Source organism: Gossypium arboreum, chromosome 3, assembly GCF_025698485.1.
Source record: "Gossypium arboreum isolate Shixiya-1 chromosome 3, ASM2569848v2, whole genome shotgun sequence".
Lineage (NCBI taxonomy): Eukaryota > Viridiplantae > Streptophyta > Magnoliopsida > Malvales > Malvaceae > Gossypium > Gossypium arboreum.
This window is the reverse complement of record NC_069072.1, coordinates 128,516,334-128,588,422: the sequence shown is the minus strand read 5'-3', so window position 1 is coordinate 128,588,422 and position 72,089 is coordinate 128,516,334. Positions and strand designations below refer to the sequence as shown.

Sequence of the window (72,089 nt, the reverse complement as noted above, 5' to 3'; positions counted from 1 at the left end):
CAGCATTAGGCAACTCTCTAAGTGATCGTAACAACCACATTGAAAGCAAAGATTTGGCAGCGACTAGCATTCAATCAGCTGGATGTTGTCTTTGATGAATATTTTGGAAATTAAGGGCCTGTTCAAACCTCTGCACACCTCCATACGTGCAAAGCATCCCCCTGTTCCACAACCGGTCTTGTAGTCAATTTTAATAACCTTACTTACAGTATCTCCGTTTATACATTGCACCAACCAAACCCAGGAGAAGTATCCTTCCAATTACGTTGCTCTGATGAGATTGCATAAAACTAGACGACCATGGCTATATTGTAAGATATTGCACAAACACCACCAACGGTTCCCTTAGACAAAAACTTTAGTACAATAATCAACCTGCTCCAATTTAACAATATAGCAGCTTTTGTTTAACAAGGCACTAAAACCAATCTTTGTTCCAAGAAGCTTTATGATGACAGTTTTGGACAAGTGTATGAATTCTATCAGAAAATTTAATCGATGGGACTCCATTCACAAAGTGTATTGAAACTTCATCTACCAACTACTCAATATCCTCCTCATCAACAGCCTATCCTTCCTCATCCTCTGTTGTTTATCCCAGCAACTCCTTTAATGTCAAATCAATCACCATGTGAGTATCATCTGTACGGTCCTCTCTTAGCCAGACTTTCTTCCACCAGCCCTAGTGGGCTTCAGCTCAGCCTGTTTTTCGCATGCCTCTTCCATTTCGTGTCTCTTTTTCCTTGTTTAGTTAAGCCCTTAGATTCTACCTAGTTTTTCTATCAATAAAGTTCAATGATAATCATTTTGAAGAGCTTCTAAATATTTGAAAGAAGTATGTAGCATTTAATTGATTGATAGTGTACGTTTAAACGTATCAAATATGAACTGATCTTTATTTTATCATTAATTGCTGAAATTAACGCTTCAATCTCATTCTTCACCATACAAGCCTTGTTATCTTGGTAGCGTATCAAGTATCAACTTACAAATAACCATAGAGTTTTTGGTGCATTTGCTAGATTTTCTCGTTTCTGTGCATGCATCTGTTGCAATATTATCATTGTATTAAAAATATTTTGATCAAATTTGTGTTCATTAGACCAACAACTTTCTCTCATTGACGATTCAATAGCTTTAGCAAATGCCGTTTTTGATGGTATTATTCTCAGACTAACAAAGTTGAAGTCAAATCTGAATAGAATGGCTTTCATTTCGGTTCAAAAAATTCTATCGAGACTAAGATAAGAACCCTTATTATCTCCCAAACCCAATATAATAGCAATAAAAGGAAATACAGCTAAACGGAAAGAGTTTGACGCTCAGGGTCGGAAACTCGAGTTCTGAATCTGTCGATGAAAGCAGAAGCTTTGCGGTCTATTCCCGGTTCAGCGGTCCATCGTCTTCCATCTTCATCACTACGCCATATCCTTCTACCGTACATGCCGTCTTCACTCATGTCATCGGCTCCGTTCGAACAACACGATGCGAATATGCTGAAAATGGAGAAGGAAAAATGTGATTTCCTCTGCTTGGTGTAACCAGCTGAACCCATCACGTAAAAAGTCTCAAAAGTTGACACAAGCACGCAGCAGCTTCGCTTGTGGTACTAGTGTTTTTGGGTTATGGTGTTGCATGAGAATGAGAGGTTGTGTGTGTCGCATTTATAATGAGAAAGAAACCACTTGATGGGAACGAGGTTTTTGAGTCATTGGACATATTGGACGGTGGAGATCCACGGATTAGACATAGGCATACATAGAGATATAGAGATACATACTAAATAAGTGATGCATGGCTGTAAAAACTGGCGAAAGCAAAGCATATGTGTTGTAGTCCTCTGCTTTTGTATTGACCCGACCACTTGTCTTTCCCTTTGTTACTCTGCTTGGTTGGTACTTGGTATCGGCATCTTCTCTCTTTTCTTAGTTGCTATGCTACCTATTTCTTTCCTTTATTTATTTATTTATTCACAGCCTAATTACAAACACTTCCCCTGTCTACCTGTTTCTGTAAAGCATTCCTACGGCTACCAAACTTCCTTCCATCACTGCTTTATTTATTATTATTATTATATTTTTGAAAATGTCATGTTCAACCTGGATTAAATCCAAAACAATGTTGTTTTCTTCAGCAATTAACACTTATTATTGCTAAAGAGATATTGATGAAGACGAAAAAACAACTATTATTGGGTGCCAGAATTAAATTATATATTTTTTAGAGGGATCAAAATATACTACCTTACAACTTTATAATTTATGGAAGGGCTAAACTAATATTTCACCACTTAAAAAAAAAAATCAGAATTAAATTATCTATAAAATGTAATTTTTAAGTCTGGATGGTCTCTAGAAAATCAAATTTCTTACTAATCCATCCAACAATAGATTATAGTATTAATATTATTTATTTTTTTATTTATTATCTTCTATTCTCTGCTCAGCTAAGTATTGTTTACTTTTGTGCCAGTCAGTCAATTTTATTCCCTTTTATGTAATGTGGAGGAAGTGGGTACTTTTGCATGAAATTATTATTTAACTCCATGAGAGGAAAGGTGAAGGAAGCAAGCATTGGAGCAAGGAGCAGCTTAATTAAGTAGCCTCTACCAGCTTAATTAATTAAACAATGAAAGGACATCAATATCTACTTTATTAAATTTCATCATTATCATAACCAAACTAAATTTAGGAATTACACTTGGATATAGTTGTACATAGTTACCTTCTAATTATAAAAAAAAAAAAATTAAAGATATTATTTTAGTTAGTGTTAGTAAGCAAAGCATTTTTGGTAATGTTGTACTTTGCATTAAACTATAAACGTAGTTCACACTTATACATAGCTATATAGATGCTTCAAATTGTTTATCATTTGTTGTACAACTTGCAAATAAGTGATGTTGAAGCATATGACTTATTTTATTAGGTATAGATATTTCTTTGATTACCATTCCGCAATCATCTTTCTAGATTTTCTTTTTATTTCAATATTGTTCAATTAATTAATCGCTTTTTAATATCTTGATAATCACGGTTGTCGACATTTTATTTTTTCAGATTTTATGATTTTCTTTCTACAGTTCTTTAGCTCAAGTAATGATTTAATTATTAAAGCATGTTTAACTCTGGGTTGAATTTGAAGGCTAATTTGGGGCTTAAGTTGTATTTTTATATATAACTAGGTTAGCATGTGCCTATCATGTGACCTTATTAAGGCCACATTAATAATTTAGTTTTATTTTATTACTTCTTTTTGGGGGGACTACCATGTTAGATAAAAGTCATATGAGTGTTAAGTGATTTCATTAATTCAACGCTTAGTAAAAATTAGGTTAAATCATCAAATTGAGGCTAAAATTTTTATGAGTTGCTCATTAAGGGGGTAAACCTTTTTAAATTGTTAAATATGAGCTAAACATTTTTTAGGATCCTTAAATAAAGGCTTTCCAAATGTCATATATCATATATCAAATTATCATTTTTTCCTTTTAAGTAATATCTGATACGATACAACTGACATGCATTTTATTCTAAACATATCAGTATTTACTTATTTTGACTATAAACTAAGGTAAAGTGCGTAAAAAACCTTTATTTGAGCACATTTTAAAATGTTTGAAATGTAACAACCTGTTTTCTAGTGGTGTTGAAAATAATAGTTTCAGGACTACAAATCCAACGAGTGAGTTTATAAATATTATTATTTAATATTTACGAGTCAAATATAGTATTATATTGAATTTTTATCTGATATTTTTTTTGATTGAACAAACATTTAAGTACAAGTGGTTTGTCCTTGAAGTCAAGTAGTTTTGAAAAATGAAGTATCAAGACCTCGTTTCTGTAAACTGAGCCTTTAAATATTTGCAGAGTTACTTTATAGGTGTATTGAAGTTTGGTTTGAAAATTTTAATGTTTGGCTAGTTAATTAAAGAAAAAGGACTAAATTGTAAAAGATGCAAAATTCACTCGCTATTGATTTTTATTAATTAAATAGCTTAAAAAGTGAAAGTGAGAGGTTTTACATTGCAATTAGTCCATAGTTAAATATTATGGACAGTTGGTGATTTTTATTTTAAAGTTTATTAAATTAAAATGTAAATTTATAAAAATAAAGTAATTAAAACATAAAAAATATCATCATCATCATCATCCACTTAGCCATTATCACGAATTGAGAAAACAAAAGCTTCGAGAAGAGATTTTTAAACCTTCAAGATTCAGCCAAGTTAATTCCTTTGCATGTAAGTTAATTTTCTCTTGTTTTTCATGAATTTTATGTTTTTGAAATCGTTGTAGCTTAATCTAGCTAGCCCAGGGACTATTTTGTGAAACTTTTAAAGTTTTGAAAAAAATTTATGCTACCTTAAAGGAAAACGGAACCTCCCTATCAGGTGGTAAGCCTGAAAACTCTTTTGGGAACACATCAAAATACTTTCGAACTCTAGGAACTTCCTCGAGCTTCGATTTAGGAAACTTAATGCCTTGGATGTAAGCCAGATACGCCTTACATCCTTTCATCATCAAGTTTTGAGTTGACATTGTAGGGAAAAATCTGGTTTAAAAATGGTAATCTATCACAACAAAAATTTAAAATTTCTTGGGTTATTAATTTCACTATTATGAATGATATTACATACTACAAAATTTGTATACCCAACTCACTAGCTTTCGATTCCTTATCTATTTGAACTCAGGCTTTTACTTACATCAAAGTATACGAGACACGTATACATAGTCCACCATTCACTTAGGATTAAGGTATGTTACGCTATGAACATCACAAGTGAATAAATCCATAAACGGATTCACGATCTATTCTACTTGGGTCCAATTGATGTACTGTTAGTCCAGTCAATCACATCTATGTCTTTGTCTTCGAGAGTCATCCACTCCAATGTTAAAGACCAAGCATCTCGCCAATTGGACTTGATAGACGACATATTAGTCTTTCAATCGTTTTTCTCATTTCTGATTAGACTAAGGACATTTTTAGGTTCATCTACTAATATAAGTTGTTTTTTCGTATTACGATCCGACCACGTAATATAACTTAGTATTAGTTAAACATTAGATAACCAATAAGTCAATATTTGCTTCCATTTTGCTTTGCGTGCAAAAACCATTAAGGACAATATACAAGTGTACATAGACGAAAAGACAACTTTGCATGCATGCAAAAACCATTTTGCTTTACGTACAAAAACCATTAAGGACAATTTTTCTTTGCGTCCAAAAACCATTAAGGACAATATTTGCTTCCATTTTTCTTTGCGTGCAAAAACCATTTATGGATATTTTTATTAAACCAATTTGATCCAAAAAATACAAGTGTACATAGATGAAAAAATTACACTTAAGGCACCAAATCCAATAAACATTGCAAAAATCAAATTGAAAAAGCACTAGGATTCTCTCCAATAACATTCATTATAGGACCACCGAAAGTTTTCAGAGAAATCTTATTCATTCTATAATCTACAATGGCATCATGAGAGGCTATCCAATTCATACCAAGTATTACATCAAACTCATCAAATGGAAGTGCCATGAGGTATGCTAGAAACTCAAAACCCTAAACTCTTTTGAGTTTCACATGTGATCTATGGATGAAAACAACAATTTGAGCCCTGAACTTTCCTCAAAGCTCAATGATGTTTAATGATTTTTTAAAAAAAAAATCATAAAACATAATTAAATTATTGATTTGGCGTAATTTGATACGACAAATTAGTCTCTCTAAAACACTTGATGAGTTTGTTCTCAAGCAATTTACGAGTCTTTTCTATGATTTTGTTGATTTTTAGATTTTAGTACTAATGATCATTTTTCTTTAACTTTAATCTTTTTTTAGACCTAAATTGGAAAAATTGTGCCATTGGAAGCCTAATGGTGTACTTGAGTTTGTGAAAAGGGACAACAACAGCCAAACCTTGAGAAAAACTGCACCTAACGTGGTTGTCACGACACTAAGCCTTCATCACCTCAAGGGAGTAAGAATTCAATGAGAAACCAACCTGATATAGCCTACCGAGGATGTCACGATGCCGAGGGTGTTGTGTCGCCACTCTCAGCCTTCAAAGTTGCAATACCACTGTTGATGGTTGAAGTGAAGGAGCTAGGGCCAGTGCCGAGGATGTCGTGACACCACTAGTCAACGTCATGACATTGAGATCCCCCAAAGCCAAGATCAGGCCACTATCGAGGATGTCAAGACATGAAAGCTCGACGAGGTGAAAAATACTATAAGGCTAATTTTATGTCCAAGACAAGCACAAGTCAACCCATACACTCCAAGGACATTTTTGTTAAGTTTTAGTGTTGAATTTTGGCTGTATTAAAGACAATTTTGGTTTCCAAACTAAAGGAGCCACATTTTATCAACATTTTAGCTTAGTTTTTATTCTCTTATCTATTTTTAGGTTTTAGTTCTTTACCTTTCTCAGCATAGTGTTTGTAGCTGGTAGTTTTCTTAATTTTTACTATAGCTTTCCCTTTCTTGCACTTAGATAAAAAAACCTTACTTTGTATTTTGATTTCCCTATAAATCCTTTAATAGATTTCAGCTTTGTTAACTTTCAAAAGTGTAAAATTCCTAAATTTAGTTGTGCTTTCTTCTTCATTGTTGTTGCTATCATCTTCTACAAAAACTCCATTAAGAGTCCCTAGACTTTATTAACCTTGCTTTTTATTGTTTTTTTAATAAATCATTTGAGCATATATTTGACTGATGTTTGTGTATTGATGATAGGTAGTAACTAAATCTCATGGTGGTTGGTTGATAGAACTGTTGCCTATTTAGTTTTTGGGCCAGAGACTAAATCAAAAAAACTGGACTAAACTGAATAGATTTCGAAACCTAGAATTGACGCCTCTAGGTGAACAATATGATAAGTGACACCAAGAGGAGAGCCTATTAAAAATCAATTTGATTGTCTCGATTTAGTTTAGTGAGATCGAGGGATAAATCAAACTAAATCGTCTAATTAGGTAAAATGGTGATTGAAAGGTAAAATTGAACCGATTAGGAGTTTGTACCCTTTAGATCTCTAATCCAAGAATTGACTAGCAACATGGAAGTAAATTGACCACTTTAGTCCTTTGAATTGATTTTTTTGCACTTTTGACTGTTTTGCAATTTAGTTTTATGTGTTAAATAACGTAATTAATCTTTGATGATGAATTGCAGTACTATGATACATAACGAGTAGCTAGCTAGACTTCATATTTGATTGCATTTTCATTGTTATTTACTTTTGATCGCCTCTCGACGTGCGAACGTCGAGAGTGTAAATTCGTGCAAAAATATAAAGATAAGAGTTAAGTGCAGTTTCTACAAGTGAACAAGTCAAATTTTAATATAGTTAAAGTGTGGAAAATATTTCGAGTATCGTACCCAAGGGATTGCAGATTGGAGAAAATCACTATTAAATCAATTTCTGAAATAATTACTAATCTAATCTAGTAATGAATTAGTAGTGTTAATTCTAATTTAAGATAATAAAACTAATTAAAGTAAACTAACACTAAATCTAACCCTAGGTTAAGTTACTCGAATTTCTCTTATTCCTTATTTTGACTATGTGAGCTGCTTAGCCTAGAATCAATTGCGTTACCCAATTATTAATTAAGTCAATAGTTACTCTTAGTTAAGTACTTACCACCCTTAGCTGCGAATACCCTCTCAGTCTCATCTTCACTAAGGATTACCATCTAAGATACCCTCTTGGTCTCACCTAGGCACACGGATACCCTTTCGGTCTCACCGTTTGACACAAGTTTTACTTAACAAGATACCCTCTCAATCTCACCTATCTAGATCCTCTACTAGAGGCGTCACTTCCTAGAAACTAAGTACTCTTGAATAAATACCGAATTTATGTATCTTTCTTTAACTTTGATTATTGATTAAATAAGAGAATAAGGGAAGAGAATGCCCATGGATTAATCGATGTAAAAGTGCAATTCTAAAACAATCTCCACTCACGATAGTCTCACTTCGGAATAGGATCTTTTGATTAAGTGAACATAAGAATAACTAAGTAAAAAAATGAAATAAAAGCCAAATAATAATTTGTCTCCCTATATCTATTTGTTTAATCGGGTTACAATGGCCTTTATATAGTCTAAATTCAGAATATTAAAGTGCCTAAAATAACCTTGAAGTACTTAGAGTTCGACTAGGAAAAAGACCTTAATTGCCCTAAAAAATGCAATTGTCATACATAGGGATTTTTGGGCCGCGCAAAAGCCATGTTGCAACATTGAACCCGTGTTGTGACATAACATGAAACGTGTCGTGACACAGTTGGAGGCGTGTCATGACAAGTAGACAATTTTATTTCAAGATTTTTTTTGCTTTTATCTCCGGTGTTACGACATCAATGTCTTGGTGTCGCGACATGGGCAACAGTTTTGGCCCAAATTTGCATCTTTAAGTCTCAATTTGACCTACATAACCACATAACCTTATTTAGATATCTAAGATATAATAAAAACTACTAAAAAACATATATTACTAATCAATGTATAAAAACATAGATATATACTAAAATGACCTTATTTAATTATTAAACAAGCTAAAGTTATGTGAAAAAGGGATGTAAATAATAGTGTAATTTGTGGCAGATCACTTTATCACCCAACCTCTCTTGGGTTTGATCCTCAAAATACTCTGTGTTCATTTTTAACACAAATATTACAGCAGACCTGTCACACTAGCTGATAAGTCGCTTTAATTCTAATAATTTTATGTTGAAACTCTGCCTCGGTGCATGCATGCCGAGGCACGACCAACAACTAGCAAAATAATAACAATTTCAACATATAGATTATCATCAAGCATCAAAATATGATCATATCATAGAGTTACAACCATTTTGTAGGAAATGAGGCTAAACATGTAACAGCCTAATTTTCAATGATATTGGGAATAGATATTTGAGATCACTAAATCCGACGGGTGAGTTGAAAATTTAATAAATTAATACCTATGAGTCAAATGTGAATATAAAAGCATTTTTGAATTAGTGAATTTGGTGATTTAAAAGAATTAATTAGGTAAATTGAGTCGAGAATGAGGTATCGAGACCTCGACTTCATAAATCAAGCCATAAATATTTTTAGAAATATTTATGGAATGTTGGTGAGGTAGTAATAAAATTTAGTCAGAAAATTTTGAGGTTTGGGTGGTTAATTAAATAAAAAGGACTAAATTGAAAAGGGTGTAAAAGTTGTTAAAAGGATTAAATAGCTCAATTGTCAAATGAGGAAGGACCTAAAGTGCAAATAAGCCCAAAGGAGACATTTTGGGTGGCAATAGCTGAGAAAAATCAGGAAATGGGTGAAATAAGGGCAAAATTGAAAAATTGACAAAATTGGCTAAATAAAAATGGGACTAAATTGGAATATCTAGAATTCTCTTCATTTCTCTTCATATTCATCAGCTGAAAAACAGCCATGGAGGAGGGTTCAAGCTAGTTTTCATACTCTAGCTTCATGTAAGTTTAATTCTTGCTTTCCCCTTGACATTTTTATGTTTTTGGACTTGTACAATTGGGTCCAACTTACTATTTTATTAGTTTTTGATTCCATGTCTAATTTTTGAAGTTGTTATGGATGAGATCTGGAAGTATATGATGATTTGGCATGGAATTAGAGCTTTAAATTGTTTATATTCTGATTTTATTGAAAGAATTGAATAGAAAGTGAATGTTTGGGACCTAATTGTAAAAGAGTTTGAAGTTAGAGTTTTATGTGGAACTTATGAATTTCAATAGTTATGAAATAACTTATAATGTCTAGAAAAAGTATTAATTGAGAAAATTATCTTAATTTAGGGGTTAATTAAGCAAGGACTGAATTGTATGAATTTTGAAATTTGGGGTAAAATGGAAATCAACATTTTGCACTAAAACTGTTTTGGGCAGCAACAGTAGTTTAACTTTGAAAACTCACCAAAAATTGTAGAAATCAAATTAGAGGATGAATAAAATATTAAATTAAATCCTATTGAGTCTAGTTTCTTATAAAAGAAATTATGTAAGCAATAGAATTGTAAATCATAAGATACAATAACTTTTGTGAGACAAGGTCAGAATGATTTCGGGTTCCCCCTGTTCTGAATTTGTAAAATCATAAAAAATTGGATAAAAATAATTAGAGGCTTAAATTTATATTTTTAGAATCATGAATGAGTCTATTTTCAATAGAAACAAACAAGGACATCATTCAAATCTTGTACGAGAAGATAATTAATTTTTAGTGAAGAAGGGTCGGAACTGTCAGACAGCAGAACATGGGAGACTTCAATGAATAAATTGTATTAATTGGCCCAACCAAAAATTATGAAATTTTTATGGTAAGAAGACATATGAGTCTAGTTTCTAGGAAAATTTATGGTTCTTAATTTGGAGTTCTGTAGCTCAAGATAAAAATAATTTAGTGACTATGACACAGATGGACAACTTGAATATTCACATAAGTAGATAGTGAAAATTATGGATAATGTTACCTACAAGTGTGTTGTTTATACTAAGGATGTGGATGGAGAGGAGGAGGAAGAAAATATACAAAAATATATGAATGACTCGTGTATAAATTGGTCACATGCCCGATTATAATTGATAAGTGTTGGATTAGAAATGATATAATGTTTTATTTGGAATATTTATTATAAAATTATGATTATCGGTATAATACAAAATTTGAACTTGTGAGTTTATATGGCTAAATTTTAGTGATTATTTGTTAATTTTATGAATTTAATGATGTGTTATTTCATATGTATTGATGATAAAATCGTGAATAATGTAAAAGCATGAAAATTGAATAAATGATCAAATTGAGCATTTCAGTTCAGTGACAAGATGAATTGAAGGAAAAGACCATGGTTGGACCATGGCAACAAGTGATAAGTGATAGCTTCGGCTACACTTATCGATCAAGAAAAGTGAAAGTGATAAGTGATAGCTTGGCTACACTTATCGATCAATGACAAATGACAAGTGAAAAGTGGTAGCTTCACTACGATCGATGAAAAGTGGTAGTTAGGCTACGATCGGTGAAAAGTGGTAGCTCGGCTACCGATCGATGAAAAATGGTAGCTCGGCTACGATCGATGAATAGTGGTAGCCGGCTACAAGTGACAAGTGACAAGTGATTTCTGTTTAAGACCATATCTGGGATATGGCATCGGTGTGATATATGCTATTGTATAAGACCATATCTGGGATATGGCATCAGTGAGATATGTGATTCGTGTAAGACCATAGCTGGGCTATGGCATCGATATATGAATATGTGTAAGACCATAGCTGGGCTATGGCATCATTATGTGAAGATGTGTAAGACCATAGTTGAACTATGGCATCGAGAAAACGAAATACTCAATTCCGTAAGACGTTCACTAATTTGACAAAGTTTGGTAAGTGTTACATGGAATTATGTGATACAAGGAAGTACGAGTTGATAAAATACGAGTATAGAACTTGGTTGATAAATGAATTCATTTGTGATTATATAATTGTTCATCTTGAATGTACTGTCCATATGTATTGATAATTCAAATGTTTTAATGAATAAAATCCCGATATGGAATAAATTGAACACGAGACAAATAATTATGAAATTGAACTCGGAATTCATGAAAATGACGGTTATTGATATATGTAGACATGAGACATTGATATATGAATATGGAAAATGTTTGATAAATGTATTTTTCATAATTATAGAATTATATACCTCATGTGTATTATTTGCATAAAGATGATATTTCAAATACTTTGGTTATTTAAGCTTAAATATGAAATAGTCTGAAATCAAGATAAGTTGTTATGAAAATATATTTAGATTACAGAGATATGGTTGATATATGTTGTATGATTACATAACGTGAAATTGTGTATATATATATGAGAAATTGAATGAGAATTAAGCCCATACACGTTTCTTGTTATTTATATGAAGTGTACGACTGGCAAGGGTGATGAAGTTATAAATAGAGAGTTACACGGGTTGAAAACACGAGCGTGTGACTCTCCAAAGTGTGAAAATTTTCTAAGTGTTGCAAAAGTTTCATATGTTTACGGTTTGGTCCCGAACCATCCTGAATGTATGTTTTGGGCCCCGTAGGCCTATATAAGGGACGTTAAACATATGTATGAAAGTTTTTAATTTAAAAAAAAAAATTATGGCTGATTTTGTTTACATGATTGATCATATTAAGTTTGGTAATACCTTGTACCCTATTCTAGGCTCGGAATACGGGTAGAGGGTGTTACATTTAGATATCGCCAACAACATTCAAATTAAAATTAATAATAACTACTTAATTAAATTATAGTTGTTTTCGTTTTAATCACATTTGATTTTCAATTTAAACTTCTAGCTTATGTAACTAAAAGCAAAAATCTTGTTAAAAATGCGAATATCCATTTGGTACCTTGTTACGATTTGGTGCATGTAACACTCCTAACCCATCTCCGTTATCGGATTAGGGTCACGGAGCATTACTAAACAATCAGAACATTTAATTTTAACATGAGCAATTATGCAAGCTAACTATTATCATTAATTATTATACAAAAATCAGGGCACACTTATTTGATGTTCCCATTTCATTAACTTGAACAACTGAGAATGAGAACTACCATGCAATGTTAAACTTTGTTTTACATAAAATATACTCTTATCACTATTTATCCTTTTTTGAAAGTTAGAAGTTGGGTTCACAACAATACTATTCCAATTATTCGCATTAGTGCATTCAATTACACTATGCCTACTATCATTGATGATATTAGTAGAATGACCTACTTCACCTAATTTAAGTTTGCTACTTTATTTAAAATCAGAGTAAAAATACTCTTACATCCCTTAATACAAATTTACGGGGACCTTAGAAATAGTCTGAAATCAAATAGGGGCTAAGTTGAAACAATTTGGAAAGTTTAGGGAAAATTTTCAAAAACTTAGAAACGGGGATCACACGGCCGTCTGACATGCCCCAAGCCATGTGGCATTCGATGTTGGGATACACGGCCATGTCCCAGCCTATATCTGTACTCGTGTAACTCACTGAATTGGGTCACATGGCCGTGTCGTAGGCCGTGTGCCAAACCGTATGAAACCTGTAGTTAAATTAACAAGACACATGGCCGTGTGTCCCGGCCGTGTGTGTCACACGGTCGTATGACAGACTGTCTCAGGCCGTGTGTACCTAAATGTACCTTCAAATGCAATTTTACCAAATTGTGTTTAATTGAACACTAAGCAACCCATTTACCAGTCATTTAACATATTTCAAATCATCGTTAAATATGCTCAAAACTTACCAAAACATCCATCTTAAATGCCTAAACAATGTACCCTCATTGGTATAACATTTTATATTTCCAAACACATTAATATAATATATCAACCATTCAAACATTCATACTGAATTGTCATAATTGAGCTAATATTCTAGCTAATTAGGCTACCAAGTTTAAAGATAAAAGTATGAAAAACATCAAGTTTGACTAATATACTAAGACATAGCTTCAATTTCAACCATATGAACATATAAATATCATTACACTTGGGATTCAAAATATCATCACATTAACAAAACAATCATCAACCAAAAGACCACATAGGTACATGCCATAACAAAATAGAACATCACCACTATTGAGTTCGAGATCAGTGCTGGATGCTGAGTCGTCAACAAGATGAAAAGTACCTAACCTGCGCATGGAAAAAAACTCCATACGCTGAGTATAACTCAGTGGTATTTCTATAATCCGAACATTAAAACAGGATATAAATACTTAAAATGTAAAAATGCAAATAAATAATGTTATATAATATATCATATCAATAATACTAATTCACTTATTCCTTGTTCACATCCAACTAATCTTGCAAGTTCTAATACATGAAAATAGCATTTCATAAGGCATTTGATAAATCAATTTATACAATAGCATAATTCATCTCCATTTCCAATTCATGAATTCATTGCTCATAATTCATCAATATTCTTAACAAAATCTACTATTTCATATTCCATTTCACATCTCATTTCTATTTCTCATCCTTTGCCATTTTAGTATCAAACACATAAATTATTATCATTTATTTTCCTTATTAACACGACTTAAACTTGGATGGATACACAGATCTAACTAACACACCAGTTTGGAACCCAGTGCCTCATCAGATAAATCTGAAGCAAATAATTGCGTTTAACGTAATAATAAGTTGACACCCAGTGTCTCATCAGTTAAACAGAAGCAATTTGATACCTAGTGCCTCATCGACTCAAAGTCGGAGTAATCCCTATACTCTTCCTATCCTATGACATGCCATCTATATCTGACTTAGCCTGAAACAATTAATAGGGTTTCATTTTACTTTTCAATACAACCAATGTCTCAATTTCATATATGTAGATTATCACTTATAAACATATATTCAATTTAATAGCAACCACATTTTCTCAATATATATATTCAATTCAACAGTCATTAAAATACCACATTTCTCGATATTCATAATTGGGTCATTTTAATCTTCATTTAATCAATTTAGTCCAAATGTACAAGAGTTCTCACCTTAAATACTTACCATACAAAAACAATTCAATATGCAATAATTCATGATTTAGTTTGGATTATAGAAACACAAACCGTATATACCGGGCTACTCGACGTCAACCTTGTCTTTCCCCTTCTTACTTGAGGATTCTGGAATTGTGTCTGCTACAGAATAAAATAACTAAAATAGATTAATAATACATAACTCAATTCTCATTAAATTTCAAATTTTTATACTACATTTGCTTAATCCTCAATTTAGTCCCTAAACCAAGACTAATTTAATCCCACATTTAACCTCAAAATTTTATACTAATTCCACTCTAAGCTAAATTTAGCTCCCAAATTTTAATTCCACCCCTTAATATCTAATTTTTCACAATTTGGTCCCTATTGCTCAAAATCAATAATTAACTCTGCTATTTAGTCCTTTTTCACTTCTGACTTAAAAATCTATCAAATTAACCTCTAAAGTTTTAACTAAACAACAATGGCAACATATAAAATCTCAAAAAAAATTCTAAAAATTATAACATAGGTCAGCTAATCTATAGTACTGGGATTCCAAAAACGTAAAAATTACAAGAAAAGTGACTAAATTGACTAACCAATTTAAACTTGAACCATCAAAATTTTCAATGGTCGTTCATGCTCTTTTCCCCCTTTATACTTCGAAAATTTGCATGCAAAAAGAGAATGAAAGTTTTCTCGTTCTTTCATTTTGTTTTCATTATTATTATTATTATTATTGTTATTATTATTATTATTATTAGTAGTAGTAGTAGTAGTAGTAGTTTAGTTAATAAATTTTAAGACAACCAACCCACCACCGTTCATCAACATTTAATTAGTGGTGTAATTACTACTTTAGTCTTTTTAATTAATTTCAGTCTATAATTCAAAATTTTGCACTTACGCAATTTTTTACCTATACCTTAATAACTCCTAATTCATGAAAATAACTTATCCAAAATTTAATTTGCCTCTATTAGAGCTCTATAACCCGATTTACGAAAATGGAGTCCCAAAATGATACATTACCCCTGACTATCGGCTGGTTATAATGTGCACAAAGCATGACATAGTTATATGAACCCTGTATTGGGCAATGCGTAACATTTCTATACTCCCAGATGCAACAAGCAACCCATAACAACAAACTATGAGCTCAAATGCTTGATGACATGCCAGTTTTAGTAATTTGAATATGATCATATATGTATGGTGGTGTGTATATGTGTTACACTAGGGACATGATGATATGCATGCCTAATTTGCCATGTTTATACTATGCTTTATGTATTACTTGTATGCTAAGTAAGTAAATTGAAGCATGAAATTAATAATGTGGTAACCATGATTGAAGTCATGTATTTGAAGGTATTAAATATGCTTTAAATGGTGTTTAAAACTTGTTTACAGTGTTCCATAATGAGTTGAAATGAATTGGTATTGTTTGCGATCAAATTAGGTGAATTTTGGGGTCATTTTTGTTTCCTGACAAACTTGTACCGAATCAAGTGGTCAGATGTATCGGTACAAATAAGTTAGTAGAAAAAAAATGAACAGTAAGACCCAGTAATATTGGCACAAGTACCCACTTTTACCGATACAACTAGGTCAAACAGGGGTTCTTCCCCTATTTTGACTCTTAGAGCCGCAAACTTGGTCCTGAGCATTCCCAAACACCTAGAACTCAATTAAAAATGTTTCCAAAGTGTTTTAAATTACTTGAACTTGTTTTTAATCAATATGAATGTTTGGTATAATATGGTAAAAGTATGATGTTGTGTTGATATCGAATGAGAAGCTAGTTGTAGTTGATTCGACAATGACTATGGCATCTCATTTTAAGCCAACAACCGAGTTGAGTTGGGGTGCTACACAAAAAAATTCACATAAATAGAAAATAGTAATAAAAAAAAACTAAAACTTTTGTACTTTTTTGTGCAAATTACTTCTTTGTGCAATCTCATCAGTGCCTTGGAAAAATAATAAGCACTAAACAAAAGTATATCATGAATTAATAAGTTCATTATTGATCACTTCTCCTTTAAACCATTCTAATATGTAATAATGTCACTAAGTCCTAAATGATGAGGCTTAGCTTAAGGTATGATCGTTCAAACAACAAGATAACATCTAGCTTAACCTAAACTCAAGTCACTTAAGGATTAATATAGAGCACATGGTATTAATTTTCAATCTTCCCTAATGTCCATTCAAATTCTTCTTCAAATACACTACTTTTTCACTCAACCCTTATCTCTCCATCACTTAGAATAAATCATATACACAAAAGAAGAAAAAAAAGACAAAAGTATGACAATTAAAAGCACTATTACTTTTCTTTTAAAATTTTCATTTTTTCACTCTAAATGCTTTTTCATTTCACTTTTCATTTCTTTATTTTTTCTTAAAATTTCACCATGAAGTACATGAATAAGAACAAGAAAAATATGTTTTATCCTCTCTCTCCAGCCAATTCTTCCACCATAATGTATCCACCTAAACTAGTTGTATTGATGCTCAAATTAATAATAAAATTCCATTAAGCACCAAGCATCTAAAACAATCAAGGGTAAGGTTGGTGCTTTAAGCTTGATTGCTGAAGAATATTTAAACAAATAATAAGGGCAAACAAGGAAAAGGATATAGGCTTAAACATAAAGGTTGAATGGAAATTAAATGTTAGGTTAGCTCAAGAGGCTCAAATGATCCAATAAAAAAAAGACATAGATCATCCCTTGTTATTTGGAACTTCTTCTTACATTCAAAAATAGTAAAATAATGAATTAAAAACATCATAACAAAAGATATTCACTAATGTTCATTATTCATTTACAACCCATTACAAATTTAGGTCGTATCATGAGACGTGAGAAAAATAGAAAATTTTATTTTGGAGGTAACAATGGGAATATAAAGTGAAGTATCCAAAGTGTGGATATAATCTAACTATAGAATATCAAAGACTACTCTATGGACAACACATAGTATGCTTCTCAAATAATATTTAATCACATAAATTCACATGCTATTACCTTTGCAATCACAACCAATGTTATCAAACGAAATAATTAGCTAAGTACATGCAAGACCTAAACAATAATTTTTTTAAAAATTGACCAAAATTTCTAAAAAAGAACAAAAAATGCATGATGTTAGAATTGTGTGACCCAAATTCTTGTGAAAATAAAATATAAGTGGTAAGATAGGGGATTTACAAGTGGCATCCGTATAGAAGTTTACTTTATCTATTTGATGTTGATTAGAATAAGGTGTTTTAACCTTACTGTATTACTTCTATTTGACTATGATTAGAATATGGTTTTACAAACCTATAAATAGACATAGTCGTCTCTTCTATTGTATTATTCGAATTCGACATAGTAGATTATATTTTTCTCTGCCCATGGTTTTTTTCCCGAAAGGGTTTTTACGTAAAATTCCATGTGTTCTTCTTCTTCTGTTTTCAATTCTTAGCCATTATCGACGACCTATTTTTTACAAACTGATATCAGAGCTTCCATGTTGTTTATCTTAATCACGGTAATGGCGTCTTTGAAGTATGAAATTTCGCTATTTGATCACAACACCAGATTCATGTTGTGGCAAATAAAGATACAGGTAGTTCTTGCATAGATAGACTTGGAGGATGCCCTGCTAGGGGTAGACAATATGCCTTCGACTTTGACAGAGGAAGAGAAAATGCGTAAAGATCGAAAGGCATTAACACAGTTACATTTGCATTTGTTTAATGAAATTTTGCAGGATGTGATGAAAGAGAAGACCGCCACTGCATTATGGAAGGGGTTGGAGCAGCTATGTATGTCGAAAACCAGCAAGCTGCATATGAAACAGCGTCTTTATGCTCATCATTTTGAGGAAGGTGATTCTGTGCACGAACACTTAACAGTATTTAAAGAAATTTTCTTAGATCTTGAGGCCATGGAGGTTCAATATGATAAAAAAAGATCGAGGGTTGATTCTACTTTATTCGTGACCCCCATCTTATTCAACCTTTAGAGACACGATTTTGTATAGCAATGATTCTATCACTCTTTGTTCGTAGGAGACAAGATCGGAATACAGATGATGATCATGGAAGGACACAAGAATGGAATCCTCATGGTAAATCTAAAGGAAGATCGAAATCTTCAAACAGAGGTAAAATGTGTAACTTCTGTAAGAAGAAGGGGCACATTAAATCTGAGTATTTTAAACTGCAGAATAAAATCAAAATGGGGCTGCAAATCAAAAGGTCAAACAACCAGGAAAATCCAGTGAAGCTGATGTTGTAGAATACTACAGTGATGGTGATCTTCTAATCACTTCTATCAACAGTTCTAAAGTGAACGATGAGTGGATCCTTAATTCGGGCTGCACCTTCCACATGAGTCCTAATCGGGATTAGTTTACAACTTATGAAACAGTGTCTGAAGGTTTTGTTTTGATGAGAAATAATGCTTCGTGTAAAGTCGCAGGTATTGGAACGATTAAAGTTAAGATGTTTGATAGAGTTGTTAGGAAACTTAGTGAGGTGTGACATGTTCCAGAATTGAAGAGAAATTTGATTTCATTGAGTACTCTTGATTCAAAAGGGTACAAATACACAACTGAAAGTGGGGTTTTGAAGATTTCCAAAGGTTCCCTTGTTGTAATAAAAAGACAGAGAAAAACTGCCAAGTTATATGTTTTACAGGGTTTTACTGTTACTGGTAATACAGTTGTTGCTTCCTCATCTTTGTAGATGATGATGTTACTAGACTTTAGCATATGCGTTTAGGGCATATGAGTGAGAATGACATAGCATAATTGAGAAAAAGAGGACTTCTTAATAGGCAAGGAATTTGCAAACTGATGTTTTGTGAGCACTGCGTTTTTTTGGGAAACAAAAGAGAGTTTGATTCATTAGAAGAATCCATAACACAAAGGAAACATTGGAGTATATTCATTTTGATCTGTGGGAGTCATCCAGAGTGCTTTCAAGAGGTGGAGCTAATTACATGCTAACAATTATTGATGATTTTTCCAAAAAAGTTTGGGCGTTTTTCTTGAAGCAGAAAAGCGATATGTTCTCTACATTTAAGTCTTGGAAAAATATGATTGAAAAACAGACGAAAAAGTAAATAAAACACCTCTACATAGACAATGGCTTAAAGTTCTGTTTTGATAAGTTTAATGAACTGTGTAAGTCATAAGGGACCATGAGACACTTGACAGTTCGTCATACTCCTCAGCAAAACGGCATTGCAGAACGAATGAACATAACGATTATAAAGAAGGTTCGATATATGTTGTTTAATGCCAACTTATCGAAGTCATTTTGGGCCAAAGCGGCCTCTATTATATGTTTTTTGATTAATTGATCTTCGTCTGCTGCCATTGAGAAAAAAGACTCCACAAGATGTGTGGTCTGGTAATCCTGATGATTATTCAGATTTAAAAATTTTTGGGTGTCCTGCGTATACTCATGTTGTTAATGGAAAATTGGAACCAAGATTAGTTAAATGTGTTTTTCTTGGTTATAAAGCTGGCGTAAAAAGATATAAGTTATGGTGTCTTGAAAATAGAAAAGTTGAAATTAGCAGAGCTGTTGTTTTTTTATGAAACTACTATGCTACCTAACTTATCTCTTAAAGACTCTTCTAATAAAGAATAACAAAAGCAAGTGAAGCATCAAATTGATACAGAATCTATAACAGAGTCAATTCCTCAAGCCAATACAGAAAGTCAGAATAGAGTTGTTTCTTCACCACAATACTTTATCACCAAAAATAGAATTAGAAAAGAGATTAAACTTCCAAAGAGGTATGCTGAGGCTGGTCTAATTGCTTATGCTTTAAATGTGGCTGAAGATATAGATGCGAACTAGGAGTCATCTACTTATTTCGAGGCAGTTAGCTATGGAAACTTAGAAAAGTGGATGATTCCCATACAAGAGGAGATGAAATCACTCCACAAAAATAGAACATGGAATCTTGTGAACCTTCCTAAGGGCAAAAAGGTTGTTCGTGAAAGAAGGGACTCTAGGAGTTGAAGAAATTAGATATAAAGCAAGGCTTGTTACAAAGGGTTACACTCAAATTCCATGTGTGGACTTCACAGATGTGTTCTTCCTAGTTGTAAAGCGTAGTTCGATTTGAGCTTTACTTGGTATCGTGGCCATGCATGATTTGGTGCTTGAGTAGTTAGATGTAAAAACGTTATTTCTGTATAGAAAACTTGAAGAGGATATTTACATACAACAACCAGAGGGATTTATAGCCTCAGAAAAATAGGACTATGTTTGCTTGTTGAAAAAGTCTCTTTACGGTTTGAAATAGTCACCAAGACGGTGGTATAAGAGGTTTGATTCCTTTATGAATTTTCATTATGTCAAAAAAAGTAGCTTTGATAGTTGTGTTCATTTTAAGAAAAATAGTGATGGTTGTTTTGTGTATCTACTTCTCTATATTGATGACATGTTGATAGCAGTAAAAGACAAATGAGAGATAAGAAAGGTCAAAAGCCCAACTTAGTGAAGAATTTGAGATGAAAGATTTGAGATCAGCAAAGAAGATACTTGGTATGGAGATTCTCAAAGAAAGAAAAGCAAGTAAATTGTACGTAAGTCAAAAAAGGTACATTGAAAAAGTTCTTTGCAGGTTCAATATGCAAAATGCTAAGCTTGTTAGTACTTCTTTAGCAGCCCATTTCAGACTTTCATCGGCTTTGGCTCCACAATTAGATGATAAGATTGAGTCCATGCTACATGTTCCATATTCTAGTGTAGTGGGATCCCTCATGTATGCTATGGTTTGTTCATGTCTAGATTTATCATATGCAGTCAGTGCAGTTAGCAGATACATGGCGATTCCTGGTAAAAAACACTAGAAAGCAGTTCAGTAGATTTTGAGATACTTACAAGGTACTACTGATGTTTGCTTACAATTTGGAAGAACTAGAAATGGATTCATTGGGTATATAGATGCTCATTTTGCTGGAGACCTTGATAGAAGATCTCTCATAGGTTATGTTTTTACAATTAGAGGTTGTGCAATCAGTTGGAGAGTCATTTTGCAAACTATGTCACTTTGTCTACCACTGAAGCTAAGTACATGACTATTACTGAGACTTATAAAGAAGCTATTTGGTTAAAAGGACTCTTTAGTGAACTTAATGAAGACCTTCAAATCAGTACAGTATTTTGTGACAGCAAGGGTGCCATCTTCTTTACGAATGACCAAATGTATCATGAGAGAACAAAGCACATTGATGTTCAGTATCATTTTGTTTGTGATATTATTGCTCAGGGTGATATTGTTATGAGCAAAATTAGTACTCATGACAATCCTGCAGATATGATGACTAAGTCACTTCCTATAACCAAGTTTAAGCATTGTTTAGACTTGGTTGGTGTTCATTGTTGAAGATAAACCCTTAAGGGGTTTCATGGAAGAGGTGGAGAACTTCTGTTGAGAGTTTGTGATGAAGAACTTCTTCGTTGAGAATTCATGTCAAGGTGGAGATTGTTAGAATTGTATAACCCAAATTCTTATGAAAATAAAATATAAGTGGCAAGATAGGGGAATTTACAAGTGGCATACGTATAGAAGTTTACTTCTTCTATTTGATGTTGATTAGAATAAGGTGTTTTAACCTTACTTTATTACTTCTATTTGACTTTGATTAGAATATGGTTTTACAAACCTATAAATAGACGTAGTCGTCTCTCCTCTTGTATTATTCAAATTTGACATAGTGAATTATCTTCTCCTCTACCCCTGGTTTTTTTTCCCGAAATGATTTCTACGTAAATTTCTATGTGCTCTTCTTCTTCTTTTTTCGATTCTTAGTCATTTTCGATGGTCTATTTTTTACACATGAAAACAATTCAAACATTGTAAATCCCCCCTCTCCAACACCCAAATCTAACTAAGTCGTCAATGTTTAAAAATATAGGGAAAATAGAAACTCCCTCAATTGAAAGCTCAAATCCACAGATAAAGGCAATCACTCCTCCACAATTCAATTGGGCAACCTTAATTCCAAATGCGTGGTTGACCTATAAAGACTCAAACAAAAACAAAAAAGTGCATAGCATAAAATAAAAATAGAATAGAATAGAATAAAATCCTAATATAAAAACAATATATAAAATCCTAATTAATTATTACAAGTCCCCCCAAAAAAATAAATAGAAAAAAGAGTTCAATTCCTCAAAAATTAAAAATCGAGGATCGTTCATCATCAGTACTAACTTCAAGACTAATCACATTTTCAATGTTGTCAGAATGTTTAGGTCTAGAGGGTGTCCTAGGCAAACATCAACTTTCATCCCCATCAAAAGATTATATGATGTGACATATTTTGAGATCATCAATGCCCTTTTCCTTTTTAGACATGTAACCTTTCCATTTGTCTTCTATTTCTCTTCTTTTTATAATGACTCATCCATTAGTCATGCCCTACTAACCTTTGAAGGGCTACTTTTTCCTCATCTTTAAGTATCTGCACTCCCTATTTAATGCAAGCCTCTATTGTAAGCCCTTGAAACCATAAACATTTTTCTTTACCAATAGTTATTAGCTTGATCATTGAATTAGAGATCCTTCTTCCATTAATAAATTTATGATTCCATATATAATATAAAACTATAACGCGTTTTCAATTGACAAAATTCATGTTTGTAGTTGGTAATATCTTGGAACAAACAAAATAAAAGAGGATTTGGATATCTGGTAGAAAGAAGATTGATTTGAAATACAAATAACCATTCTTCTTACTTACATCTACCCAAATCATTAGCTAAAGCTCATAGAATCTAAAGATCTTACATCAAATCATTACGTTCAACATTAAGAATTAGAAAAAAACGAATTTAAAGATCTTACATCAAAAAATATTTGTTTTCCTTTTACCCAAATTGCATCTATATTTGTATCCATGTTGGTATAAAACTCTCGAGCCACTACCATGCAAATCATTTGTGGTTGATTGTGCAAAATGTCCCACTTTTTGCATCACATTTCCTTCCAACTCGTGACAACAAGTCAAATGAACTCCTATTTCAATATCCTAATCTTTCCTAAAAATAATTTTTTCTAAACTTCTCAAAATTTTCAAAAGACAAAAATTTAGTCTTACCAAATAGCATAGTAGGATTACATTTTCCCATGAGAGTCGATTACAATTATCATGGAAATTGAAGACAATGAAAATAAAAATAATGAGAAAGAGTTGAAAAGGATATATTATTAAAAAAAATACGATTATTTAAAACTAGAGATTAAAAGTATGTGAAAAATTGAAAGCGCCCCATTTTGTTAAATTGGTGCCGCGGCCTTCTCTCCCAGCTTGCTTACTGGTTAACTTCATTGCAACTTTAAGTTACAACTTTCATAAAGTAAAAATAAAAAAATTGTGTTTGAATACTGCAAATTTCTTACTTAGCACTCAACTAAACCCCCCAAGTCATTACAACCTTGAAATTCAAGTTGCGGCCTTAAGAGAAATAGTCATATCACCCTAGAATGTTATAGCTTTACAATGTGACATCATCTCAATTTATGAAACACCATCCTTTTCACTAATTTTTTGTAACACCCCTCACTCGGTCTAGTTGCTGGACCGAGCTACAAGATGCTACCACTGTTACAGGAGTAGATACACACAGATCATATCAAATAATTCAATTAAACATAAATTCATTTCATAACTTCATGCTCAATATGATTTAAAACAAAATTGAGACTTAATTGAGTCTATGAAAGCTCTAAAGTTGTTCTGAGCATGAATGAGGACCAAATTGTAAATTTATCAAAGTTTGGGCATAGATATCTATACCCAAGTCAGGTACCGATATCGTATTTATTTTCGATGTTTCAAAAATCAAGTTAAAATAGACAAGTATTGATAATAAATTATGCATTGATACTGTTTGGCATTCTGCCATTTTCAAAAATTTAAACACAAGTCAATTCGTATCGATACCGTTATATAGCTTTGGAGATAAGTATCGATACCAAATTGCCATTATGTCATTTTAAAATATTATTCATTTGGTCAAGTACTAATACTTCATTCTATGGTATTGATACTTTTTAGCAGAGGGTCAAATATACCACATTTTGGTCCCATTTCACGCCAAACCAAAACTTAAACTAGAAAGGTACCTTAAGCACACTTCCAACCTATATAGTACCAGACCAAAACATGCCAAATCACCACAACACAACCAAATCATAATTATCATTATATCCAAGTCTCATTTAGCTAGCAAACATATATTTTCATCTATTCAATCCATGCCAAAAGGGAGCATGCACATTTCATTTTATAACCATTCTCATCTATCAATCAAACATTTCCTCACATTTGGCAACAACAAATCAACCTAAGCTATACCAATTCATCCAATAACCTTTGGTTTATAAACATTCATAATCTGTAACGCCCCAAAACCCGACCTAGAAGTTTAGACTGAATCCTGGAGGTTACATTGGCCACCAAAAGTGGGGGAAAAAAACTTTAATTCAAACCAAGCAAACCTTTTTATTCATTATGTTTGACATAATATTAAACCGGCGTCAAACATTCGGAAAGAAAATCCACAATTTCTAGGGTTCAGTCCAAATAACACCTTACGAAAGTCCAGCATAAAAACTTGTACCACAATTTATATAATCATTTTACAAACCGACTTAAAATTAACCGTATAAAACTTATGAAATTCTACTTAAACTAAATCAAATCGTATCTTTCTAAGACCTCTGGTATGCTGAGTCCAGCTTCAAAACATGGAAAGTACCTGAAAGGAAAGACACTACAGAGATGAGCTACACAAGCTTAGTGTGAGTCCGAAACATGAACATATGGTAAAAGACGGAGTGACGTAATAAATACTTCAGACAAGCATATGTATAATAATATCACTTACAAAAGTCTCATTCGGTATGTCAAATACAATATCAAACCACAGAAATGATTATCCAATCATACGCAATAATCAGAACATATTACATGACATTAACTATATTGCCAATAACCAAAAGTTCACACAACCAAACAAAATGTTCTGAAAAACAGACGTATATTCAGATGCGAATGAATGCACAAGTCAAAATCCCACCCCACCAACCAAACACCACTTCGCCCATCCAGCACACCACATAAGGGCTATGTTAAGCCCGTCCACCATGCACACCACATAAAACCATAATAGGTTCATCCACCCTACACACCACAACATGGAACTATGCCACTTGAGTAACTGTATATAGCTGAGCTGCTATACTTATAGGATAGTGCTGTAAACTGCTATACAAAAGTATCATAGTTAAAACTGCTAAGTCTGTCTTCCTTCTCTTCATAACAAAATCCCAAAATTTTCATGCTATGCAACAATGCACACATTACGCTGACAATTTATAGAAGCAGACATTAACATTTCCAGTTTGAACAGATTCAGATTTGATTACACTTGTATTCCAATATTCAGTTATGACAACAATAATAAACTCACACTTATTCATCATATAAATAAGCAATAAAATTAAAGCCCATAAACATATACATATATACACGAACCAAACTAAATCGAGTCCCAACACACTTAGAGAGGCTTGAACGGGGGTCAGATTACACAAAAACATAAAACAGATAGTTTATGACTCAAAACAAAAATTCTACAAAATAGGGCCACATGGTCGTGTGCCCCGGCCGTATGGGGGTCTACACGCCCATGTGAAGGCCACACATGCCCGTGTGGAGGGGACACACGCCCGTGTGAGCTGCCCGTGTAACTCACTGAACAAAAAAGCCAAAAATAAATAGCAGAGGAGACATGACCGTATAGAGATCTCACACGCCTGTGTGGGTACACATGCCCGTGTGGTCAGGCCATGTGGTACCAAAATTTGCCCAAAAACCCTAATTCACAATTTCACACGGCTGTGTGAGCCGCCCGTGTGGCCACCCGTATGGTCACGAAACCACACTGAAACAACCTAAAATTCGTGTTTTTGACACCGAAACGATCCTCATCTTTTGGAAATCCAGAAATGTACTGAAATATGCAGAATATCATGCAATCCATCAATAATTCAACACTTAAAATCAATAGTTTCAGAAACACACCTTAAATCAGAATTGCAAACAACAAAGATTAACAGCTTCGTCTCCACAAGACTATTTTGACTCACATTCGATAACATGAAACATACAAGAGCAATCTCCTTTGACGGAATGATAGATAACAAGTGCGTAAAACAGATGAAGCAAGAAACAAACGAAATTGGAATTGAAAAGAACAGAAAAAGGAATGATCGGGAAGAAAAAGAAAAAGAAAAAAATGAAGAACATAAACTTATTTTCTATTTTAAAATTAACTTCCCCTTTTAAAAATAAAATAATATAAAAACAAAAAAATATCAAAAACACTCGTAGGGATTCGAACACGAGACCCAGAAATACACTAACACACAACTAACCATCAGACCAGCAGACCCAAACGTTCAACCCACTCACTGACCCTAACCACAAACCTCAAAACTTCTAACCCCAGATTTCGGGATGTTACATAATCATTCAATTTACCATGCCTTACAAACTCAAAATACTAGATCAAGTTATGTTCATTATATCACAACATATACCCAATGCATTCTTATCTTTTTTAACCATGCCATATCAAAACATACTCAATTAATGATAAATTAAACATTACTACATGATACCAAACATTACCATTATGCTTTGCGTTTAACTATTCCACACTTCCAACATTAAACATTTCAAACCAATTTATCCATCCAAAATTTACTATCCAAAAACATATATGCCACAAAACCATGATTAAAATGAACCAAAAGACTACCGAAACGATGGTGGGATAGTGTGATTCTTCAAGTTGATCTGACCTACGAGTTTCGCAAATCGACACTTTACAAAAATAGAAAACAACAGAATAAGCATTTCAAATTCTTAATAAGTTCATATGAAATAAACATTAACTTACCATAAAATATAAACTACACATTTCAAACTAATTGTTCGATACAGTAAACTTGACATAACATTTCACGGTAATAAGGTAAACTCCATGTATAACCGAGTATATATATAACATTATCACAAGTAATATATCATTCAAGTTATTAACATACACATACATTATATCAATTCAATACCATTCATACCATTTATTCTTCATATAATCATTTGAATACAGTCTCATAACATTAAACAATCATTTTCCTATTTTTCTATATTAATCCAACAGCCCAATGAACACTAGTAAATAAATTCGGATACCTAGGTAACTACACTACACCAAAAAGCATCGTAGTGTTGTACAAGGGTGTCGAAGTGCAAACAAAGACACCAAAGTGCAACCCGTACAAGTGTGCAACTAAATCTATTGGAATGTCAATTGTATCCTAATAGTTTACTAAGTTCACAAGGGCATTAATATTGAATTTATAACATTTATACCACTGTAACATTATCATGTACATATAGTCTACTATAACACATTTCATATCTAATTAGCACTTCATACAAGTTTTTAATTATCACATTTATAATACGTTTACAAATTAATCCATATTCCTCCTTTCATACTAAACCGTAAAGATTCCAAAGTGTAAATTAACATCCATACATACAGAATTCTATTAGGCATAATTGTAAAAAAGCCCTCAACCTTTGGGGGCATTTGGATATATGCCCTTAACCTTTTTATTTTCTGAAATCAGCCTTTCACGTAATGGATTTTTCAAACATCAACCCAGTTGAAATGGTAACCATCAGCTGACCATTAGTCAACAGCCGGTCAAAAAATTGGTCTATGTGGCGTTCCAGTTAACTGATGACGTGGTAAAATTAAACAAATAAAAATGCTGACATGGAAAAAAAATTAAACAAATCGGCAATATCGTTACGATCAGCATGCTATGGGGTAGTTTGTTGAACGAAGAAGAAGCAAAGCTTGGGCTTGAAATTAAGGATCGATTAGAGAAAATTATGAAATTGATGGGAGAATCCAATCTTTCTGACATTTTCCCGATGCTTAGGCCATTCAATTTACAAGGAATTGAATCCAAAACTAAGAAGCATTTGTCATGGTTTTATAGGTTTCCCGAATTAGTGATAGCGGACAGTAAGGATTTTCTGAAGCAATTGTTGGAGCTAAACCAAAGAGGAGATGCCAAAACTTCATTATCCATGGCAGACAAAAAGACCTTTACTGTGTGGGTTCATCCTTCTATTGCTGCTTAACTGGTTCTAACTTAGCATAAGGATGTAGTATTGTACATGTTTGACTTTATACATATTTCTTCAGTCACGACTCTTGATAGCAATGGCCAGGGGTGGATTATTACTTGCATTCTTTTCTAACATCAGTACACGCACCCAAGTTCCAATAAAGAGCATAGTGACAAAAGGTATGCTTGCTGCAGTATTGGCTTTTTTTATCGATATTTTGGAATTGTCTGAGATGGTAAGTTGTTTCATACTAATTACCTATGAAGTACAAAAGTTTGTGGGGAAGAATGTATGTCCATTAAGCATAAGATGCTTTTTTCTATCTCTAGTGTATGTTAGTGTTGGTACCATGAAGAAAAATGGTGTTTGGCAAGAGAGAAAATGAGAGAAAAAAATGGCAGCCGACAGTGGGGGGAAAAATAATAATTTTAAGTTGAAAGTGTGGTGTGGGTTTACAAAAATTGCACAAAAGCATGATTATAATCATGGTAATGGATATTCTTGTAGATAAAATGAGTCAACCATATGTTTTGAAGAATAAAAATGGTCTTTGGCAGGAGAGAAAATAAGAGAAAAAAAATGGCAGCAACAATGTGTAACAAGAGAGAAAATAAGAGAAAAAATTTTGTTAAATAGATGATGTCATCTATGACATCGTGTGCTTATGTGGCATGCCACATGGGCTATTATGTTGACCTAAAGTTTGATTAACGGTCAACTCACGTTGACCGTTAAAACTGGGTTGATTTCTTAAAAAATCGTAATGTTAAGGGTGTCAATCAAAAAATAAAAAGGTCAAGGGCACAAAACCAAAAGCCCCCAAACATTTGGGTTTTTTTTTTTTGCAATTATGTCATTCCATTATAATGATTTAAATATGATTTTACCATATGAACTTACCTGAAAAAATCGGTAGACAAGTTGAACTGCAGAGACTAATCAATAGTTTTCCTTTTTCCCCGATAATCCTCGACTTGATTCAAATCTTGATCTATATGATAATAAATTTTAATTTATCACTGAAAAATACCTTATATCAACTAGTTATGTGCATTTGAAAAAATAATTTTTATTTTACAAGAATTCCCTAAAGTTTCGTATTTTATTCAATTTAGCCACTAAAACCAAAATTGCCATAACTTTCAAATTTGAGTTGCGATTTTGAAATTGATCTCAATTCCATCCTTCAACAGTCCTCTAATAACTATATTTACAAACCACATTCAAAATTACTGCATTTTAGTCCCTAAGTTCAAAACTAACCATTTTCACTTTATAAACTAGTCCTTTTCAAATCTAAGCTTAAAAACTAGCATTTTAACACCAAAACTTCAAGAATTCATCAATGGCAATATTTTGAAACTTTAACAGTTTTGAAAAATAACATACGAGTTAGGTAAATCGAGTTAGGTAAATCAGTTTGAACTTACATGCAAGGGTCAAAAGTTTGCTTGAAACCTAGCTATGGCTTCTTCACTTTTCTTTTCTCCAAACTGTGAAGACTATGAGAAAATAGAAATAGTTGCTTTTAATTCTTTTATTTGTTTTATTATTTCATTATTTTAGCTTTAATTTTCAAAACAAAACAATACTAAAAAACATGCTCCTATCGTCAATGCATCATTAAAATGGTTAATTTTCCACTTAAAACCTTAAACAATCACTAATTAAACCTTTTAGTTACAAAAATTCAATAGCGATTAACTTTTAGGGTTTTTACAATTTAGTCCTTATACATTAATTACTAACCGTTCAATAGAATTACCAGACTAAAAATCAATATAATACAATAATAAACTCGTAAATATTAAATTGCTTGCAATTTTTGCATTGAGCATTAGGCTTGAACCAACAAAACTTCTCAAGATGCCCTAACTTTTTGCAATATGGGCATAATGGGTATTTTTTATTTCCACGGTCTTTCTTTGACTTCTCCTTCTTATCTGAACAGCTCTTTTTTCTTTCTGACTTAAAGAGCTTGCAGCATCTCTATTTCTAGCTTGAAAAGCTCCTTCAAAAATGTTCTTCTCTGCTTGCCCTTCTTTGTTTTAGAGCATACAAAGCATTGATTAACTCTGAGAGTGAGATGGTTGATAGATCCCTTGAATCTTCCAATGAGGAAATCTTTGATTCGTATCTCTCAAGAAGTGTGGTAATCACATTCTCAACTACTCGACTATCTGCAAACTAGTCCTCTAGCAATCTTATCAGGTTCACCACTGCCATGATTCGATCTAAATATTGCTTTACAGTCTCAGTTTCCTTCATCTTGAAGTTTTCAAAATCTCATCTGAAATTTATCATCTGCTGCTACATTGTCTTCTATGAACCCTGGAACTCCTCCTTAAGCTTATCCCAAGCTTGTTTGGGAGTATCACAGGCCATATTCTTGGAAAAATCACGTCTGAAACACTGTTTTGTAGGCAAGACATCGCCTTGTGTTTTTTGGCACATTCTTCACTGTATTGTTTTATTTGAGTAAGTGTGGGATTTGGCCTCAACACTACTGGTTCTATTTCAGCATTTACAATTTCCCAAAGATTAAAGGCTTAAAGATAGGTTTTCATTTTTACTAACCAGATGTGATAGTTTTCTCTTGTAAAAACAGGGGGGTGGTGTAAAGTTTGCTGAAGACATTTTTATGAAAATAGGCCCTCAAAGACAAGTTGCTCTAGATACCAATTGTTGGATTTTTTTTATGAAGAAAGAATTGAAACAGAAGAAAAAAATCAAAAATTAGAGAAAGATCAGTTTGTGATCAACTGTTTCATAAAAAATTGATTGCTATGTTTATAGGAACAAGAAAGATCAATTAAGCTGAAAATAATAATAAAATAATTACAACTTGACTTAGTCTTGCAACTAGATTTAGTTAACTTGCTTCTTTAATGGTTGATTTCAGTCTAATCAGCAACCAAAAGGTCTAATAAAAAAAATCATCATTATTTCAGTACAAGTTGGCAACTTGCAAGGTAAGGAGCTCGCAGTCTCAGTGAGCTCGCGGATATAATGAGCTCGTAGTATTGGTGAGCTTGCAGATATAGTGAGCTCACAGTGTTGAAGTCTAGGTTTGCTAATGCATGGATGGCCATTTTACAATACATCGATCAGACTATGGACTCTTTTAGAAAAGCAGATTTGAGGGTACGATCCATCTAGAGATATATTGACATCACCTTCAATGAATGTAATCTCATCATCATCCTCAAGTGAGAGGTGCACATCCTCATATTTTTCCTCCTTCCCACTCCCCATCAACATGTCTTTGAAAGAAACTTTGCAAGGTTTGGGCTCCTTCATCACCTGATCAACATTAGCCACTGATTCATCATCTTTATTCCTAACCTTCTTAGTTGCCCGTAGTAGATTCGTCGACAGTGTAGATCCTAGACATTCATTGCTAGCGAAGCATCTGGCGAGAGCATTTCTTTATATAGATATATATTCAAATGTTTTCCTTATAATGTTTTTTGTAAAAAAATAAAATAAAATCTTTAATAGAACGTAGATAAAATCCAACGTAGCCCAAAACGCTTCTAACTCTAGCAACAGGTGAGGTACCTTTTCTGACTTTGATCTTTGCTCGATCCACTTATATCCCCTTGTTTAAGATATAATGTCTCAGCACAATTCCTCCTCCTACATTTGACATGAAAATATTCCATTAATCATCAAATTTATCTCCTTAGGTTGTATTTAAGACACTAAAACGAAAATAAATGGGACTTGTGGATTTAAAAAATTTTACCAAATAATGTCTTAAAATATATAATTATTATAATATTTTTATTTTAAAAGTTATTTATAAACTTACTTTTTTTTAATAGAGATCAAGAAAGCAAAGGAGGATGCTACAGCTGTGGTTGCCAAAAGCACATGATTCTGATATGATCTAATCCCCAACCCTAAGACCCTAGTTGGCTGGAAGTTGCCCAAAATTAGTAGAGCAGCTCGTAAAAGCATGTTACCAAAACCACCAATAAACTATGATGGATCATATATTTATATCATATACAACAATAAAGTTTACAGCGTGCTAAATTAATCATTATGAACAATTCAATCTTGAAAGAATACCTGAAAGAATCTATAATCTAATCAAAAACTAAAGAATTAAACCCTACATCTCAACCGCATGACGATACACCATAAAATTACAGGGAGACTGTCTGTACTCAAAAACTCAAACTGCTTTCATTTGCTGCTGCCTCTGTTTGTTTACACAAGCAATCTGGCATGGGAAATGTATAGACTGAACCGCTGGGTTTCTTCAGTTCACCTCCCTTCACATCACTGTGCCGCAGCATGTCTTTCATCTGCCGTCTGAAGGTTTCCCACCTATCAAACACACACCAGCAACATAACAGTAATATTTCTAGTATCAAATGCACTTGACAGAAAATATTATTACAATATATCATAATTTTGAAGTATGCCCTTTGAACAGGGTTGGTAACAAATTAATAAAATATTTAATTTTCTATTTTGAGAATATACTGAATCAAAGAAAGAAGTCATGAAAGTCGTACTCATTCCAACCAACACACTTGATAAACAGACTAGGATTTTGCATATGATGCTTACATCCAACAAGTTAAAGAAGGAAAGAAGAGATAAGAGGCCATGCTCGAAAATGCAAAATCAAATATCAACTATGAACAACTCGTGTGAAACAAAAAATAATAACATAAACTCCAACAATACCACTTGTTTCAACTACAGCACCTTGTGAGTTCTATACTTTACATGATAAAAATACAAAATACCCTTAATTGTGAAGGAATAAGATGATTTCATTGGATGAAACTAAAGGAGTAACCATGCTCTAGGAACAAAAACGCAATCTCATGGTGTCACATGGAAAGAGTCGAACCACATGGAGTGTAAATAGAATTTACCCAAAGCAATAATTAAACTGATCATTCAAGTAGTAGAACCCAACCAAACATCACAACTAGAAAATCTAGAACATAAAAAATTGCAGATAGGGTAATGCCCAAAAGATAATAGAGAAAATAAATAGTAAGAGGTTCCAATTTTAGAAAGAGGAGCATATTGAAAATTCAAAGCCTTACTAAGTAGGATAAAAGATAAAACAAGAAGACCCATTCTTTTTTCTGCCAGTGATAGTTTGTTCTTTGCATAGGTCCCAACAATCAACAGTGATGCACTGGAAAATCACTTTTAGGATATACATTATTCGAGATGAACAGTTATAGCGGCAGTACAAGATCACTCAACTTTTAAGTTGGCTATAATACGGTTTTGGCAGTGGGGTGATGAATAATAAAAAAAAAGTGATGAATAATAAAAAAAAAAATATTTGAATCATCTCATATCGACTGCCAAGCTAAGAAGGGTGGTGGTAAGGATGAGACTTCTCCAGCTACTATTTGAATCCTAAAAGTAACAAAATTTCAAAGTTGTTTGTTCTTATTAGATAATTGATCCTCCCAATGTTCAGTGGCTGCACAAGGCAAGCTATTTCCAATTTGATGAAAAGCAAGATACAAAATAAAAAGTTAAAAGGACACTATTCGAGATGGGTCAGTTACAGCAGGAGTCCTAGATCACTCAATTTTCAAATCAGCTATAACATGCGAAGACCGTAATTGCATTATCAGATGACTTTGGTAGTGGAGTCATGGTTATAGAGATTTGAATCAAGTGGTATTGACTGCCTAGCTAAGAAGAATGCCATCATGAATGACTTTTGTAGCTACAAGAATCCTAAATGTAACAAAATTTCAAAGTCGTTCGTTATCCCCAACCCCTTCTCCCAAGTCCTACTGCTCTTTTGTAAGATTGGTCACACACATTTTGCTACATATGCAAAGGTCTTGAATTACTGCCAACCAGCATAGAGGTAGTGAGTGAAAAAGAATCCTAATAAGGTTTATTTTTCTCACCACTAGAAGCTGCAATGTCTTGACTATTGCTGTCAGTGAACTTGTCATGCACATACCACTAGGCATGCTCTTTATCAGGCACTTTTCAGTTAAAGCAGCACATTGAATGGATGGAAAGATGTAGACAAATATTGGCAGCAAAGCCAAACTGAAGTAACTTTACTAATGCTTGAATGAAAATAAGAAAATCAGTCCTGATCAAAAAACAAAATGCCAGCAATCAAAGACCATTTGTCTTGGCTTCCTATTAAGAGTTTAAGAGGAACTAATGTTAACTTAAAGTGCATTTGGAAGAGGAATTTGAAGATTCTTTAAAAGAAAGCATATTCAAATGCACTAATTCAAAAATCCAATGTAATTGTATTGTGTGGATAAATATTTCTTTGAAAGAAATTTGACTACTAAAATTTGATGGGATCCAAAATAATTAAGAAAAAAAAAAAGAAAATGACATTTGAGATAAGAAAAAGAAAAAAGAAATCCAAAAAATTGCAATATTAGCACAATTGTAAAAAAATGTATAAATATTATTAAGAAATATATATACACGCATAATAACTAAAAAATGTCTTTTTACGGAGATTTAATGGAGTTCTGAAAACCCACTAGCGTTAAAAGAATTCAACTAGAAGTCAAACCATAGGACCTCGATTGTTCAACCAATTTGACCAGTTGAACTGATCAATAAGTTTTTTTAAAATGATATTAAATAATTAAATTTAATATTAAATATCATATTCTTAATGAAAATATGCAATTAACAGAATGGTATGGTATTGAATATAGAATTAATAAGTTAAAGGTTTAAATCTCATAGCTTACAAATTTTAGGGAAAAAAATTAGAAAGAGCAAAAACCATCATGTTATACAGGCAGAACCAACTTTTTGCAGGTTCAAGAGACGCCATATTTTATTCATAGCACCAAACAGGGCAAGTCTCTGGTTTTTGCTCCAACCAACCAATCCAATCTGGGTCGTTCATGACAGAAAACCACCTTTCTGTGGAGTTTCAAGTGGCAATTTTACGTGCTCAATTTCCATCTAGAAATTTCTCCTAAAATCCCCCCAACAATACTTTTAAAGATCCTAGTTGAAGTGATTTCCTTTATACCCCATCCAAACTTTCAAGGAATATGGTCTGGCAAGGTCAACTTGTAATTACTGGAATCTATTATGTAAATAAATGGCCTCATCTGATCAAACAGAATTTAACAATCTCTTGATTGGTTGCAAGTAGATGGAGTGTTTGAAGTTAAGAGCAATGGAGAAACAGGCATTAAAGACCAACGATTGGGAACCATTAGGAAACAATGATAACTTGTATAAAAGTTGCAAGTGGGACTGCTTTTGATTTGTTGCATATGGAAGCTTTGCATTAGCCAAATGCTTGCTTCCAGCCCCAACTGACTTAATAACACTAGAGTAGTGTTACTTCAAACTCAACTGACCTAGAGCATGTGGAAGCTTAATAACAATCAGTTTGACAACAGAACAAGCCAAACCTCCCAACAAGACAAAAGGGAATTTAATGAAAGCAAAATCAACTTTTTAAAATAACTAATCTGACCAAAAAGTACAAACAGGAATGAAATGGATTTGAAGCGCAATTTACCTGATATGAGAGCTATCAAATAGCAGCGCTAATTTCCTTTTATCAGGCTTAATTGTTTTTGCATGTCCTCCAAATAAATAGCGACGATGACCCATTAAGAAGTGGGGGAAATTTCCACCTTGTGTTGTGACAAATACTTCACTATGAAGGCAAACGGTGTAGTCAAGTGCTGCCAACCTAGATGAGTGGCCCTACATTATGAACTAGAATGTTAAAGAATTGAATCATTTCTAGTTTTCTTCTTCCTCCTTTGAAGCAATTATAATTAGATATTGCTCTGTCTGACTTAACAAAGCAGCCCAACAGGTCAAAAGCTTAATACCTTGAATGGAGCAAGCTCTTCTGGAGTAGTCAATGTATCCTTTGTTTCTAAAAGCGGAAACATCTGTTTAAGGGGAGCCATGTATTTTTCTGCTTTGTAAATATTTCCTGCTGCGACAAACACTGATGTATTGTTATTGAAACCCATGCCTCTAAGCATCAGTCCCACCTAAAGAAGCAAGTAAATAGATTAATAAATCAGTTAACAGAAATGACAGTTGCGTACCCTGAAACACCAATATCTTAACATTTAAATACTGAACAAGGAGAATCACCAAATAAGATTGCAGTACCATCAAATATACACTCCAGTATGCAACATTAGCTTTCCAGAATTAATATGTTGTACAGTAAAAAAAAAAAAAAAAGAAACATTCAAGAATGACTTGACTGAAAACACTGGGTAACATGTGCTAAAGTTAACCACACAAACGAGAAAAAAAGTTATAGTTGGATACCTCCAAAGGAGTTAAAGGGCATTTTCCATCCATACGATTTGCACCTGGCCTTATAACTCTGCCCCTTCGCCTAAATTTTCCTCTCCAACTTCTTTCTCTAGCAATATCCATTTCACGTTTCTCCTCTTCCCCACCATCATATTCACAGCAGGAAAATGCAACCATATCCTTCCCAAAGAAAACATTTATCTTTCAGAACTAGAGCACAATTTGGCTAAACGTTAAATTCATGAATCAAAAAATCATCCACCAAAGCACAAGAAACAAGAAGAACACCGTTTCAAACCGAAGATGCACTGAAACATATTTCCCTCCAGAATGGGAGCTATTCATGACCATCCTCTCGACCATTTTATCAGCAAGTGTCCTTATAGGTTCTGCAAACCTCAGTGCTTGAAAATTGGATAAGCACCTAACCCCTTGTACATTAGAAGGAACAGAATATGCCAACCTGTTAGAGAAGGGTGCAATACGAACAGCCCTGAAAGATGAAATCATATAGCAGTAAGCTTATTGCATATGATTTGTTGCAAATCCATGTCAACAAAGCCTTTTCCCTGTTATTGGAAATGGAACACGTGGAAGCGTAGATGAAATAGAAGTAAAGAGAACAATATATATACATATATATAAAATATTCACAGCTCTCACTGGACATAACTCAAGAATCGTAAAATGTAGAGGTGCCTACTACTAGTAAATGTAAGACTTCAAACAATCCAAAAGAATAAAATGCTTCCAACTTCCAAAGATAAATCAGAAATATACAGCATGAATTAAATAAGATTATGTTCCAACTATCACAAGGCATGTTTAATGAATTAAACTAAATGGAAGAACTATGATCAATAACTGCTTTTGCTTTGACAATATGATCGATGAAAGAACACCATGTACATTCTACAGATGAAATTAGTGTCATGTGCTGAACAGATAATAGCAAGGCAAACTGTCGTTCAAGGTTTTTTGGTTACAGTAAGAGTATTCTGCTGTAATTTCAACATGTGATTTGTTTTAGCACTCCCCAACTATTATTTAGACATTCAACTTTACTAAATCTTTCTTTACTTGGATACATTTGAAATTTTGCTGAAATGCAGTTAGCTCCCCCAAAAGGAAAGAGGGAAAGGACTCTCATAACTGCTCCAAACGAATTTACACATAAACCTTAGTTTTTACAGTCTTTACATTGTTCTCACTCATCATCATTCTTTCAATATTAGTATTTCTTCTAAATGTGATTGTACTTCACTTCCATAAGACCATTCAAGTTTCTGTCCATCCCGAAGAACATTAATGTTAGTTTGATTTTCTCACAATTTTTTTTTCTACAGGGAAAGGCAAATATGGTACACAATAAATAAAAGTAAAATGCATACCCCATTGCCTCTAGCTTTGGAAGAACCTTCTGGAGATAATGGGCTGCGCTTGACCAACCTTTTACTCTCAAATTAACAATGTTACTAATATTATTGTCAAATCTCTGAAGTACATCTTCAGGAAGCTCTCTGACCACATTCACATGATTTCTAAGTGCATGTATAAAAAATTCTTCATCAAATATATCTCCAAACTTGCTGCCATGAATTGAAAAACAAGAAGGGAATTAATGATTTGTAGCATCTTAACGAAAAAGGTGAAAACTGAAAAAAACCTAATTGTGATGGAAGCAGTAATTCAAATATAAAACAATCATTTCTGTTTTAAAAGGTGGTCTCAAGTTTCATGCAAGGTGACCTCGTTTCTCCTTGAGGTCTAAAAAATGGCAAATTAAAAATGATGCCCTCTATTAAGCCAAATCCATATACACTTATACTTCTCTAAAGGCAGTTGATCAATTAAAAGTGCTTAAAATAATAACTGTTGTTTCCAATGCAATCGGCAAGTCTGTTGCGGTTTCTAGACAATTAGCAGTTCTTGCCATTAAAAGCCATCTTTTACAAGGATTAAATATCATCTTATGGATTTGCATTATTATCATTAACAATTTTATCTCAACTGAGATCAAAATATTCATTTGTATAGTTTATTTATGATATTTTATTTTCAAATTTAAAATAAGTAATGAAATAAGTATAACTTTGCATTTAGGCTTACAAATGTACTATCAAAAGTAAAAACACTATGACTATACCTTAGAGGCTGACCTTCTAAAATTCATTCCATGACTAATGTCTACAACTCTGCTGCCAAATCCTTCGTCTTTCATTTTGATTTGAATGGTATACTATCATAACATAACAGAAAGAGCAATTTTGGGATGGGTGGGCAGAGAAGGCGAGAGCAATGCCATCAATAAAATCCCTATTCAAGTATCTTCTTCTAACAGGAATCAACAGGACCAAGAAGACTAAAGATCTAAAGCCAGTGAAATTGCTTATGGCTGATCAGCAAAAGCATTATGGAAACCCAAAGACCCTAGAACTGTAAAGCGATTTGTATACTTAGAAGGCAGAAAAAAAAAAAGGGAAAAATAAGAGGAACATGGTGACAAAATTATCCTCAATTTTATTCTTTTATCTTGCTACTTTGCAAGTATAATAGCCCCAAGAATTGTGAATATTATACGGTAGCAATCATACCATTCTACATCCACCTGAAGCCACAAATGACAAAGACCCATGCATTAAAGAGGATGCCTAATGGTTGCTACACCTAGAGTAATCCATGTTCTGCCAATTGAGCAGTCAGTTGCAGGAGCACAACCCAAGTAGCCTGAGAGACAAAGGATGACAACTCCAAGGCAATAGGCTAGATTGCTAAATAGAAAATTAGCTAGTAAACACAAAAAAGTAACTTGAATTCCATAAAAACCAGAATACAAAGATGCTAAAAGAAATTATGACATATTAGTGACTATAATGAAATAACATGATTGAAAAATCGTTCCTTCTATGCAAAGAGAATGGTAGCCAAAATTCATTTCAAACCTAAATTCAGTGAGAATGTGAATTATAAAAAGAAAATGGTGATTATATTACCTGGAATCTCGCCAAACACTGTTCAAATGAAAGATTGGAATGACAAGAGTTGCATTCAGAAGCCACGCCACCGCCACTGCATCACATATCTGTATTAAAAGAATGAAGCAGCGATCAAATAAAAGTGCCATTATCTTCTATAATTAACAAGCTATTACTACACTGATATATAACAAAGGAAAAAACAGCTAAATATTTTCATGCAAGCATGAAGACAACAATACTCCAGAATCTGCATGATATTTCAAGGAAATCTCCATACACATTTTAACAGCATTTTTTGGGAACAAATGGTCCATCCTATGCCATCAACATTCAACATATTTGCAAGCAATAGAGTAAAAGGTTTTAGTCAGAAGAAAACCATATAACAGGGTGCACATTATGACACCTCTAACATCAAGAAGGGAGCATGAAGGAAAACAGGGGAACTAAAGACCAATGTTCACATGAGCAAGCAAGCATTCTGCTGTAACTTTTGTTTGTTTGAGATTTAATATGCACTAAAATCATCAAGAATTAAGACATACCGATAGGCGTTGTTGATTCAAGCCACCATTTGCTTCAATTATAAGGAAACCATTAGACTTCGGCAATTCTGAGAAACCTTGAAATCACAAAAAGCAGCAGTTAACTCCTAATATATACAAGAGGCCCAGGAGACGGCTAAACAGAATCAGTGATATTATCAACCTATGACAGTTAATACCTTGGGATAACATAGGTGGTGTTTTTATTATTTGTTAGATTTGAATAAAGGTGCGACCACCAAAAACTTTAGTACCATTTAAATTTTCCAAAAGATAATATAGATGTCTGTCTCCTAGAGACTGCAAGCAAAGCATTCCTTTCTTTTCTCTTTGGTTCGGTGCAAGCAAAGCGTTTAAGATGCCCCAAAAATTGTACATAAACATGAAATATGAGCCCTCTGATAGGAATTCTAAATCACCATATTCTGTTACTCAAACTCAATGGTGAATGTTAAGTATGCATCAAACAAGGTATGCTCAATTTTTTCTACATTTTTTTGATACATTTAGAGGATCATAGCCCCATAATCAAATCAAAATATGTTCAGACAGTTGAAATTAATATAGACCATATTTACAAGAACAACATGAATTATTTGCATAGAACTAGCTTACTAAAATTTGAAAAGAAAGCAAATAAAGATCATCAAGAAAGATCCTTAACTGATTAATATAATTGTTAAAATCATATAAGAACTAAGACCTGTTTTAGAAATAATGGAGTTGACACACGGCTTCCAACCTTGATGCATTTTCAGATTCCATGCTGTCATCAACTGCATGATTTTCAATTTAGTATTCCATTAGCCAAACTTTCTCATTAATATGAACATTAAAAAGACCTCCAAATGAAGACAGGGTAAAAGATCTTTGTCCTCTTGCAAGTGCCATTTTCTTAAGGCTATTCCACTCTCCAATTGACCCTTGCGTGAGAATTTAGAGTGACTCAATAGGTTGCTCAGAGTTTAATCCTCTTTCTAAGCCAAAGGCTTTGATCGTAGCTTCTCAATCAACACAGAAATTCTCTGTGCAAGTAAAGATGCCCTTGACATGGCAGCTAAAGCCAATTTATAAATTTAATTTTGGCATCCACCGACCCTATGTCATTTAACCACTCCCGTATTTAATATTAGAAATCATAAAAGTTACAATTTCTTCTAAAAATTCTACAATCTCCCCTCGAAGCTTAATAAAAAATGTATGTAGAATATCCATTAGCTCGATGAGCCAATTTATATAGGTATTTCTACAAAAATTAATTTTACCAACTTAGAGTTCTCAAAATAGAATACAACGAAGATACAAGTAGAAGCAAATATATATATATACCGCATTGTGAGTGGCATTGCTCTCAGCCTCCATATGCGGCCAAAGCTTCTGAAAAAGCTGAGGACTGCGGTAAACCGAGCCGGGGGTCGAACGCCTGTGAACAACAACAACCGCATTTTTCAAGCTTACAACATCGAAACCTAACAATCCCATGTACAATAACATTCCTGATATATACAATAACGGCGCAAACAACAGCACCCCTTTCCTTCGAAAAACAGTCGATATCAACACGAACACTATCTTATTGGCCGCACTCTGCTTCCCGCCACGTCCAACTCCCCCGCCACCCCCAGCGAAATTCTTGTAACGTCCATGGCGGAACCGCGGCGAGGAAGGCGGGGATGGTGAAACCGAACGGTTACTGCCGGTGCCGAGGCGGCTTAGGCCGTGCATTTGAGATCGGGTTTTTAAAGAATTTTAATGAAGAAAAAGAAACCCTAAAATTGAGTAAAGATCTGGCGGCAAGCTTAACTGCTTAATTCTTCAGTAGGAAAATTATACTTTTTTTCCAAAAAAAAAAAGGAAGGTCGGTGATGAGAAAAAGGAAAATATAAATAATCAATATATATATATATTGAAAGATAAATAATATATATTTTAGATTTAGATGAGGCTTTTGGGCGTAAATGAAGCTATCAACTAAAACACGTAGAGTCCACTCGCCATCAACTAAACCGCTGACTGCCAAAGGAAGGAAACTTACACTTTAGTGTCATAATTTAAAATAAATTAAGGAATTGTGTTATATTGAAACGAGTGCAAAAGTATAGTTTTCTTTTCTTTCGAAAATAAATCTATATTTATATTTTTGAAATCATATTTATTTTTTATTTCGAATAATATTATATCTAATATTTGAACTTAATTTTTTTAAATATAATATATTTTATTATTATATTTTATAATTATTTATAATATTTATATTTAAATTTAATAATTAGTTTTATGGCTATTTATTATGTGGGATGAAAAAAGTACCATCTTTGTAAAAGATTTATCTACTATGAAGATTTATCTAAAAATTATATATTTATTTTTTGAATGAATGATAGATTTTTATATGGAAAATAGTAGTTTTTTAAGTTGAAGTAATTTTTAAAAGATTTATTTTAAAGAACTATATATTTATCATTTGTAAAGGTGTTTTCTTAAGTAGCGGAAAGTTATTTTATTTAATTATTTTATATAAAAATTTCAAAAATATAATAATACATAGAATGCATAAGCTAATAGTATTTATCAACATAATTTTTTTAAAATGAAATAAAACGTAATATAAATTTAATCATAACATAAAAATTAATAATATATAATAGTAGTATATAAAATATATGTTTTGTTACGAAGTTTGAAAATATTATATTAAAAGGTGTCAATAATTAAAATAAATTGAAGAAATTTGGATTTGAAATATTATATTAAAAATGATAATAAATAGATATCTCAAAGTATTATGAAAAACAATTATAATTAACAATAACAAAAGGAATTTTATTTAAAAATAATAAAAATAAAATTATTTTTTTAAAAATATTATAAATTATAACATACATGTGATAATTAAGTTATGTTTAAAGTAAATTATCTAATAGAATTTAAAAAGGTAAGAGTAAAAAAGTAACTTATCCATGTGAAAATAAATACTTAAATTGAGGAGTAGAGGTGTGCATGGGCCGGGCTACCCGGCCCGGCTCGAAGGCCCGCCCAAAATGTGTGAGGGTTTGGGCAAAAATATAGGCTCAAAAAATAGGTTTGGACAAAAAAATAAGGCCCTTTTAAAAAATGGGTCGGGCCTCAGGTAAGGTATTTTTAGCTCAGGCCCAATTTTACCAAAATTCACTAAAGGACAAAAAATCTGCATATTTTTTTTATTTTTGAATGTTATTTTCTTGTTGTTTTCTCCATATTTTGCTACCATTTTACTATTATGTTGCTATTATTTTGTTGTTATTGTTTGGATATTGTATAAAATTTATTTTATTGTTAATTTTCTTATTATTTTAAAGGCATTTGTTAATTTTTTATTATTTTAGAAGCATTTGCTTCTTAAGTTGCATTATCTTAGTGTTATTTAAGTCTACATATTTTTCAAAATTTATTTTCAATTTGTTGGGTAATATTTATTTTGATATTTTTGATGTATTATATATATTTAAAAAAATAATATAAAAAATCAATACTGGTAATTTGGTAAGCCTAGGTTTTAGTATTTTTATCCGGATCTGGCTTGAGCAAAATTTTAGGCCCATTTATTGGGCCCGGCCCGACCCGAGCCTAATAAATGAGCATGATTTTTTAGTTGAGTCAGACCCGAATCCGGCCCGGCCCGGCCCATGAACACCTCTATTGAGGAGTGTGTGTCAAAAAATTTTAAAGTAAACACACTTGTTTATTTAAAAAGTTTGTAATATAATATAAATATATATGTGATTTGTTGCTTTATTTAAAAATAATTTATAATTTTTTACTTAAGTTGATATACAATTAACTTATGAGACGAACTTAATTAGAAATTTTATAACTGTACTAAATTATACGTCATGTCCGCAAGATGGTAAAAGGAATTATATAAAAATTATGAAAAGTCAACAATATTTTGATTGAATGGACAGAATTGAAATTTTGGAAATATTAGTGTCTTAAGTCTCATTATCTTTTTTTTCTAGATTTATTATTAGTTGAATTGTTTTTATAAATTTTATATAAAAATACAAGAATATAAAAATACACTCAATAATATTATTTCTTTTAAAAGATAATTATTTAGATAAAATTTAAGAATGATTATCCAATCTTTTATATATATATATATATATATATATATATATATGATGTTGCGATATAATAAAACATTTCTAACAATTTGTCATTTGTCATTCTACAAAATTGGCATATGTAATTATCAATTAATAAAAAATTTAATTGAGGATTTAGAATCAATTAATTTAAAAGTACAAAATCTCCATTATGCATTAACTATCTAAAAAATTATGGAAATTATATTTTAAAACGTATTAAAAAATAAATTAATTTCACATATTAAATATATTTTATTGTCCTCTTGGAAATTTAAAAGATAAACTTTTTATGGTCATCGATTCCACCAATATTCTGCAACGTTTGAATAAAATATGAAACCTGAAATAAACACAAGAAAACGTAAAAAGTAAAAAGTAAAAGATGAAATAAAAATAAATAACGAAATAATTTAAAGGAAAACCAATAAAACTTAACTCAGCCTTAAGCACGGGTTTTCCCGTCTTTGACCCGTTCCTCAAAATTAGTTATAGCTAGTTATAACTAACCCTTACCGATCGAACAACCTACGAAACGTTTGTGATTTAGAACTCCAGCAGTTTTGCGTTCTAGAAGAGCCTAGCTTGAACCAATGCCTTCAAACGTTTGGGACATTTAAATCCGGTTACTACTTCCCTTGACGGAACCAAACAGCAATCCCCACTTGGCACGCCGATGTGTTCACGGAAGACCAATTAGACAATCGATCCTTTCGGAATTCCAACTGTACGTCTAGCCACACTAACTCAAACGACATCTTTTTTGACTTAGTGTTATCTAGACTTTGTGAGTTGATGAAGTCATACTCTTAATCCGGAGAAATAATAAATATCGAAATTTGAGAGTTAAACAGCTCGGGTTCGTAACTCACGGGTTTTTGACGGGGTTAACACCGACTTAAAACTGAAAGAGGTTTAGTGTGGCATGAATTTAATTATGCTTGAAGGTTATGGAAATAATAGAAATTATATGAAAAAAGGTTGTGGAAATGGATAGGAAAAATATTTGCAAAGAGAATTAGACAAATTTTGTAAAACGAAGACAAAATAATCTAATGCTCAATTGAATTAAGAAAAAGAAAATAAGGTGGATGATGGAATTCTAAAATGAAATAGGAATGTAAAGACAATTGATTAATGGATGATTTCCTAAGAACTAAAACACCCTATTTATATAGATAGGGTTTACTAAAAATAGCTTAAGAAAATTAATATAGAATCTAAAATAATAATAATTAAAATAAATAAAATTAAAATAAACTTAAAATAGAATTTCCTATTTTTGGCTTTTTACAAAGTCAAATTTATAACTAATCTTTGGCTTGCTCCATCTTTTCGCTTTGGCCCATTCCACTAATTTTCTTCTAATTTGGCCCCTTTTCAGCTTGTTTTTGATCAATTGCATCCTTGACAAGAATTAAATCATAAAAACACTTAATTAGCAGGTTCAGTTCATCAATAAACCAAATTAAGCACAAAAAATATGCAATTTGACATGTTTATCACTTTTCATATAATTGTATACTATTCATATTAAATATATTTTTCGTCATCAACCTTACAATCAAAATTTTATGAAAGTAAAAAGTATTAAAGCTTATGACTGATTGGAGATGATTGAGTACACTAGAGGTGATAACCAATCGAAACACTAAAAAAAGTCTAGATTCAACTCTAACACCAGGAATGTCTTGGAGAGACAAAGTTTTGGGCCAAGGGACTTTCAGATCTAGTTGTGATGAAGACTTTGAGTTTATAGAAGGAGATGTCACGAAGTCTAATGTTAATGGAATTTGGACAATCAACTTATCTGAAAGGGTTCAACAAAATCTCGTTAGAGATATGGCGACCACAGTGGTGGTTAAGTTATTGGGTCGGAACCTATCATATACTCTATTGCAAAATAGGATCCACACCTTTTGGAAACCCTAGCAACAATTCCATCTCATGGATGTGGAGAATGGATACTTCCTGGTTAAATTTCAAAGCCGAGATGATTACGAGAAAGTTCTTACCTAGGGGCCATGATCGTGCTCGGGCAGTATCTCACAGTCCAATCGTGGACTTCGGAATTTAATCCCTTTCAGGCTTTTCCCAGCAATACTATGGTTTGGGTTCGGTTACCTGATCTACCCGACTATCTTTACAAATAGCGTGTTCTTGAGGAAATAGAGGGATTAATAGGTAAGGTCATTAAACTTGATTTTCAGACGAACAAGGGCTCAAGGGGGAAATTTGCTGGAAAACCTCTAACTCTCAGATCCAAGTTAATGGCATGGTTCAGAGGATTGAATTCGAATCACTTCTGTTAGTGTGTTTTTTGTGTGGCAGGTTCTGACACTTGCAAAACCTTTGCCTTGGCTCTGGCTTAGCGAACAACACAGTAGTGGGTTTAGTTTTGACAGCGGGAACCCCATCGGAAAATGACAAGGCGGTGGAGCCGGTTGATGCCTTTGGGCCATGGATGCTGGTCGAACAAAAATCCAGGTGCAATTTAAGGAATCGTCAAATCATTGATAAGGTAACTGGGGAATGTGCCTTGAATTCACTGGAAATTGAAACATCAGAAAATGGCGCAGCGGCGGTTAATTTGTTGGGAGTAAATTTTCAAAAAGGAGTTTTCTTAAAGGAGAAGGGACAAGGAGCACCACTTAGGGCTAATAAAAATTTTGAGTTAGTGACGAAAATGATAAACATTTTTACGGTACGTTTGGTTCACTGTAATGGAATAGGGCTGTAATTGAATAGAGCTGTAATGGAATAGAGCTGTAATAGAATAGAGTCAGAATCGATAATTCAACCTGTTTGGTTGAATGGAATGGAATAGAGCTGTAATAGAATTCTTATGTTTGGTTGAATGGAATGATGTTGTAATAGCATAAGAAAAAGGCTAAAATGACTAAAGTACCCTTAATGAATTTTTGTTAGTAGATGATTATTGTTATTAAATTTTAATAAGATTATTGATACATATATTTTAATAAAAATAAAATAAATAATTTAATTATATTTTAATATAATTATTATTAAATATAATTTAATAAAATAATATATATTTTAATAACATTATTAATATAATTATTAATAATATTTAATAATAATTTTAATATAAAATTATTATTAAATATTATTAATAATTATATTAATAATGTTATTAAAATATATATTATTTTAATGCCTAATATATTTGTTTTAATCTAGCCTTTCACTGTTGTCTTAGGTCACAATTGCCAATATAAAAAATGAGTTTAGCATATCATATGATTATTGTTATTATTATTAAATTTTAATAAAATTATTATTAAAATAATTTAATAAAAATGTTGGAGTTTCAACACACTTTAACCGGGTAAAGTAAGAATTTCAAACAGAGCACCAGCAGCAACGTATTATACCCGGGTAAAATATGAAGGAAAAATGCTTGAAGTTCAAGCTTATTACTAAATATAATTTAATCATATTTTAACATGATTATTACTAAATATAATTTAATAAAATTCTTTATATAATTATTATTAAATGAATTAAAAAACCATAATATATAATAGTATAAAAATAATATATAATCTACTTTATTATTTTTAAACTGCACTACATAATGTGCTAAAATATCATAAGTGAAACAAATAATTTGATTATTCTACAATAAAAAGTAAAATATAAGAAGTAATAAATAACTTGAGAATCATATTTCACATCCAAACATAATATTCATATATTAACAAAAAGTGACATGATTTCATTAGTTTATATGTCATAATCCATATGTTATAAAATTTTACAACCTCAAAAAGTTACAACATTGTAATGACATTCTATCATGTCATTATACCATCCAACTATTACAAACACAAAAAGTTACCAAAATATCATCAACACAACTATGATTTTTTAATGGTCAGCAAGAAATCTTCTGACCCATCCCAATCGCACAGAAGAAGGTAAACTAAAGAAAATGAGCATTTGCGTTGGATTATCTGGAATTTTGCTCAATGCGCGATAGCGCTCATCCTCAGTTAAACCTTCTACTTCACATAACATTGGATATAATTTTAGAGCACTTTCTTGAAGTGTCATTTCTGACCTTTGTTGAATTAGCACCTCGGAGGCAATACTCCTACTGATTTCAACACCAACGGTCTCGATCTTTTCCGCTAATAAAGTGGCAGCATCATTAAATGAAGTAGATGAAATATGATCACTTGCATCAGAAGTCTTTTTCTTCTTCTTTGAAAATGTGGAATCACCTTGGTTTATAGCCGGTTGTTGTTGTGTGCCTGAAAGATCCATGTCATCCAAAGAAACATCAGCTTCGCATCCATGTAAATCATTTCTTTCTTCATGAGTATTTGTAGTAGCTACATCCTCAGCATCTATTTCTTCAATAATATCAGTGGCTGTTTGAGCATCTTTCCCAGTGGCTCGATCTTTTGCGTAGATGGCTGTAAGTTGGTCATAATAAGGGAAACTACAATGTTTGAATTGAGCGGCTTCTTTATGGCTCTGAAAAAAAGAAGAATTCATAGTAGATATAAGTTTGGTCAAGTTAAGATAATAAAGACTTGAAATAATTCTTACATTTATATATGAGTTCCACACCGCATCTTCAGCAACAACAAGCTGCCTATGCTCATCCCAACCAAAACCGCTATTGTTTTTTCCGCTGAGCATGTCATAAACGATTGACCAATCCCTTTTCAATGTCCTAATCCTCGATTCAAGATTAGGTTTAGCCTTCAACTTGGCATCGGGTAAAACTTTTTCTAACATTTTTTCCAACTCATTTAAATAACCGCTTTAAATCAGTATCGACATTAAAGGTTCCAACATTGTGCAAGTCGACCATACAGCAACCAACACAAACATCTTCTTCCGAAGCCATTTCCTTTTGGTTCCTCGAGAATTTTGGGAAAAACACTTGCTTGTGAAAACACGACATAATTATCTTAAGGAAAAAAATTAAACATAAGTTCAATATTATGAATCAAAAGTGAACACTTTATAAAATTATAACACATGATGAATCAATACAAAATAATTTATAATTCAACAAGTCTAGTACAATACAAAAAAATAATTCAAACATCACCAAAGTTTCATAAACTAGATTCATGAAATAACATAAACAAATTAACGTTTACTACTTTTACCCTAAACCTAACTAATTTGTAGATGCTTGCCATTCATCGAACATTTGGTTGGCTAGTTCCATCCTCCAAGTAGCCCATGCATCTGATGGATGAATATTAACGATATTCGAATCATCGTCATCTATCACATTACTAGGTAATCCTTCTCCCAACTCTGCTTCAATAGGATCAAGACTCATATAGGTTCGAATAAAATTATGGAGCAAACAACAGGCAATAATGATTCTATTGTGCACCTCACAGGATAAAACGATGGACTCCTAAGTATTCCCCATCTAAGTTTTAATAACCCAAAGCATCTTTCAATAACATTACGCTACTGAAGCATGTTTCATATTGAAAAATTCTTCCGGAGAACTTGGCTGGTAACCCTGACGCCACTCATTCAAATGATATTTTTGTCCTCTAAAAGGTGCAAGAAATCCCTCACAATTTGTGTATCCAGCATCAACTAGATAATAACAACCTATAAAAAAAACTATTTGTCATGATTAATTTCCCAAAAAAGTATGATCTTAAAGATTTATTCAAAGTCCTTTAATTTTGCACTTTACCATGAGGAACTTTTAATCCATGTCTCCTACTAATGGCATCTCGAAGAACCCTTCCATCTGCAATAGAACCTTCCCAACCAGGAAGAGCATAAACAAAATGCATATCAGGTGTACAAACACCTAACATATTTGTTGCTATGTCACCTTTTCGCGTTCGATACCTAGGTTTATCAACTGTTGGAACCCTAATATTGATGTGGGTTCCATCTAAAGCACCTAAACAATTCTACATCACATGTATAAAACCTCGAGTTAGGATACTATATTTAAATCTAACTCAACTAAATTATGTACGAGCTATATATAGAACTCACTCCAATACCTTGAACCATTTCCACCTTGGGTGCAGAGAATTAGTTGTAATTGGCTCGCTTTTAAATAGCACATCTTGTAAGCGATGACAACATTTAAAACATTGTGAAATGATCGCTAACTATTTCCCGCACCTATTAAAGTGATGCTTGATAACTCGATTTTTAAGATGATGAGAAATGATATGTAAAAACATTGCCACTTGCTCATCAATAAGCATGTTCCTTGACGACTTCAATCCCCCTAAAGTTTGTAACATCTCACATAGTTTAAAAAAGGTAGTTCTATTCATCCTAACTTGTTCAATACAGGTCTCGTCACTAGCATATACAAGTCTTTTCACATAATCTCGTTTTGCATAAAAATCTAAAATATAGGATCTAATCCTTGGTCTATAAGTATGTAAGCTATGGATGGCACCCAATGTAAGTAAGAACCAACTTGCAACTGTACACATTTGCAACCATATTGTCACTGCAAGACCAATTCTTTTACGCCTTACACTTTGTACTATTAAAGGCAGACGAGCCATTACTGCAAGATATTAAAGTGTTACATATCTTCAAATCATGGTAAAAAGGTCACATTTCTTCAATACTAATTTCAATAAAAGTAAAAAAAAAAAATCAAAGAATTTAATTGATTAAAGAACTTATAGTAGTTTAGTGAGTACAAGAAGCTCAACTGTGAGTAGAGGAAGCAATCAAGCAAGCCAAATAAGAAAAGGAAGTAATAACGCACTGTCAAAGAAAAATAAACAATACATATTTATCAAATTTCATTCAACAAAATCAACTCTTTGTTTAGCAAATAATAATATCTTGAACATTAAAAGAGAAATTAATAATGAACATCTAATCTTGAAATACATCAACATCCAAATTACAAAATTTCAAACTTTGATTTTTAAAATCATTACTATTATTTGAAGGGTTGATTAATTCGTATTCATCCATAAACTAGATTCCAACTTAACGGTACAATTTAATTTAATGTGGTTTAACAAAGTAGTATTAGTCTCAACATTGTGATAATTGATTTGCTATAAGAACTTCGGGGGTTATTTTTATTTTTAATAAGATGTAACCGCTGAAGACTAAAATTGAGATTATACTAAAATATATAACTTTATTTTCTTTACCTAAAATTGAGACATGAAAGGATGTAATCCTTGAAAATGTACAATTGTAAGAAAAGTAAATATAGTTTATACATATTGGTAAGAAAGGTCAAAGTCAAAGATTATCTCAACAAGAAAGTATAATATGAAGCTTTTACAAAGTATATTAGTAAAAGTTCGAATACAAAATTCTCAACATACCATCAATCATATAGAGTGTTTTATTTCGCAGTTCAAGATCTTCAATTCCTATAAAGTGTTTTATTCAACAGTTCATATTGAGCTGACAAGCATTGTAAATATTTATTATTCTTTAAAAAAAAAGCCTTTATCTCCTCACTTATAATTTCAGCCATGGGACCATTCAAATACCATAATACAAATATATTACCCTTTCTCATAGGTTTAATTATAGAAATTATATAAATATATTATATTTAATTTTTTAATATGATAATAAATAATAGTTTAATTTTTTTAATGAGATTTAGTAGAAAATAAACTTATGTTGACATACATGTATTAGTTTTAACCGTAAAAATAATAAAATTTTTAATAAAATGGTTAATTTACAATTTAATCTAACATGCAAAAATTAATTTATTTATTTTTTTAAATAAAAAATAAAATACAATCCGATTATTAATATAACATCTTTTATAATATTTTTACCATTCGTTTCCCTCTTATTTTTACTTGTTTTAAAAAGAATAAAAACAATTGACCAATCTCAAAATCTCAAAGTAACTTTGTAATAAGAATCAAGACAGTCAAAGTTTGTACAGACTTCACTCTCAGCCCACCACTTGTTTGAAGGTTGTTTCTTCCACTTTTATTAATGACCCTAATAATATAACAGGTTAAGTTGTTCTGTTAAATTAATTCGTATAATGATTTTCCATAGAAAATTCGTATAAGATGAATATGAATTCGTATAATAATGTACCCTAAAAAGAACAAACTTTCCCCTAATGATTTTCCCTAGAAAATTCAAGGCAAAAATAGTCAATTCCATCAACTTAAAGACAATCTCCCCAAAAAAAGAACATGCTAACACCATATAAGTATAAATAGTCATGCTAAGAGGAGCATCGACCGCCGGGGAGCAGTTAAAGAAACCATGTGGCTGCATTGCAGATACCAATGGTTAACTTCTACATCACGCTTCTGTCAACCAAGCTGTAAACTTACTATGTTGTGAACTGAACAGTTACTAACGCTGCTAAAAGGAAAAGTGAACTGAATAGGCTTGAAATGCATGATCCAGACTTGCGCTCCTCTTCTAAGAGTTGGGATACATACGAAAGCACAAATACTAGAATTTTGAGCAGGTGTCTTACGTCAAGCATTTTGTTTAACATGCAAGCCTACCACGATAGCGATTTGTGTCTAAAGGGGACAATGTGTAGACAACATCTTCAAAAAAAATAGACGATGGACAACTTTTCGAGTCCATAATAAGATCCTATATATCACATGTCGGTAACTAAAAGCCAGTAAATCAAAAGCAATAAACTTGTATCAGATGGAGTAACCTTTAACTTTGATATCGTTATGAAAATGATGAATTAACAGAAAAGGAAAAAGAATGTTAATATATTCTATAATGATGAAGCAATTAAGTGATGCAAAGAGTGAATTTTATTAGGATGAGTGTATACCGTAAGCATAAAGCCAATGCGATCAAACAGTTAAGAGAAAGAGAAACCAATCAGGCAATCCAGAAATGGACAAGAATTTTTTTTAATAATAACTGAATATGGATCATTCTACCACTCCAAATATAAAATAATAAGTTCAAATTTTAAGTTTTTGTAGCAACACTTACCAAAATATTTTAACCAGATTGGTTATGGAACATAACTTAAGCGAAAAGAAAAGGGTGGGTGATATTTATATTTAAACTTATGTGGAGCAAAACAGTTTGTTACAAAAATGGCATGTGTGTTTCCCTGCCATGGATGCATCCAAACTAAATCCACATCACATTTCCAATGGCTTACAGAGACTCCATAATAGGGTGGGTGTAGTCTTTAAGGATGAAACTTTTCCATGACTCAGATTTCCACAAATTCACCCCCACTATTATGCTTGGAACACACATGTCACTTCTCCATTATTGGGGTTGATGGAGTCTACAATAGACTAATTGTGCGCTTGATGTAAAAGTACATACATATATTCATTTTGAATAAATCTCATTCCACCAGTAAAGGTGAGAAATTGTCCATGCTTTATTTCCCAGTTTTGGAAATTTCCAAACAACACTCTCCATGTTCAATTTGTCCCCTATTTTCCTCTAACATAATTCAAGGGCAAAGCCACAAATTTTATAGTGAAGGGACAAATTGAACTAAATAATTTTGGGAGCCAAAACAAAAATTTAATCTTTCATTAATTAAATTTTATCAATATGTAAAAACTTAAATAAGCAATTTTACCAAACCAAAAAGATCTATATCAATGTTTTTGTAGCAGCGCTAAGCTATATCAATGTTTCATGCGGTACAAGAAGATTATATGGATTATGGAGGCTTAAGAATCTTCCAATAATATTAATCATTATAAACACTAACAAAAAAATCTTTTTTTTAGGTTCTCAACTTCTTAGTAGGTTAATCATAATGCATAATTGCATATCTTCTACCAATAATATGCTTTCTTATCAAAACTTGGTAATCGACTCATGGCAGAATCAAAATGTAGACTTCACATGCAGTATAGAAAAGAGGGAAAAAGGCACAAAAATCGGCAGAAATATGCATCTATAATTGAAATAACTTAATCTCATGGCAGAATCAAAATCGATTTATGTATGCCAAGCCATATAGAGATTATGATCTGAAAAAAAAAAAGAAAGAAGCCAATGATCGTAATCATTATGTTCACACAATGATAATCCGAAATGGAAAAGAATGAAGGGACTTGCACGGGCTTCAAACGCGATTTTTTACCGATTTGAGTGAGATCGTTGAGATACTCTACAAGGTTACGCCATTGTTTCTTTCAATGAATCGAAGGAAGAAACTCGTTTAACCATAAAACAAAAATGAAAAGGCAAAAATGAAGATGATATGAAAGAAGCGAAGCAAAAATATTTACGACCTTGGATGAGGAGAGGAATCTTTGAGTCGAAGGTACGTGAAATAGCTGTCGATTGAGAGTGTTTTTGAGGTGAAGTTTTGGTAAGGGCAAAATAGAATTCCTGAAGTAACGATTAGCTAAACGGTGATGGGGGAAGGGAATAGAAATCCCTAAAAATCTCTGTTTAAGCCCAGAATGGAATATTCCCGTAATAGGGTATTCCATCGAACCAAACATTGGTTTATGTGGGGCTGCAGAATAGGGTGGTAATAGGCATGTAATGGCATAGCCATTACATCCAACCAAACATGCCCTTAGTGTTTTGGGGAAGCTTAATTCGGCTAAGCCAGGGACATCAAATGGGGATGTTAATGTGGTGGACTTTGGGCCTAGATCAAATAATATGGACATACTAAATGGACCACCAATGGAAGATCCAAATTCGTGGGTTTTGGAAATTGCAAAAATCGAAAGTTCAAATTTATTTAGGCTTGGACAACAAGGCTGAGGAGATGGGGGCTTGGAGAATAAGGGTAACTTGGATAATTCCTTGGCTTTGGTGAAGGGAGTTGGTACGAAGCAAATGCAGAATTTGGGGGTTTCGAATATTAATGATGATTTGACCATGTTGGGTGTTAATTCTCATTTTAATCCAACTTCCAATGATCCAGTGGAGGCAGTGGTGAAACTTAACAGTGAGGTCCTCGACCCTAGGAGATATTCAGCTGTTATTTTCAAGGAGAATAAGGTACCCAAAATTATTAGTTCCAATGAAGATGCTGATTTGATTGGGAGGTATAAAGGAATTTTGATTTCAAAAGGGAAGGATCAAGGGCTAAGGGTGGATCTGTCTGTAGTGGCGGCGTTATCAACAAAATCATTTTGAACCATGGGGGATGTTTTAAAAACTCTAGTAATGCGAGGGTTCCATTATCAGATTCTATGAACTCCATGGCCAAACTCATTTGCTCGCAGATTGACATTGAGATTGAGAAGGGAAATTTGAACCGTGATGGGAAAAGCCGTGAAGAAGGCTATTTACCAGTATTTGCGGTTAGTTTTCTAACTTTCTTTATTTTTATTAATATATGAGTTTATCTATTTTTTCTTGGAACTTTTAAGGGTGTGTTAGTAACAAGTTTCCGTGGATTTTTCATGAGTATAATCAGGAGTATAAATCGGATATTATTGGTCTTTTAGAAATAATAGTTAATAGTGGAAAAGTTGACTTGTGTTTTTGATAGTTCCTCAACGACCTATTTTTGTTCTTTTTTGTTTACAGTAGCCCTAATTGTCGTAAACGGAGGTGTCTTTGGGATGCTTTAAAGGCGAATTTTTTGGGTAATGGCTATCATTGGATGGTAGTTGGAGATTTTAACGCACTTTTAGCCTCCAGTGAAAAGAAGGGTGGGCGAGTTAGTGGAAAAAGATATTCTTATTTTGGGAACTTTGTAGATTCGACAGGGGTTCATGATTTTGGATTCAAATGTGCTCCATTCACGTGTTGTAGAAGTGGAGTCTATGAACGACTTGACAGAGCTATCGAAAATTATGTGTGGCTTGTGTCTTTCCCAAATTATTTTGTGACTCACCTCTCCAGACTCATAGCTGATCACAGGCCTTTGGTCTTGACTCTTCAACCTATGCTTCATTCTGTTATGGGATCACCTTTTCGTTTTCTGGCAAGATGGATTGAACACTGGAAATTTTTTTACTTTGTTAAGAAGAATGGGAACTTTAATGGCTCGATGTTCAATACAGTGGCAAACTTTACGAATCAACTAAAAGAGTGGAACAAACAGGTATATGGTCACATTGGGTTTCAAAAAAAAAAAAGCCTGCTTCAAAAGCTTAACTGTATTCAATGGGAAATAGATTGTTCCTAGTCAAATTCTCTACTTAAGTTGGATTTAGAAGTTAAGGAGGAGCTGGAACAGGTTTTGTGCCATAAAGAACTTCTTTGGAAATAGAAGGCGATATGTGATTGGCTCTCTTTGGGTGACTGAAATACTAATTTTTTCACAGGTGCACTCTTGGAAGAAGAAAGCAGAATTGGATTACGACTTCGAAAACTGAGGTAGAGGTATGGATCTTTGATAAGGAAGGCTTGCAACATGAGGCAATTTGCTTCTTCAAGAATCTATATAGTGAAAATCTGTGACCGATAAGGGGACTTTCTACTAGTTCATTCCCACAGCTTGAGGATAGCGAGGTCTAATTTTTAAGTAAGCCTATCTCTAATGAGGAGATAAAGTCTGCTTTGTTTGATTTGGGGCCTCTAAAGGATCCGGGAAGTGATGGATTCCATGATCTTTTCTTTCAGAGCCAATGGGATCATCTTGGGAGCTCAGTTTGTGGATTGGTCAAAAGTATTTTTGCAGGGGAAAAATGACCCAGAGCTAAACAACACTTTAATTGTTCTTATTCCCAATGTTCCGAATCATAATGTTTTTCTCAGTTTCAACCTATCAGTTAGTGTTCGGTTCTTTATAAGTTGGTAATGAAGATTATTGTCAACTAGTTTAAGTTGGTCTTCCCAAGAATTATTGGCCAAGAGCAGAGTGGTTTTATTGCAGGAAGAAGCACTATCGACAATATTATTATTGCTCAGGAAGTGTTTTACTCCATGAGAATTAAGCAAAAGTCTAGTAATTGGTTTGCAATCAAGATTGATTTCAAGAAGGCATATGATTGTGTGTGATAGAAGTTTATTGAAGCATCCTTTCAAGTTGTAGGTATTCCAAATTTTTTAAATAATGTTTTTATGTCTGCTATCAAAACTTCCATTATGTAGATTCTGTGGAACGAAACACCATCCTGGAAGTTTCGACTGACTAGAGGGGTACATCTTTCTTTTGTGCATAGAATGGCTCAGTCATAGTATCCACTGAAGTATCAATTCTGGGTGTTGGAGACCTATTCGTTTATCTCGATCAGCTCTTCTCCTCTCTCACCTTTTTTACAAATGATTTGATTTTGTTTGGCCAAGTAAAAAAAAAAAAGTTAAGCCACAATCATGAAGAGAATATTAAATAGTCTTTGTGATTATCTTGGGCACAAAATTAATGCTACTAAAACTAATATCTACTTTTTTGATGGTGTAAGTGAGGCTCTAGGAGGTAGAGTAGGTAGTTTTATTGGTTTTTAGAAGTTCAAAATCTTGGGAACTATTTGGGCGTACCTTTGTTTCATGAAATAGTAACAAATAACACTTTGTGGTTTGTTGTGGACAAGGTTCAAAGCAAATTATAGAGTTGGGATACAAGGTCGTTGTCTTTAGCGTTAGGGTCACTCTAGCTCAATTGGTTTTATTGGTGATTACCAGTTATTTCATGCAATCAATGATGATACCCAAAAGTCTTTGTGAGGAAATTGAATGTATGGTGCGTCAATTTGTTTTGGGGATCTTCGAGTAGTGGTAGAAAAGTGGCTTTAGTTAGTTGAAAAGACGTATGTCAGCCTAAAGATCATGGAGGTCACAGTTTTTGAAAGCTTCAGGACCATTACACGTCTTTTATGTTGAAGCTAGGTTACAAACTTATAGCAGATTCTAAAACTCTTTGGGCCCAGGTTCTCTAAGCTAAATATGGAGTTGCAAAAGGTTTGCCCAAATCCCTAACGCACAGAAGGAGTTCGTTCTTGTGGAGAGCCCTCAGTAAAGTTTAGCCACTTATTCGAGAGAATCTGCTTTGGTCAATGGGAGATGGGAAAAGTGTCATATGTTGGCATGATCCATGGGTACCATGTGTGAGGCCTCTTGTCAATATAATTCTTGATCATACAAACCTTGATTTGGAATGGGTTTTGAATGATATGGTTCTATGTAATGGCAAGTTGGAATATGGATCTATTTTGACTCTGATTGTCTAAGGTGATAGTTCGTAAGATTACAAGGGTCTCCCCACCATATCCGGTAGTAGGAATTGATAGAATTATCTGTGAAGGCACTTCAACAAGCTCATTTTTCGTTAAAAACATCTATGGGAAACTTCGAAAAATGTCTTAGAAACCAAAGGAAGAGGTGTGGCGGATTCCTTAAAAGTTTCAAGGACCTCAAGGGGTTAGATTTTTCATTTGGCTTACGTTCAAGCAGAGGTTACTAACTAACGTAGAGAGAGTTCATCGAGGTCTCGGGCACAATTCAATGTGTAGGGTTTGTGGGCATATCTCGGAAGATGTGTTGCATGCTATTAAGGACAATACTACAGCGCCAAACATTTGGAATCTTTTAATCCCTTATGATTGGCGTAACATATTTTACTCTGACAATCTATAATATTGGCTCACCTTAAACTTACAAAACTGTCAAAATTTTCGTTTTGGTAAGGTTAATTGGCAATGCTTATTTGGGGTTATTATTTGGCATATTTGGAATAATCGTAATCTCTTCATATTCCAGGGTCTTTTTTGGAGTAATGATTATTATGTTAAGGTTTCTTATAGCTGGGCCAAACATTTTGCTTTATTTGGTAGGGCCTTAACATGTTCGACTCAGATTTCGACTCATTGCACACATTTGGTTGAGAGTTGGGCCTGTTTGAATACTAATGGTTCTGTAAGATATGGGAATGATTTTGCAGTTGCAAAGGGAATCATGAGAAACTGAAATGGAAAGTGGATTATTGGTTTTAATATATTATTGGGGAGCTATTCAGTGTTGGAGGTTGGACTTTGAGGCATCTTGAATGGTTTAGGCATATTTGTTGATCGGGGCTATGACCACGTGTTAATCCAGACCAATAGCCTTGAGGTAGCTAAGGTTATTCAAAAGAGACTTACGAGAGGATCTAATTCATCCTTGATAAAGAGGATTCTTTAGTTGTTGTCACAGTTTAAGCGTTGGAGTATTTCTCATATTTCTAGAGGGGACAATCAGGATACTGATAATCTGGTCAAGCTGGCACATTGGGGAAGCCATGGATTGCGAATTTTTGAAGTATTCCCGTTTGAGGGATTAAGCTAGCTTATATCATCTGTACTTATTTTATTTTTTCACTATCACCAAAAAAAATTATGAAAAGTAACAAATAAATTACTTACAAATTATCTAATCTCATTTAAATTTGAAAAATTAATAATAAATAATTACAATAATTACAAATATATATTTTCAATGAAACTAATTTTAGTTTTAAAAATTGTAAATTCTTCTTGTAAATTTTCTTTATTAATTATGAAACAATTATGTTTTAATATTCTAAACGAGAAAAGTAATTTATACCATGTATTTATTTTTAAAATACAATAAAATTAAGAAAGAAATTATTGAACAATGATGATTGATAATTATTTGATTTAACTACTTTTTAAAAATTTGATTTAACTTTATATTGTTATGTTTGAATTTCATAATAATGTTATTATTTATTTTAAAATATAGATAAAGAAATAATTCAATATAATTATTATTAAATACAATAAATTATTTCATCGCATAGACAAATTATTAAATTCTAAAACTTTAATTAACATGTCGGTTGAGTCTTAACTCAATCGTATGAGCATTGTTGTTGTTAGAGTTGTGACGCAAATTCTTATTAAAATAAAATATAGGCTGCACAAAAAGAATCCTTATAGAAGTTTACTTCATCTGTTTGATATTAATTTGAATAAAGTGTTTCAACCTAACTAGATTACTTCTATTAGATGTTGATTAAAATAAGATTTTCTAAACCTATAAATAGATGCAGTCTTTACTCCTTATAATTATTCGAATTCCACATAGTAAATTTTCTTCTCCTTTGCCCGTGATTTTTTTCCCAAAAGGGTTTTTACGTAAAATCTGTGTGTTATATTTTTCTTTATTTTCTTTGTGATACATTGTTATTATCGACATTATATTTTCACAAATTGGTATTAGAGCTTTCTGGGTTTCTTATCTCTATCACGGTAATGGCGTCACTAAAGTATGAAATTTCATTGTTGGATCGCAACACCAAATTCGCGTTGTTGCAGATAAAGATGCAAACAGTTCTTGCGTAGATAGATTTGGAATGTGCCCTGTTGGAGATAGATAAGATGCCTTCGACATTGACAGATGAAGAGAAAAAACATAAAGATCGAAAGGCCTTGAAGCAATTACATTTTCATTTGTCTAACGAAATTTTAAAGACCGCCGCTGCATTATGGGCAAAACTAAAGCAGCTATGCATGTCAAAGACCCTGACGAGTTACATATGAAGTAGCGTCTTTATGCTCATCATTTAGAAAAACATCGTTTGTGCACGAACACTTAACTGTGTTTAAGAAAATTATCTCGAACCTAGAAGCCATGGAGGTTCAGTTTGATAAATAAGATTTAGGGTTGATTCTACTTGTTCGTTGCCCCCGTCCTATACAACCTTTAGATACACGATTTTGTATAGTCGCGAATCTCTCACAATTGATGAGGTCTATGATTCTTTGAACTCATATGACAAGATAGAGCATCTTGTGATTAAATCCAACTTTTAGGAAGAGAATCTTATTGTTCATGGAAGACAAGAATGAAATACAAATGATGATTGTGAAAGGACATAGAAACGTAATCCTCGTAGTAAATCTAAGGGTAGATCAAGATCTTCAAACAGAGGTAAAACTTGAAATTTTTGCAAAAAGAAATAGCACATTAAATCTGAATGCTATAAGTTGTAAAACAAGATAAAAAAGAAAAACAACTAGAAAAATCTGGTGAAGCTGATATTGTAGAATACTATAGTGATGGTGAACTCCTAGTTGTTTCTGCCAACAATTCTAATGTGAGCGATGAGTATATCCTTGATTCTGACTGCACCTTCCATATAAGTCCCAACTGAGATTGGTTTACAACTTATGAAATAGTATCTGAAGGTGTTGTTTTGATGGGAAATAATGCTTCATGTAAAATCGCATGTGTTGGAATAATTAAAGTTAAGATGTTTGATGGAGTTGTCAAAACACTTAGTGACGTACGACATGTTCTAGAATTGAAGAGAAATTTGATCTCGTTGAGTACTCTTAATTCAAAAGGGTACAAATACACAGCTAAAAGTGAGGTTCTGAATATTTCCAAAGGTTTCCTCGTTGTGATGAAAGGGTAGAGAAAAACTGCAAAGTTATATATTTTTCAGGGCTCTACTGTTACTGGTGATGCAGGAGTTGCTTCCTCTTCCTTTTCAGATGATGATGTTACTAGACTATGCATATGCACCTGGGGCATATGAGTGAAAACGGCATGACAAAATTGAGAAAAAAAAGGATTTCTTCATAGGCAAGGCATTAGCAAACTAAATTTTTGTAAGCACTGCGTTTTTAGGACGCAAAAGAGAGTTCGATTCACTATAGGAATCTATAACACGAAGGGAACGTTGGATTATATTCATTCTGATATTAGGGAACCATCTAGAGTGCATTCGAAAGGTGGAGCTAATTATATACTAACTTTTATTGATAATTTTTCCAGAAAAATTTGGGCGTTCTTCCTGAAGCAGAAAAGCTATATGTTTTTAACATTTAAGTCTTGAAAAACTATAGTTGAGAAACAGACAGAAAAACAAATTAAATATCTCTGTATAGATAATGGCTTGGAGCTCTGTTTTGATGAGTTTAATGAATTGTGCAAATCAGAAAGGATGATGAGGCACTTGATTGTTCTTCATACTCCACGAAAAAAAGGCATTGTAGAACGAATGAACAGAACGATCATGGAGAAGGTCCAATGTATATTGTCAAAGGCTAATTTACAGAAGTTGTTTTCGGCTGAAGCAACATTTACTGCATATTTTTTGATCAACTGATATCTATCCGTTGTCATTGAGAAAAAGACTCTACAAGAGATATGGTCTGAAAGCCTATTGATTATTCTGATTTAAAGATTTTTTGGGTGTCCTGTGTATGCTCATGTTGATAATGGAAAATTGGGACCAAGATCTATTAAATGTGTTTTTTTAATATAAGGCTAGTATAAAAGGGCATAAGTTGTGGTATCCTGAAAATAGAAAAGTTATAATTAGTAGAGATGTTATTTTTTATGAAACTGCTATGCTACCTAACTTATCTCTTAAAGACTCTTCAAATAAATAACAGAAAAAATAGGTGGAGCTTCAGATTGATCTAGTATCTACAACAAAGTCGACTCCTCAAGTTAGTACAGAAAATCAGAACAGAGTCAATTCTTCACCATAATATTCTATTGCCAAAAGCAGAACTAGAAGATAAATTAAACTTCCAAAGAGATATGTTGTGGCTGATCTAGTTACTTATACTTTAAATGTGGTTGAAGATATAGATGAAAATCAAGATCCATATACTTATTCCGAGGTAGTTAGCTGTGAAGACTCGAAAAAGTGGATGTTTATTATGCAAGAAGAGATTGAGTCACTCCACAAGAACAGAACGTGAGATCTTGTGAAGCTTCCTAAATGTAAGAAGGTTGTTCGTTGTAAATGGGTATTCAAGAAGAAAGAAGGGACTCTAAGAGTTGAAGAACCCATATATAAAGTAAGGCTTGTTGCAGAGGGTTACAGTCAGATTCCAAGTGTAGACTTCATAGATATGTTTTCCTTAGTTGTGAAGCACAGTTCAATTCGAGCCTTGCTTGGTATTGTGGCGATGTATGATTTGGAGTTCGAATAGTTAGATGAAAAAACAACATTCTTGCATGGAAAACTTGAAGAGGACATTTACATGCAACAACCAGAGGGTTTTACAATATCATAAAAAGAGGACTATGTTTACTTGTTGAAAAAGTCCCTTTATGGCTTGAAACAATGACCAAGGCAGTGGTACAAGAGGTTTGATTTATTTATAACTTCTCATGATTTCAAAAGAAGTAGCTTTGATAGTTGTGTTTATTTGAAGAAGAATAGCGATAGTTCTTTTATGTATTTACTCCTCTATGTTGATGACATGTTGATAGCAGCGAAAGATAAATGAGAGATAAGAAAGGTCAAAACTCAGCTCGGTGAAGGATTTAAAATGAAGGATTTAAAATGAAGGATTTGGGAGCAGCAAGGAATATACTTGTATGGAGATTCTCAAAGATAGAAAATCAAGTAATTGTACCTAAGTCAGAAATGGTACATTGAGAATGTTCTTTGCAGGTTCACTATATAGAGTGCTAAGCCTATTAGTACTCTTTTGGTGGCCAATTTCATACTTTCATCAGCTTTGTCTCCACAATCAAATGATGAGATTGACTACATGTAAAATGTTCCATATTCTAGTGTAGTGGAATCTTTTATTTATGATATGGTTTGTTCACGTCCAGATTTATCATATGCAGTTAGTGTTGTTAGTAGATACACGGTGAATCTCGATAAAGTACACTGGAAAGAAATTCAATAGATTTTGAGATACTTACGAAGCCCTACTGATGTTTGCTTATAGTTTGGAAGAAATAGAGATAGAGTAATTGGTATGTTGATGCTAATTTTGCTGGAAACCTTGATAAAAGAAGATCTCTCACAGGTTATATCTTTATAATTGGGGGTTGTGCAATTAGTTGGAAAGCCACCTTGCAAACTACTGTCACTTTGTCTACCATGAAGCTGAGTACATGGCGATCACTGAGGCTTGTAAAGAAACTATTTAGTTAAACGGGCTCTTTAGTGAACTCAATGAAGACCTTTAAATCAGTACAGTATTTTGTGACAGTTAAAGTGCCATCTTCCTTACGAAAGATTAAATGTTTCATGAGAGAACAAAGTACATTGATGTTCGATATCATTTTGTTGGTGATATTATTGCTCGTGGTGATATTGTTGTGAGCAAAATTAGTACTCACGGTAATCCTGCAGATATATTGACTAAGTCACTTCCTATAACCAAGTTTGAGCATTGCTTAGACTTGGTTGGTGTTCATTGTTGAAGATAAACCCTTAAGGGGTTTCATGGAAGAGGTGGAGAATTTGTTAGTTAAAAATTCGTGTCAAGATAGAGATTGTTAGAATTGTGACCTAAATTCTTATTAAAATAAAATACAGGCTGCACAAGAAGAATTTGTATAGAAGTTTACTTCCTCTGTTTGATATTAATTTGAATAAGATGTTTCAAACTTACTACATTACTTATATTAGATATTGATTAGAATAATGTTTTCTAAACCTATAAATAGACGCACTCTTTACTCTTTGTAATTATTTGATTTCGACATAGTAAATTTTCTTCTCCTCTGCCCGTGTTTTTTCCCCCGAAAGGTTTCCATGTAAAATCTGGGTATTCTATTTTTATTTATTTTCTTTGTGATACATTGCCATGATCGACATTCTATTTTTACAGTTGCAAATGCAGGAAGACGTGGGTTTGAGTGCGCTGAAGTGCATTATCCTCCTATTTATAGGTTAGAGAGGGGTTAGGAATCATTTTAAGTATTGTGTCAAAAAAAGCAAATATAATCAAAACATATAATAAAATTGTTAATAAAAACATTTATTACTATTAAATTATGATCACATTTTTAATTTTTTTTACAATTTACTACAGGAAAAAAGGGCTTTAGCGGCGTTTTATCAAAAAACGCCGCAAAAATTGAAAAACACAGAGCAATAGCGGCGCTTTTGGCAAAACGCCGCTAAAAACCAGAGCATTAGCGGTGCTTTTGGAAAAACACCGCTAAAAACCAGAGCATTAGCGGCGCTTTTAGAAAAACGCCGCTAAAAGTCATATAACTCTTAAACCTAAAAAAATCATAAACACTAATCTATAACCCCTAAAACAATAATTATTAAAATTTATGGTTATACAATATATTAAATATTTTCTTATATAATCGTAAAAGAGATAGTATCGAATTTAAAATATCGAATTAATTTTGAATTTAAAATATCGAATTAATTATCATTATAGTTTAAGGTTTATGGTTTAAGATATATGGTTTAGGGTTTAAGGTTTATGAGTTAACTATGGTTTAAGATATATAGTTTAGGGTTTAAGGTTTAGGAGTTAACTAGTATTTGAAGGTTTATGATGAATTATGAGTTTAGGGGTTAGGGTTGGAGTTTAAGGTGTAAGGGTTTGGGGTTAAGGGTTTAGGGGTTAGTGTTTATGGGATAAGGGTTAAGAGGTTTAGGGTTTAGATTAATTAGTATTTTTTAATTTATATATTAAACGATTTCTTATATAATTGTAAAAGAGATAATATTAATTTGAATATATTAACCTTATTATTATAGTTTAAATTATTTAAGAGATAATACTACAATTTCAAAATTTTCAAAATTACAATGACTAAAAAAACAAAATTAAAGTAAAATGACTAAATCCACAACTTACATATAATTCAATGACTAATAGAAAAATAATAATAATTAAAAATATTTAACTTGTTTATATTTAAAAATTAATAAATATCAAATGAAAATAAAATGTATATATTTATAAAAAAAATTAAAACAATATCATTAGGTTTAAGTAAATTTACGTTAAGTATTTGTAAATATGATGTGTTTTAAGTAAAATTTAATTAGAGATTTAAGGGGTTAGTGGCGTTTGTTGAAAAAACGCCGCAAAAAAACAAAATAATTTAACGTCATTTTAATTGAAGATTTAGGGGATTAGTGGCGTTTTAAAAAAAAACGCCGCAAAAAAACATAATTGTATACTTAGCCATTCAACCCCAACCCAAAACAGATTTCCCCAATTCTCTAATTTCTCCTAATCCCTAAATTTCCCCCAAAAGAATCAGCAGACACGGTGAAGACTCATTGTTTTCCTGTCATTCTTTTTTAGCTTTGGTTATCCACCGGCCAAAAAAACACACGCTATAGAAGGGAGAGAGTTTTCGTGAGAGAGAAACCCTAAGTTTTCTCTGGCGTTTCTGGTTTTTGTGATTTTGAACTCTCTATTTTGAACCCTTCTCTCTTGTATATATATTCATTTAATTAAACATTTTAATACTTGTAAGGACTAGATTCAGAGTAGGATGTTCCGGATATTCTTTCTCAACATAAGTTATTAGTTTCATTACGGTTTCTCTTATTCATTTTATTCTCTCCATTCTCTCTTCCTCTTTTATGTGTTTTACTTTTTAATGTTATAACCGGAAAGTAGAGTAGCAAATACCTAATAGGTTCTTTTGGTCGGTAAAGACATTGGATTGACAGGAACGAAGCTTGGCTGCGATGAAGGTGGTTGTGGGGCTTGTACTGTGATGATTTCTCATTACGATAGAAAGACAAAGAAATGCATGTGAGTCTTTCTATCTGCCTTCTTTCTTCCAAATTTTTATGATAATGTAACTAAATGATTTCCTCCATTTCACAGAATCTATATAAGACAAATGCTTTGAAAACTTATTTCAGGCATTATGCTGTCAATGCCTGCTTGGCTCCTCTTTATTCTGTAGAAGGAATGGATGTTATTATAGTGGAGGGAGTTGGGAACCACAAATGTGGCTTGCACCCCATACAAGTAATATATGTTCTTTCTTCTGTTGGCCTGCTCTTAATGGTGCTTCCTTTTTAATTCTATTTATAGAAATTGGCTTAAATCTTGCGTGGAACTCTATTTTATTTGTATGGCATGTAGATCATGGTTGAAGAGTCAAGGGGTATTTTGATTGCTTGTAGTATATGTGAGAGAATATCTTGTATTCTTCTGTTGTTTTGGGTACACTATACAATTCTTCATCAAGTTTAACTTTTCTTTTGTAATCAAGATTGCTGATTGCATAACATGAGCGTATGTAAAACTTCCATGTTCCTAATTCATCTAGTGTCTAATTAGATGTAATATATGGCAATGATGCTTCTAAATTCCGTTTTTTCCTAAAACTTAGCTCGATGAAAATATTGTTAATGTCATGTGAAAGATAAGAGGAATTAAAGTATGTCTGGTTCAAATTATTGGAACTTAAGAGATGTGCTTTAAAAACCAACTAGAATCCTTAAAAGAAAGAATGTTCAGCTATTTCATTGTGACTTTCATGGATTTCTGCAGAAATCATTGGCACGTTCTCACGGCTCCCAATGTGGATTTTGCACCCCTGGATTTATCATGTCATTGTATGCATTATTGCGGTCTAGTGAAAAACCTCCTACTGAAGAGCAAATTGAAGAATCTCTTGTTGGAAACTTATGTCGTTGTACTGGTTACAGACCGATTGTTGTTCTTATGTCAATATTATTGTCAATATTCTTACCTTGGACTAGGCCCTTTGAATATGTCAAAGAATTTAAACAGGCACATAGAAGGGATGATGATATTGCCATTGCGAATGCAGGAATGTGTGTCTGTCTGCAGGAGAAAAGTGAAGAATGGGTGATTTCAGATGCATCAGTTGCTTATGGCGGGGTGGCACCACTCTCTTTATGTGCAATTAAAACAGTATGTGAAGGTTCTATTTTTGCATTTACACTATTGTACCTACTGTTTCCTTGAAGATAGGGCTTTTGTGCCTTATCACTCTTCTAGGAAATGTCTCATGGTCTTTTCAGAAAAATGTAGCCTTTCTTTTAAATACCTATTCTTTGGAATTTATTCTCAAATATGCTCATTTTTATAAATTGGAAAATAATTTCAAACCGTTGGTATTTAAAATAAAGGCTATATTTTTATAAAAGTGACAAGTCTCTTTTATTAGAATTTCGAAATAATACGATGAGATGGATTCACATTTTTCTTCCGTGAATGACACGAACATAATATTACTGTTTCATTTGTTCCCTCTTCTGCGAACCCCCCTCCCCAATGAACTCAAGAACTCAAGCGGACAACTTGGCCTTGGAAAAAGTAATAGCTAAATGAGCTCCTTTTTATTTGAATGCTTATAATATTTAAGTTAAATTATTAAGTTGCCTATTTGTCAATGCTTTGTTTTCTTATTATTAGCTTTATTGTGTAATCAGATATTCTCACTTGTTTGGGATGAATGGCATATTGTGCATACAGAGTCTGAAAGCGATTCATAAGCCAACCAAAGTGGAATGCTTGAGCGGGCTTACAATTAAATTGGTGCTTTGGGTTGAGCACACGATTCTTTATTCTTGGTATGAAACTAAAAATGCTTCACAAGATATAGATTCTATTTTCTTACAAGTACTATTTTGGATATGCTTTTGATATGTATGCTTGGATGTAATGTTTGTATTTCCTTTTCTATGTACTTCACCGGATGGAGGTGAGGCTTTAAGTTGGGGAGCGATTGCATTTGGAAGACTTGGTCATGGCCTTGAGTCGAGCATTTTGGTTTTTAACAAGCAACAAAGTTACATTTTATGTTTACTTGATTATTGGTGATATAAGAGAGCCTTCACTTATCCTTTCCTTCTCTTTTCTTTTTGGTAGTGCTTGAGGCGTGATTATTATTTCATAAGAGAAATAAATATTAATACCTATTGGATTATGCACAAGCAAATCTTTGTCTTTGTGTGCCCCAAAATCCAATGTGAAAGTACATCATTGTGTCATAGCTCAATGAGGGGTAGGATTTAATATTTGTTTACAAGGATTAGATTTTGTCGGTTCGAGTGTTATTTTGTCCCGTTGATTGAGACCTGAATCAAGTGTAATGTTTTTCCTTAGCTTAACAATTTTAATGCATTGTTATTAACCTATACCAGCATTTTCATCATAAGTGAAGTTGATTTTGACCTTGTTTGCTTATTGTTTTAACACTATCCAATTACTTTAACATCATTCCAAAATCCTCGCCATCTAAAAGACTTGGATTCCTTTCTTGCTCCATGCTTCCATCTTAAGCAGATACTGTTGTTGACTAGTTTTCATATCAACTAATTGTTTAATTGGAAAATGACATAAACTTTGAAATTTCTTCATAAAACATGCTTGATATATGTAACTCCAACATCAATGCTTATTCATATGAGTGAACTTTTTCTATTGCTATTTTAGCATCATTGGTAAGCTTTTTCTAAAATTAATCATCTTGTGATATATGCTTAAGTCTCATACTCGTTGGTTTCTCAAGGACATTATCATCTTATGTTCCAAAGAGTGTTATCACTAGGGCTAACATCTATCCTTTAGTTCTCTGTGTTCACTTTTTGTGCTCTACGTGAAAATGAATTTTAGAATTAAATCCAAGTTAATGTTGTTCTTGTGACTCCAAATGAAACCTTTGTTACTTCTCATTTAAGGTAGGAAAATTACAAGAAAATAGAAAACTTTGCTACTTCTCAACTTTTGATTTTTTTAATATCCTTTTATGCTATAGTTGTAACTTTCTTGTGAGGATCTCGTCTTTAAAGATCCTGTTTATTTCGCTTTTGAGAATGATGAAATTGATCTTGTCTTGGCGGATATCAAGAAGAATGATGCGATTGGTCAACCTGCTAACGCAACTCTTTGGAGGGTCGGTTCATAGTTTTTGGCTTAAAATTGATACTACATATCCAATTGTTGTATAAGGATGCTCGTTTGATGTCGTGGAACAGATCTAGCTCGAATCGCTACTGCTTTTCAACGAGGATAAAATATTTTACTGTTTTTCTTGTTTTATTTCTCAAAATATTGTTGAATGATCATTTTCCGAGTTGAGGCCCAAATAAGCGCTTCACTTATTTTATTCATTTACATTTCTACTTTAATCTTACACCAAGATCAAGATCAAAGTACTTCACTAAGTTATATATCGAGCATTGCAATGAGAGGTGATGATGATTTGGCATTATATTCTCACCGGGATGAATTTTGTTTTAGAAATCGTAATACTTTGTGTGTCTCTGTGTCTTGTGTGTGTTTTTTATGTATTAAATTACATATTGAATCAATGTTTATGTATTAAATTTAAATTCATTAATTTTTATATTTAGTTTTGAAGTTTAAATTTTAATGGAAAATTTAATTTAATTAATATTTTTATTTATCCTTAAAATATATAGTTTAAAGTTCAAATTTCAAAATTAAACATAATATAATATTTAACATAAAAATAAATATTATTTAATTAAAATAAAATAATTTTTTAAAGTTCATGATTTCTAGTGGCGTTTGTGAGAAAAGCGCTGCTAAAGGTCATGATCTTTAGCGGCGTTTTTTGGAAAAGCGCCGCTAAAGGTCATGGTCTTTATCGGCGTTTTTTGGAAAAGCGCCGCTAAAGGTAACGGCGTTTGTAAAAAAAGCGCCGCTAAAAGTCATGGTCTTTAGCGGCGTTTTTTTAAATAAACGCCACAAATTCTTGCGGCGCCTGCTATAGAGGCATTTTTTGCGGCTCTTGTGAAAACGCCGCTAATAGTTATAGCGGCGCTTAAAAACGCCGCTAAAGGCCAAAAACAACGCCACTAAAAGTCTGTTCTCCTGTAGTGTACAATATACCTTGCAACTTTTTAAAATCAATTTATTTTAAAAATAACAATTTAATAATATACTTATTTTACTCTTGCAAGAAATACAAACTAGTTAAGATCTAAAATATTCGAATATCAAAATATCAAAATATCTTAAAAGATAATTTTATTTTATTTTATATTTGCGTGCCATGATCTAATAGAAATTAATTGAACTGATTTGGAAAAAGTAGTAAATATAATAAATATTATAGGTATAAGTTCAAATTTTAATATTTGTAATTTTTATTACTTTTTAAATAAGAAAAAGATAAAACAATACTCTTATAATAATAGAAATTATTTAAAATATATAAAGTTATTTTAGTAATTTCTTTGATTAAGTTGGTTGGTGTCGAGTTAACTCCTCACACCACTTAGTCACATAGTTAAATAATAGTATAGATTTATTTAGGATAAACTATACCATTAGTCATTAAATTATTGGTAGATTTTTTATTTGGTCACTTAACCAAAAAAAGTTATAATTTGGTCACTAAAGTATTCAAAAGTTTTCATTTAAGTCACTGGGCTGTTAAAGTCAATCCTATATTTGGTTTCTCTATCTGTATTGCCTGCACTAGTCGAAAGCTCTCTTTTCTTTTTTCCACAATTCAATTTTTTTTAAGAAACAGGTTTGGATTTGGATGTCACAAATTTGCGAACCAAAGGTTAAATAACTTTTTTCTCTGATCTCCGAGACTAACTGTCAAATCGATTTAGATCTAATGCATGTTGTACTACTTATTGATAGGTTCTAATCCCCGTACCAATTGTCAAATTGTTGCTTGGAGTTCAATGGTAGTACTTTTTTTTTAAAAGAAAAATTTAATAGCTCAGTGACTTAATAAA

At 32.6% G+C, this 72,089-nt stretch overlaps 2 protein-coding genes across 3 annotated transcripts; one reads left to right on the top strand and one right to left on the bottom strand.

The window, feature by feature from the left end:
* Positions 1-32,801: 32,801 nt before the first annotated feature.
* LOC108476318 (O-fucosyltransferase 9) lies at positions 32,802-42,550 on the bottom strand. The gene is made up of 10 exons (XM_017778499.2): positions 41,979-42,550; positions 41,353-41,425; positions 40,650-40,726; positions 40,120-40,208; positions 38,518-38,715; positions 37,415-37,619; positions 37,139-37,306; positions 36,682-36,849; positions 36,360-36,550; positions 32,802-33,175 (listed from the first exon to the last, which is right to left on the bottom strand). The coding sequence occupies exons 1-10, from the start codon at positions 42,372-42,374 to the stop codon at positions 33,013-33,015; spliced, it is 1,728 nt and encodes a 575-aa protein (XP_017633988.1). The 5' UTR covers positions 42,375-42,550; the 3' UTR covers positions 32,802-33,012.
* A 12,866-nt stretch (positions 42,551-55,416) lies between these two features.
* LOC108474702 (uncharacterized) lies at positions 55,417-60,047 on the top strand. 2 transcript variants are annotated; one of them, XM_017776703.2, is made up of 3 exons: positions 55,418-56,049; positions 56,279-56,798; positions 57,022-60,047. In XM_017776703.2, the coding sequence occupies exons 1-3, from the start codon at positions 56,009-56,011 to the stop codon at positions 57,070-57,072; spliced, it is 612 nt and encodes a 203-aa protein (XP_017632192.1). In that variant the 5' UTR covers positions 55,418-56,008; the 3' UTR covers positions 57,073-60,047. The 2 variants fall into 2 exon arrangements, with proteins under 2 accessions (XP_017632191.1, XP_017632192.1); XM_017776702.2 differs by having other exon boundaries at positions 55,417-56,049; positions 56,279-60,047.
* The last annotated feature ends 12,042 nt before the right edge of the window (positions 60,048-72,089 follow it).

What these genes read in the sequence shown, in the direction of transcription:
- LOC108474702 (XM_017776702.2), top strand. Translation starts at nt 56,009, where the DNA reads ATGGGAAAAGCCGTGAAGAAGGCTATTTACCAGTATTTGCG. An exon ending in GCTATTTACCAGTATTTGCG is followed by an intron (nt 56,050 to 56,278) that starts GTTAGTTTTCTA and finishes TTTTGTTTACAG; the next exon opens with TAGCCCTAATTGTCGTAAAC.
- LOC108476318 (XM_017778499.2), bottom strand. Translation starts at nt 42,374, where the DNA reads ATGCACGGCCTAAGCCGCCTCGGCACCGGCAGTAACCGTTCGGTTTCA. An exon ending in CCAAAGCTAGAGGCAATGGG is followed by an intron (nt 37,620 to 38,517) that starts GTATGCATTTTA and finishes TTCATCTTTCAG; the next exon opens with GGCTGTTCGTATTGCACCCT. An exon ending in AAGAGCTTGCTCCATTCAAG is followed by an intron (nt 36,551 to 36,681) that starts GTATTAAGCTTT and finishes TTCATAATGTAG; the next exon opens with GGCCACTCATCTAGGTTGGC.